At 38.8% G+C, this 72,089-nt stretch overlaps 1 protein-coding gene across 1 annotated transcript; it reads right to left on the reverse strand.

Annotated features, from left to right (window-relative positions):
• Window positions 1–21,738: 21,738 nt before the first annotated feature.
• Window positions 21,739–58,007, reverse strand: slc6a11b (solute carrier family 6 member 11b). Its single transcript, XM_079856509.1, has 15 exons — window positions 57,720–58,007; window positions 56,843–57,078; window positions 55,988–56,122; window positions 55,707–55,847; window positions 55,521–55,602; window positions 53,992–54,124; window positions 49,369–49,503; window positions 40,898–41,001; window positions 39,142–39,266; window positions 37,075–37,187; window positions 36,353–36,490; window positions 32,420–32,522; window positions 31,381–31,481; window positions 31,120–31,290; window positions 21,739–23,690 (listed from the first exon to the last, which is right to left on the reverse strand). Exons 2-15 carry the CDS (start codon window positions 57,063–57,065, stop codon window positions 23,541–23,543), a joined length of 1,854 nt encoding a protein of 617 aa, XP_079712635.1. The 5' UTR covers window positions 57,066–57,078; window positions 57,720–58,007; the 3' UTR covers window positions 21,739–23,540.
• Window positions 58,008–72,089: the final 14,082 nt, after the last annotated feature.

The raw sequence follows: 72,089 nt of genomic DNA on the forward strand, positions 1-72,089 counted from the left end.
TCTCATACCCAATTCGTCACTTTCTGACATTCGTCAATATCCGACGCACAAAGCACCGTTTAGCGTCCATATGAGACGCATCGGGTTATGGGTAGGTTTAGGCGTCATGTAACTGACGCTTTCGGAAGTTCGTCAATATCCGACGCACAAAGCACCCTTGGCGTCAATATAAGACGCTTCGGTTATGGGTAGGTTTAGGTCTGTGGTAGGGTTATGCGTCTCATATGGACGCTAAAGGGTGCTTTGTGCGTCGGATATTGACGAATGACAGAAAGTGACGAAAAAGTGACGATTTGGGTATGAGAATGGGCTGGTTATGGATGATAAAGCTATAGCTGCATGGAGAAGTTGTGCTGAAGTATTGGGTTGGCTGAGACCACAAGCATAGCAAGGTGAAGAGAAGTGGTCCAAGCACTGAGCCCTGAGGAACCCCAGTAGCAAGAAGTTGTGACTTAGAGACCTCGACCCTCCAAGCCACCCTGAAGGACCTACTGAGAGATACGATTTGAACTATTGAACGGTTTTAATAGTTTGTCATGTTACTGTTAAAAAAGCCAGACGGTCATGACGCAGTAAGTGGTGGATAAGATATGTAGTCTGAAAAAAAAGCTCTGTTGTGTGTTTGTTTTATATATTCTCCACCTGACAGCTGCTGTAGTTTCAGTAAAAGCATACAGGACTGCATATGTCCCTTTAGCATCTTCTGTAGAAATGTCTCCTACCCGTCAGTGTCTCTGACACCAAACCTGTCACCAAAGCACTCTTCCTCTGCTCACTTGCCATTTGATTGATTTTGCAGTGAATCGAGGTGAGATAAAAGACCACAAATCCATTTATTGAGGCAGACAGATACTGCATTTCCACAGCAAAACCGCCACCATTTCCATGACACCTTTATGGACAAAACACAAAAGGACACTTAAACATAAAGACTTTAACGTGTCTCACCCCGGTATTGTTTCATCATAGAAAAGGGCTTGTGCGTTGGATGCACTCGGGTATGAACAGCCCTTGATGTGTAAGCAGCAACACTGTCACGTGTCAAAACACAATGACGACTGAATGATGCTTTTTGCCAATCTGCATTTGTGAATGGATTGTATGAGAGAATGAATGGTAATACACACAAAACGAGTTTCATCCCTGGAGTCGTAAGGCAGCTGGATATATTCTCACATCATTTGCAGTATTAACACGACCAGAGCAACCAAACGTTTTTCATTCTACAGCTTTTAAAAATTCAGATTAGCGGTCAACAAAAATGGGCTTTCTTATCGTAATTATGGTTTGCATAGTGCTATAGTAATTAATCATTTCACATTGTTTATAGTGCTATATTACTTCAACCCCATCACAGTTTGTTTGGAATTTAAAATTTGAACAAAGAGCCCAAAAATGTTATATCCACAAAGACGGTGCACTCATATTACTTATAAATGATGCAGAATCAGTCCAGCCTTCCAAATAAAAGAGCCAATCGCTGATTAATAAGGTCATCGCATCACTGGCGGTACTAGCATGAAACATGTATGCTATTTTTAATGCTATTTGAGCATGAGAAACAACATTTATGGGACAGTGCATGTCAGATTTTGTTGCTGATTATATATTATTTATGTTATGTTATGTAATTATGAGTTCGGCAAACAGTTTTTGAGATTTCAGGATTCCCCGATTCAATATGGCCGCCGAGTGAACAGACTTTCCTTTAAAGGGACTCTTTGAAACAACCGAGTGAAGCATCAGTTGGTTTTGGTGTACCTTATAAATCACACATTTTATTTATAATGTGCTTTTCTAATACCCAGAGGGCTAGAAACAATAGCAAATAAGATACAGAAGTACAAAAATAATTCAATACAAAGAAACAATCAGTGCAATACAACTAATCAGCACAATAGAATGCTAATCATCACTTTGATCTATGTAAGCGATTTAAAAAGAGAAATGCAAACTATGTGATGTGCAGACGTATATGTAAGAACATGTGCTTCTGAATTCTGGATATACTGCAGACGTTGGATTGATTTAGCAGGTAAACCAACAAATAGTGCATTACAATCATCAATCCTGGAAGTAACGAATGCGTGAATAAGCCTTTCAGCATCAGGCAGAGGTAAGGCCTAATTCTAGCAATGTTTCTGAGATGATGGGATGCACTTTTTGTGATTCTCTTAAAATGTGAGTCTAATGTCAGATGAGCGTCACAAATCACACCAAGGTTTCAAGCTTGAGTAGACGGAAATACAACACTATCATCCATAATCAAATTAAAATTGCTCCCTTTGTGAATAGCTGCTGGAACAATTCAGTTTTAAACAATTATGGTGCATCCGTGTTTTTTTGTTTTTTTTCTGCACAGACTGCGAGAGGTTTGTAGAGGTGACAGTAGTATCAGATTTGTAGCTATTTGAGTATCATAAGCATAAAACTGACACCCCAAGCCATATTTCCATTATTATTTGCCCCAAAGAAAGCATATAAACGCTAAGCAATATAGGACCCAAGACAGATCCCTGAGGAACATCATGGCAGAGCTGTCCAACTTCAGACTTGTTGTTTCCCAAGACAACAAACGGGGGACGATCAGTAAGGTAAGATTTAACCCTTGTGTGGTGTTCATATTTCTGTTACTCAGCAAGTGTTCGTGGGTCTGGTGGACCCGCTGCGTTTTTGGGTTTTTAATTCAACACAATCAAAAATGTTATGTTAAAATACTCAACAGATGTTTACTTCATCCCAATTACAAGCAATATAAACAGCATATATGGTTAATATTTTCTCTTTACCTTTGTTAGATCACATTTAAGAATTGCAACCTCGTGTGGGAATGGCAGGAGTAGAAACACAAAACTCACTCTTGCACTCTTTCACACTTACACACAATCTCTCTCTCACACGCACGCACACACACACTCATGCACACACATACACACACCCACAACACACACACCCACAACACACACACAGACACACACAAACCCCCCCCCCCCACCCCACACACACACACACATACACATGCACACACACTCAATTGGATATGGTGTACGGTCACTCTCCATAGGCATAATGGTTTTTCTAATGTACAAACTGTATAATATATCCCCCTACACTAACCCTACCCCTAAACCTACCAATCACAGACAACTTTTGGCATTTCTTGAATTTCAAAAAACACCATTTAGTATGTTTTAGTATGAGGACACAGATGTCGTCATAAACCATGTTTGCGTTGTAACACCCATGTCATTATACACATTTGTGTCCTCATAAGCCATATACAAGAACATACACACACTAACAGCAGGCCCTGACAGAAGGAGGACAGAGTAAAGGTACACAGGACCTACAATTTCCACACTTTTATTAGCCCCGGGTCCAGTGGACCCGAACATCCTGTGTGTAATATAAATGTGTAGGGGGGGGGTGTACAGTGTGTTTTCATTAAAAATGTGTTCTGATATATATTCCTCACAGAAAATGAGCCAAGGCCAATGAGTCTCAGTTTGAAAAAATAATTAATTGTATCATTTTTCTTTTGATAAAAAATGAAAACGGGTCCAACAGACCCGAACACCATACAAGGGTTAAACCATTTTACCAGTGATGTCAAGCCAACTCTCTTGGCTTTAGCAGTATATATACGAATATATATATATATATATATATAATGAACCCAGCCATATACATAATTATAAAAGCATGTGCACACGTATGCAGCTGAAATGTGTCACTTTGGTTGTCACTAGCGTTTGTCATTTTTATATTTAAGATGCAAAAGATCTGATATGATTTCTGTTTTTTGTAATCTCTAAAACTAGCTGTTTTATCAGAGTTTTTATATCCATTGTATTTAATAAAGTATAATAACACTCCCTTTATATAATATATTGTCAGAAAAGTGAAAGCACTATTTCTAAAGGGGTAAATGTCACAGCATAGGAGGACTGAGACAGACGTGAGGGACATTTTCTCACAAAAGAAAAAAGATGATATAATAATTATCTAAACACTCAGTATCCTGTTAATTACCTCAGTAGTAAATCATGAGGCTGTGGACATAAATTTCTGCAAGACAAATGTCTGTGATTTGAGCATGAGAGGAGGAAGAACATGACTTCAATAGCATTCACAGAAAATCACTGTCCACATCAGAGAATGAACTTGCTCATTCCGTCCATTTTATTAGAGATATCCAAGCTTATACAGCAAATCCCGCTAATCATTAGTGCATACTTCCCTGTTTTCCGTCTGAAGGCACGTGTCTGGTGCGTGTTTCTCCCCTCGGCCCTTATCTCTTATGACAGCACGGCCCACAGAGACACAGAGGACAGTATTATCATAGGGGTCGGCCCTGATGTGTCTATCCGACGGAAAATGTGACACTGCAGACGGAGGTCCACATTCATTTTTTTGGAGATTGGATGTGCAGCAGAACTCGTCATAGGTCAAGAGTAAATCAAAAAGAATTACACAGCTGCCAAAGCCCATTACTTCAGCAGAGCGGAGGTAAATATACTCCAGATTCAGCGCACAAACACACACAAATACACTAAAAACGCGATAAGGACTGACGTTTATGATTTTTGTTTGTGTGTATTTTTCAAGAGATCTGAATGTCTCTCGGTGAGGATTAAAGGTGCTGATGTCACAGTGTTTGACCTGTGTGCTGTTGTTATTAGCATGATAAGATCCTAAGAGCAGAAACAGAGAGGATTCGGGCTGAATCAACACAATTAGCCTTCATTCCCCACAGCAAACCACTCTAAATTGGATTCCTTTGTTCTTTGTTTCCATCCTATCTGTCCATCCTCAACCAGTGAAAAACTGTTCATTACCTCAAGGTGAATCAATTTGAACAGAAGAAAAATCAATATGCTCCCCCATACAATCTCAGAAAATAATTTAATGGATCAAGACCTAAATCAATGACGTGGTGCAATATCCATATCTGCATTCAATAATACATCTTGCCATCAGGTCATGCGTTATTTATGAGCATGAACAAAAGTGAAAAAGATGATGATTTTTTTTTTTTTTATTAAGGTTAATGATGTTAAAGATATATACATCAATGGGAATCATCATCAGTAGCTGAAATCATATAATTATACAAAAATATCACAGGGTGTTTATTACCTGAAGGAGTGACTAACATTATACCATTAATAATCTCTGTAAACATTTCCACTGTCCCAACATTAATAAACTAACAATGAAAAATACTTATGAAGAATTTCACAATCTCAGTTAATGTTCATTTTAAAATTGAGTAAAACACACTCTAAATAATGGTGGGTTGTTTTAACCCAATTTTAGGTCAAATATGGACAAACCCGAACGTTGGGTTAAAAATGTCATTTAAAAATGTCCATATTTGACCCAAAGTTGGGTTGAAACAACCCAGCATTTTTAGAGTGCATTATTCAAATCAAAAGTTGCATCTGTCGATATTATTTAATTAACTTTATTAACCAATGTTAACAAAATACTGTGACAAATGTTGTTAGTTAATGCCAGTGTTGGGTAATTAGATAATTGTGCAAATTACTCTCTTTAAAAAGAACCGCATTACATGTTAAATGCTACATTAACCTCGACCAGTTGAACAACACAGGATAGACATTAAACGGCTCTTTTAATTCTTCCAAATAAATAATATATAATTGCATAAATTATTCTTGAACTGATCAAAGTATGTAGGGAGAAGGTTACATTAAAAACAAACATTGTAACATTAAATGTCGATGTTCAATCCACTATTGTTTAATATAGAATTGTTCTAAAGTCTATACAGTATTTTTTAATGCAATTACACCAGAAGTAATTAAATGGCTAAATAATCCCTTACTTTACTTCTTTAAGGGAGAAGTAATTAAATTACAGTATTTAATAACTTATTAATGCATTTCACTGGTTAACACATCATCTAATGTTAACTAATAGGACCTTATCGTGAACTTTAAAGCTAAAGTTATAGATAATAAAGAACTCGTCACGGTCACACTTTAGTTTGGGGAACATATATTCATTATTATCTATGACTTTTGTCTCAATAAACTCCTAATTTACTGCTTAGTAATAGTTAGTAGGGGTGTAACAATATATCATGTCACAATATATCGCAATATAAAAATGCAACAATATGTATTGTGGATAATTCACCCAAAAATAAAAATTACTGTGTAAACAAATTCAAGTTTACAGAGTTTTAATAATGTTGAATATAATGTATAATAATGCAATGGTGGAATATTTGTGTGTCCTGATAATGCCAGATGTCTGATGTTCCCAGTAAAAGTGTCCTACATTATTATAAATATATCTAGTCAGTGACAGTGAAAGCATATTCATCTACAATAATTCTGTATTTTCAGCTTCAGAATCATGAATATTGTTATTCTGGCGTCTCTATTGTCCTGTGCTTTGGGTTTCAGCACAAAAGTCCAAGACTATTCATTTACACACACAATGTTATGTCAAATCCAGCATTTTAATCAACAGTACATTTTTTGTAAACCTTTTATCATATGTCTTGGAGTATCACAATAATATCATATCGTGAGTTTAGTGTCGTGATATGTATCGAATCGTGACATGAGGGTATCGTTACAACCCTAATAAAGGCAGTTGTGGTTATGTTTAGGTATGGTCATGCAGAATAAGGCATTAATATGTGCTTGAATAAACAGCAATATGAACAGAAATATAATATACAATATAATGCAAGCTAAGCAACTTAATAGTGAGAATTGGACCCTAAACTAAAGTGTTACCCTCGTCACTTAATTATACAAACATCTAAATGAAATTTGTTGTTGATTTAAATGGTTCATAAACTCAAGAATGGATAATTTAAACATTTGACCTCTTTAATATACAGTCAAACCCAAATGTATTCAGACACCTTCATCATTTCTCACATTATCTCACTTTATTCGCTATAGTTTAGAAAATGGTACTAAAATATGAGCAGAACTCAGTGGATATTTGACTGGTTTTGTCCGTCCTTCTGTTAGACTGTCTCACACATGAATTATGTTGAATATCTGTCAGCTGTTAAATTTAACTACACAATTAGATAATACCAGTTTAGCTCAACCAATCACCAAGCAATGCTTCATTTTGTTCAGTCTGTGTGTAAAAAGAGCATTAGCAATTAAAGAAAACACACTTCAGCAACACATGATCAGCTCAAAGTGTCTGAATCATTATTGGTCCCAAATTTTTACTGGTAGTCTCTGTATGAAGAATATTTGGGTATAATATGTCACAGTTTACTTTATTTTTGCTCTCATCACTTACATAAATGAACTATAGTGTCCTGATCACACTAGTAAAGAAATATCAAAAATGTTATCTGGTGTCTGAATCATTTTTGGTTTGACTGTACTTCTTAAACATGTGGTTTTCCTGATCTTTCTTACTGTACTTCAGTCTCATCTATGTCTATCCTCTTTGTGTGACCCTTTGAAGTCGTTTGCATTCATTCGCTTATAAATAGCTCTTGAGAAAGCATGTCAGATCTGCAGATTTGTATGGAGAGAGTCAGAGTCCCTGGGGCCGCGACACCACACTTCTCACGGGAGGCTCCGGGGCCCGGGGACATTTCACCCTGATCTTCACAAGCACTGAACGACCTCGAACGTCCCCATCATAACCCATAGTTCACCTGAGCTGGTTTGACTGGGATGTGCATTGACAGTCCGCTTGTAAATAATTGCACGTGTTCATCCTCGCTATAGTAAAAGCGTTCATTCTCCTGCCAGCCAATCTCCATGAACATGTGCCTTCAGGAGCACATTTGAAATCTCAAGCACATGCACAACCTTTCAGCATTTTTTCCATTATGTGGAAAATTGTCTTTTTCCCCCATTTCCCCCCCACACATTGTTCAGTTACTATAGAAACCCGAGCCGGCGAATTCACTGCAAACTGAGTGCCAGACGACCAACCTAAAGTGCCTCAAAATGGTTATTTATGTCGACTTAATGTTGCGCACACTGCAAATTTGGATTTCTTTTCTTTTCGTTTTTACAGAAATCCTCACTGATTTAAAACAAAATATATATATATATATTCTGGAGTCTTTTTTCCCCTCTTAACATTTACAAGACACTGCTAGGAAGGATTATAGCCTATATGTTTGGTTAAGCCCCTCTCCAAATTCAAGTTTGCTTTCCTGTTCTGCTGTTCATCAGCATTTCATTACCTGACACACTCTCCGAGCCCTGGAGTTACTATAGCAACACTGCACAGATAGTGCTGTCCTTCACATGCATGGCTTTGAAATCCAGGAATAATTTCAGAGTTTCAGACGCGTTAAGGGAAGCTTTAATGTGAAATAAAATACTTAGGATGTCACTGGAGAAAATACTATCACGTTTATGCCTTTGATGTTGCCACTGCAGGCTTGAAGAGACTGTCGCACCAAACAAAAAATAGCTTTTTAACAACGACATTTCTTGTGTTTGCTGCCCTCTGCTGGCTGATGTCTCTCTCTCTCTCTCTCTCTCTCTCTCTCTCTCTCTCTCTCTCTCTCTCTCTCTCTCTCTCTCTCTCTCTCTCTCTCTCTCTCTCTCTCTCTCTCTCTTCTAAAATGAAGAAGAACAGAGTTACAATGAATCAGAATCTGCACATTTAGAACGTTGTTGACGTTGACATGCCAATCATAAGCGGTTTTCTATTGGTCCATCCAGTCTTTAACATTTGGATAAATCTTTAGCTTTTATTATTAATTTTCTTTTCTTTTCTTTTTTGAATCAACATGCACCAATGCTACAATTTTCTAAATGTTCATATATAATAATTTGTTAACAAACAAGTATTCATTACTCCAACAAGCTCAATGAGCTCATTGTTTCTGCCTTAAATTATTACATTGTAATAATTTATTATTACATTATAAAATTTTTAGCTAACTGTGATTTTGTATATCTACATTTCTGAAATACATAACTTAGTTACCTCTGATAACAGAACACTCTCAATTGTAATGTGTAATGCTTTGAAACGATGTGTGTTGTGAAAAGCGCTGTGCAAATAAATGTGAATTGATTTTTTTTTTCCATGTAACAATACATATTTAGTAAAATGACCTTTTTCAAAGCTCTTTTCATCATTAAAATATCACGCTAATTTTGGTTCCCAAAGAGGAAAATGAAATCTGGACAATCCTGGAATGTTTATCAGTAGCCGTTCAGTCATAATCAACGCGACTGTCAGCAAATGTTACTGTAATTATCATAGTTTATGAAAGATAATAATGATGAGTGGATGATAATCATAGGAATAATGGCAAGTCATCGTTCTGTGAGATATTGCTAGTTAACAAAAGAGACTGAATCTTATTCTCTCAGTTTGCTGACGCAAGCCTCTCTCTCTCTCTCTCTCTCTCTCTCTCTCTCTCTCTCTCTCTCTCTCTCTCTCTCTCTTGGCCCCGTTTCTGAGGTGAGCAGAGATATTACTGTCAGATTTGCACTGTCTTTGGTTTGCCAGCAGACATTAGCGTATGAATGAATCAAACACTGTTAACTCAGGTTCCTCATGTAATTAATTCAGCTTCAGCATCCTTACAAAATACAAATTATCTCGCCCTCCTGAGAATTTAGGTCAAGCTCTGGGAATCAAAATCTGCAAGTGTTTTGTAAGAAAGTATTCAAAATAAAATATGGAATGAAAACGCGATATGAAAAGCGAGATCAGAGCAATGGCAAAAAGAAACATTAAAAAGTAGCACTTGAATGTTACATTTATGGTTTAATGTTGATTATACAAAAACTTTTCACTGTACAGAATTGCAGAAGCCATGTGATAAATGTTACTGTTACGGGTCTGAGGGAACAACTGGATTGCTGAATGCGAAATCAGGGATCACTTTAAATTGTCTGAGGGAACGGTAAAAAAAATTTGTTATATTTATGGTCAAAAGAATAATCGAGAAAAATACGGCACAGAATATGGTAGAAACATTTTAGGTTTTACAGACTTAACTTATACAGTAAAAAAAAAATGTATTTCATTATCTGATATAAAGATATTTTACTAGCCTATTGAAGTAGTAATATCTGTTTTGTATTACTGTAATACACTGATAACCACCAATCACAGTGGTGTTGAGAGTCACATGATTAATCAAAGCTCATCACAAGCAGATATTTCACAAGAAATATAATAGTAATATACAGAAGCTGCTCAGTGTGATTCACACAAACACTAAACGCCATCATCGTAACACACATGAAATAATACAAAAAATGCAATACACATTAATTTAACAACATTAAATGTAACATAAAACCCTAATGAACATAACTGATAAAAAATAAATAAATAAGAAAAACTATAAAGAAACATAGTTATTTCAACAAAAATACATCAAATGTGAAGTGTCACGCAGGGAATTGTGGGAATGTCAATTTACGTTTTTTTCACTGAAAATTATACAATGACTTATTATTTTTCACTTCCAAAAACTATAAATGTTAACTGTAAAACTATTAACGGTATTTTACTGTAAAATTAGTATGGATAGATCTATCACAGTTATTCATACAGTATACAGTATATATATATAGTACAGAAACTTTCTGTTAACCAATTTAAAGTGTCGCATTTTTACCGTTAAAATCACAATAATTTTTTACAGCATGTTTTACTACAGCTCTGAAAATAAGATGCAAAAGCAGATTTTGTGACTGAACTGACTCTTCATGTCATCCTCATGTTTTTCTGAGAGCAGAACGAGTTCATTCTCGCATGATTCGCTCTTGCGTTCAAACCCAGTGCAATAGGATGGAACAGAAAGCAGGTCTCATGTTTTTCAAAGATGAGTTTCTTGACACACTGAAGTATCTTAAAGAGACAGCTTTGGTCAAGGTCACTGTTAATAGCTTCAGATTCTGGTTCTCTCTCCATCCTTATCCTTCTTGATCTTAGCGCCGCTTTTGATACTGTCAATCACAACCTCTTATCAACCAAGTCTTGGGTGTCTCTGAGATTGTTTTAACCTGGTTTAGATATTATCTCTCTGATAAGTTAAGTTTTTTAGTGGTTTCAGGTCTGAGATTGGCTCTGTCACTACTGGTGCCCCTCAGGGTTCAATTGACCCTTCGCAGGGAGCTTGATTGACAGGCGATCTAACCAATCATAATCCGCCATCCGCCATTTTGTCCGACAAAGCAGTCAGGAGAGATAGCAGATTAACATGGGAGTATTTGAACTTGAAAAACGGAATGTACTGACGCCTTTCCGCGGTTAAAATAACATTCCTTCTTATGTTCATTCATGTTTATTTGATGCTATAAATTAACTAGAAGGAAGAGATGATCGGTTCACGAGCAGCTTTAACTGATGCTCTACAGCGATCTGTCAGACACATTTAAGAGCCACAAAACGGTATGTATCGTTTAAATTTCTTTTTAAAAATGACCACATTTGAAAGGTGAGACTTTGTTTAATATGTCTAATATCAAAAGTAACCGAAAAGTAACCTGGTCCGTCCTGTCTGTCAGCGTGTTGTCAGTCTCCTCTCTGCTCCGCGATGTATTTTTCACTGCGTGAGAACATGGTGTGGCGTGAGAGCAGCGTAGCTTGTCGGGCATAGCGACAGTAACTAAGGGGGGCGGGTCTTTGCGAAGGGTCAATTGTAGGCCCCCTACTTTTCTGGGTCAATCTTGGATCTTAAAATCACTTGGGCTTAATTATCACTTTTATGCAGATGATACTCATATTTATATTCACTCTAAGCCTGGTCAAAACGAGGATGTTTATTTTCTTTCACATTGCATTTCTGTGATATAAATATGGATGACCCAACACTTTTTGTGTCTTCATATTGATAAGACAGAGGTCTTGCTTATTGACTCAAATACAGTCTACTAATACTCTAATGAAAGTTAGTTGACATGTTACTTATAGTCAACAGAATGTTTAAAAGGGACAATCAGAATAAAGTGTTACCTAATAAAATGTGTAAAAGCAGAGGCTATGCTATTTCTTTTGAAATATTGCATGGTCAGATATTCATACAACAAAATATTCTTCATAATGAAATCATCCTCAATTGAGGACCTTTTAGCAGCAAATATTGAGGTTTCACTTTATTTTGACGGTCCCTTTAACTCATTCTATTGACTATAAGTAACGTTGCACCTACATGTCCGCTAACTCTCATTAGAGTATTAGTAGACTGCTAGGGTTTCATGTAGTTGCAAAGTTTCTTATAGTCAGTATAATGTCTGCTGGAGGACCATCACAATAAAGAGTTATCAGATATTGAGCAGACAGTCTACTAATACTCTAATGAAATTTAGTTGACATGTAGCTGCAAAGTTACTTACAGTCAACAGAATGTTTAAAAGGGACCATCAGAATAAAGTGTTTCCGAATAAAATGTGTAAAAGCAGAGGCTATGTTATTTCTTTAGAAATATTGCATGGTCAGATAAACAAAATATTCTTCATAATGAAATTATCTTCAATTGAGGACCTATTTGCAGCAAATATTGCTATGTGATTCATTTGATATTCATGTTCTTTAACTTATTGTCCTTATTTGAGGTTTAGGAAAACCCTTACTCCATTACATTTCCTTTTCTGCATGTTTCTGTCAATTCTCTGCCTGTCCGTCTAACACAATTCCTGTTCTCCGTGAACTTTGCTGAGCTGAAGGGCAGCTTGTGTGAGACGCTGGGACAGACTCGTCCCGCTGACCCTCTGCCTGCTTATCATCTCTGCTGGATGTCATTTGCATTCCATTAAAGCTCACTCGTTCTCCCTTTCTCTCGCTCTTTCTGCCGCCAAAGCCTCATCACTCGCATTATGCAGCAGAATCATTTCATACGCCTCTGCATACGCCAGCCGCTCCGAATACGCAGTGCCAAATCAAGCACATGTTTCCGGAGGAAAAAAGGGAGGAAATGCTCTGATTAGCGATTATGTATGATTAGAGCCTGGATTTTGATGCATGCTTTTCAGTAAAATGTAGAGGGAGCGTCCTTCCTGAACATAAGTGACAGACATTTAAACAAAGAAACACATAGGCCTGCTGAATAAATCAAATGCAGATGCAAATGAATTATTTGTTGAAGAATACAAACCTGGTTATAATATCAGATGTTAAAGATATAGTTCACCCAAAAATTATGTTATGGTCAAACTGACCCTTCAATCTTTTCTTAAAAAAAAGAAATCAAAGGGAAAATGTTAAGAATTGGTTTATCTGGTCATATTGATCACACAGGTCACTCTTTTTCATGCAATTAAAAACAAAACAAACATGGAATCTAGATTTTCAGCTTCAAAAAGGATGCAAATAGGAATTAAAATTGTATTCATTGTCTTTTGAAGCCATATGATAGCATCGTGTGAGAAACAGGCTGAAATTTGAATATTTATGAGGACGCAAATTGCCAACAACTTTAGGCAATACGTTGGGAATTGTCATTGGTGAAATAATGTGATAGTGTGTGTGAATGATATGTTTTAAGTCTGATGCACACTGACTGGAACAAGAAAAAAAAAATGCATATTCAAAAATGTTTACTTTTAGCATTCTCACAAAAAGGGAGACAAGTATGCTTTATTGCAGAAAACCAGTATCGCCAACAACTGATTGTTTAAAAGCAGACGATGATCATGGCTGTGTCAGACTGCAACTCACACCGTGTGTGAAGAAATTGTCTCTTGTGTTGAATTTAGGACTGTCAAAGTAAAGCGACAATAATGCACTGTGTATCATATATCATGTAATCAGTGTTTCAACCGCGGAAAGATGGTGTGAACTTAACATTGCATTTATACCTTGTAATATTCAAGCCTTTTTTGCCAACTCATCTGCTATTTCATTGGTTACACTTTATTTCGATAGTCCACTTTAGACATTCTACTAACTATAAGTAACTTTGCTCTAGTAAATTCGTAGACTGTCTGCTTAATATCTGCTAACTCTTTATTTTGTTGGTGCCCCAAAAGATATTTATACTGACGTTAAGTAACTTGGCAACTAAAAGACAACTTATTCTCCTAACCCTAACCCTTACAGTCTACTAATGCTCAAATGAGAGTTAGCTGACATGTTGTTGAAAAGTAAATTATAGTTGGTAGAATGTCTAAAGAGGACTATCGAAATAAAGTGTAACCATTTAATTTCCCCAAATCCCCACGCGAGCAGGAATCCACAAAAAGAAGACTTTTATTCCTAGATCTGGGAACAGGGTCTGGAGGGTCTCTATGAGAATATCCTGTCTTAAGTCAGATTTTCCATTTTAAAGCTTTCAATTAAAAGCTTTCCATTTATAAGGCTTGATAAAGAATCAGAGTAAATAACAACTTGATGCAGATGAACCTTTCACCCATTGAAAGGCCATTTGAGTTGCAATCGATTCGGAGGAATGTGTTAATATCGTATTTCTATTTTCAGAATTAGGTGGTTTTTATTTTGTCCCATCCACCCAAACCCAATTTGGGGGATTGGGACAGTTCTTAAAAGCTTTGCTAAATAAAAAAAAATGATTAACCTGGCAACAGATAACCATTGTGTGTGCTCTGTATGCTCTAATCTGGTGCTTCTCAACTACTTAATCTGTGCAACCCATGACAGTTACACATTGACCATTTAATGCATTCCTAAATAATCCTGATTAATTTAATCTATTGCAGAGTAGAATTGCACCAGTGAGACAAGAAGAGAGATGCAAGACACCAAAAGGAAGAGCAAATGGAAAGAACAAACAAATTGTTATGAGGGTGGAGGTAGAACCCAATCGCAGACAGTATGCACTTACACAAAAGGTTTATTGGGACAAAAACAGAAAACAAAACCCACGAGGGGGCAAAACAAGACAGGATAAACTATATTAGACTGACAAAACTAGACTAAAACTCAGACAGAAAACTGAACAATAAACTAACAGCAAAGACAGGATCAAACTCTTCACAAGACTTTCAACAGGTTACTCACGGTAGGTTTCACATAATAAATGGCAATGAACCGGCACAGGACAGCAAACACAAGGGGATTAAATAGGGAGAAACTAATGAGGGAAACAGGTGACAAGGGTAAAGCAATGATGACTAAACGAGGGTAACAAGTGGGCGGGGTTACGTGACGAGACAACGCAAGCACACAGCCCAAACAAATGGCCATGTGCTTACACATAAAACATGGGTCTGTCATGATCCTGCCTCAAGACCAGGGAAAATCAAAGACTAGAAGGCATAATCATGACACAAATAGTTATAAAAAAATACAAGAAGTTGATTGAGGAAAGGAGTGGCCATTGAAGAGTACAAGGAGATTGTGGAGGCAGGGACCAAGGTAAGGTTCTTGGTAGGGATGTTAACCGATGACCGTTTGACCGATGGTTGACCGTATCAACGTTAACCAATCAAAGTTGTGGGATCTCTAAATTAGGCTATTATAGACAGTGGACTAAACGCTACTAGAGTTAGCCATCTCATTCCAAGATCTTTTTGTGTGAAGTGAACAGATCCCTCACACTCAATTTTTCATAACTCGCCTGTTTGTACTTAATAAACCAATAAAAACATTTGGCGCGAGGTCACAGCGTTTGGGTTCGCACGCTCACAAGGTTTGCGAAAAGTAAAGGCTACAGGCTAAAACACTCGAGGTTAGAGCCAGGGCAGACGACAGGATGAAGCGTGTAAAGAAGTGTGTGGGACCATTTCACCAAAAAGAATGACACAGATGTAAGTTGCAACTTGTGTGATACAGTGCTTAAATACAGTAGTAGCACATCATCTATGATGTAAGGTGATGATGATCATCATCTTTCTTTATTATTGTTAGCACTACCTCAAACTAAAGCGGCGTCTCTTCGGAGCTGTCATTTTCTTAAATGAGCCGCGGCAATGTTTCAATCAACTCTGCAGGGCTATAAGCACAATGTTGGAAGTAAGTCCCGCATTCCCCAAGAGGATAGTCCTGCTAGCAGAGCTGGTCAAAGATCTGAGCAAGAGAGGGTTCCCCATGAGAAAACCAGAGACACAAGTTCTTGCAACCCAATTCGTAGAAGCCAATGGACTAAAAGGCCTTGTCCCTAGAAAGGCAGTTCTACCAGAAAGACTCGGGAGAATAAATACTGTAACAATTAAACATTTATTAACAGCCCAACAAGCAATCAAGTTCTTTGGCGTAGGCCCCGTCCGTATCTTGCAATCCGAGGGTCCGAATCTGCATATCCTGCCTGAAGACGAAGGCAGGGGCGCAGCCGACCCCCTGCGAGGTATAGGAAGGGACCATCCTGGTGGTGGTGGGGTGGATGGAGGGAAAGACCCATCTTGGTGGTGGTGGGGTGGATGGAGGGAAAGACCCATCTTGGTGGTGGTGGGGAGGATGGAGGTGAATTGCAAACTCAGACGTGTGTAAGTACCAATCTTTTATACCACAAGTATAGGAATATGATTGGATAGATGAGAAGGTAATAAGTGACGTAACAATTGAGTCTTCCTGGCAGAACTTATGCTAGAGCTTCATTTCACTACTGGTTTCAACACTTTCTAAGGAGAAACCCAGTCCTCAGTATGAGGAAGCTGGAGGTCCTCTCTTCTACCCGAGCACTGTTTCTGTGAGAAAATAGTTTGCTTCTTATAGCGATTATTATTACTGAGCTTGGGATCCAGGACCTTCAAGGACACATCTGGAACTGAGATGAAACTGGCCTGAAGGACAACTCTGTGTCTGCAAGAGTTGTGGCTGAAGTAGGATCGACTTGCTTTGAAATCACTGCAAACGAAAGGGGAGAAAGAACTACACAATGCAGCAGGAGAGTATGGGCCACTACTTGTCATATTTCAAGGCAAAAGGCTTCGGGCTGAAGGTTTTTTTGGGGGCACCAATCAATGCCCTTGTCAGAATACCAGACAATGGATGGATCGACTCTGTAGTGTTTTTGGACTGGGGAAAATAATTCATAGCTCACCTGCCCAAAGACAATCGCTGTCCACATGTGCTTCTGCTTGACGGACACAACAGTCATGTGTTTAACATTGAGTTCCCTCATCTTAATGTCAGGGTTAAAGACTTATTTTTTGCCACTAGATTTAGGCCGTCATTGCATCTATTGTTGGTTTTCAGTCTCTGTCATTATGTCATATTGTTGTCACCTGTGCCTTGTTCCCTTCTCCTCAATTCTTTGCACAGTGTTTCCATGACCATGTATACCTAGCAAACACGTTTACGTTGTGGCAATGTCAGTGGCACGTTGCATTTCTACTATGGCAACGTAGCTGTCTACGTGCTCACAACATTGTAACAATGTAGTATTGTAAGACGCGACAGGGCTGTAGCAACGTTATACGCAACATTCAGCAACTGCGAGACGACGTTCTGACAATTCTTTTTATGCTAGATATAGACACCCACCATTTAGCATGTTATGTTTTGTGGTCAGATTAGTCAGATAATTATATACTTTTAAAATATTGTTTATCCTTATTATTATTTAATGGGCCTAATAGTAAATTAATTATAATCAGCACCTGCAAGTGTACAATTTGAAGAGTAAAAATGACATAGAAGGTTGGCTAATTCAACTTTATTTAAAACTGCATATGGTAATCAAATTGCACTTCCAGAGTCATACATTTGTGGGAAAAATACGAAAAAAAACCCCGAAATATACGAATATACACATTTATTTTAAGTATAATAAATAAAACATAAAAAGCAAAGGCAGATCAGAACATTTTATGAACAGAACCGGGATAACAGTCGAAAGCCAGGCGATAAAGGTCGGTAACCGGAGTCAGTCCAAGAAACATCAACAAATCCAGTCGCAAAGAAACGAATGAGACTAAATAGCAGACAAATCAAAGGAAAAAATAAACTGGTGTGCGAGCGGTTACAGCATTTTTTTTTTTGTCTCTGTGCGTTTCCAAAAAAAGGAAAAGAAGTAAGTTACGTGCTTAAGTCGCTGTCTGTTTAAGGAGTGCTGAAATGTCAATTACTCATCATTAATTTAGTAATTTTGGCTTCATTATGGCTTATAACTTTTGACATAAAGTTAAAATATTTGTCATACCTGACCAGAAGATGTTCAACACTTTTCCTTACAGTAAGGATATCTGAATACTAAAAGCAATATAGCTAACGTTAGCAAACACTAGTATTGTAATTTACACAAGATCGCAAACTCCATGAATTATCACCAGCAAACATTATTATGTCCCTTCAGGTAGACTGAACAAATAAATGTCACATTAGACAACAAAGTTGTAGGTTGTTTTTGAATAATTACATATCTTATTTAGCTGAGGTAAATTAAACGCAATTCTCTCGTATCCATGCGCGATGGAGAATGAGACAACACAAGGTATGTCCATATGTAGAAACATGCGTCACACTATATAATGAACCCCTTACTGGCTGGGGGAACGTCTCCATTTATAGAGCTACATAAGCTGCAACGACAATTGATTAGGGAGATGCATAATAGCCATAACAGAGCTCAAGTCTGATTGGCTCTTCAGGGCAGTGACGAGTGCATATGTCGTCCAGTGGTCGTCCAGACACCCTAGGCACCACAGCCTTAAGCAATGGCCCTGAACGGTGGTTCAATGTCAACATTGTGACAACGCTGTAACAACCTTCACTACACAACGTAGTTATTGTAACCTTTTGGCCATGTTGTTAAAACGCTGTTAGAAGGTTGGGTACATTGTGGTTTGCTGGGTAGGGCATTCTCTTGCGGTGCATTTTTGATTAATCTAAAATCTACTTCATGTTCCTGGAATGGTTTCTTTGTTTTGTTTTATTGACATTTGCTTTTTGAAAATTTTGGAGTTTACACACAGATCTTCTTTGTGAACTTTTTTGAATGCCTTTTGGATTGGCATTGTGAACCTTTGAGATCTGCCTGCTGGAACTATTCCTCTTCAATTTTTTGTATTGACTACTTTTACACATTTTTAGTGTACCTTCTGGATTTACTTCGTGGACTTTTGGGATTGTTGGGATTGAGATTTGGAACTGTTGTCAAACTCTTTTGGAAGTTTTTGGCGTTGACTTTTTGGATTTATTAAAGATCTGAAAACGTTCCCCAAGAACTGTCATCTGGTTTATCTGCATTTGGGTTCAGCTTTTTGACTATTCACGTTTTCACACTAGTCCTATCCCTGTGTTTCTGACACTTATGGGAGACCACAATGTGCATGTTGTGTGCTTCCCTTCTCATACAACACATTCTCCAGCCAGCTGACAGGGCATTCTTCAAAAGCCTGAAGTTTCACTGTGACCTGGAGGGCCAGATCTACACCAGAGAGAATAGTGGAAGGAAGCCTCAGTGACCACTTCTTGCCCCTGCTCTCAAAGGCCTGGAAAAATGCAGCAAAGCCACATAATGCACAAGCAGGCTTTAGGGGCAATTGATCCCATCTGCATAGACCAAGCTCCTTTTTCTCCTATTTTGACATCAGAACAGAATGCAGCACCTGAGGCCTCTAAAACCCCTCATCATCCTCACCCAAGCGTTCTCCAAGTCATAGCCCAAGTCCTCCTCCAAGCCTTCGTCCAGGTAATAACAAAGTCCCTTTAAAGCTACAGTACACTGTGTAATTTTTTTAGTTGATTCTTAGCAAAAAACACTTAGTTCTTTCAAAAATATATGTGCTCATTAATGTACATTTACTTCTTTCAAGTAATAAAGTATTCTCGTAAGTTTATAATCTGCCATTGAAAGTACATACGGGTGAGGGGTTCGAATGCCGGTCGCCATGTTGCCCCTCCATCTTGAAACTACATTAGCCAAAGAGGGACATACCAGTAAATTCAAGCTTCGCCTTTCGCGCTTTACACTCAGTGACACAGAGACGAATGCGAGGGGGAGATTACTCGCGACTGCCGGCAGATTTGAAAGATTGCTGATGGAGGATCACGCCTATTTTTGAGGACATGTAACAGAGTCGCCAAGGAAGCGAAAGAGAGAATTAAAACGTCAATGCGACAGGCAAATCAGCAAGACCAAAGTCAATACTGGAGTAACATTTCCCAGATGGAAAGAGCTCATGAGGAGCAAAGATTTTAAAACGGATGCCGAAGTTGCCTGCTTTCTTCTCTACAGGTAATCCAGCCTATTTGTGTAAATTCAAAGTTTTATAGTTGCTTGTCTAACCATAGCATGGTTGTGCATAACGCCAGAACGACCTCTAGTATAACTTGCATTACTTTTCCTCACGTCAATGGTGAAAAAGTATTGTTTACCTTGTAACATAAATCTGTGCTGCGACGGATCACAGGTGATAGTTTTAAAGGCACAATTGGACGAAGTCGAACTGGAAGCCATGTTAATCTTGGAATAATACGGCCACCGTAGGAGTTAAAACGCCCTCGAAATTGAAAGGAACAGAAACTAATATTCACTGGGTAGTCATATACAATTTCACCGCTAGATGGGGGAAAATATCACACAGGCAAGATTTAAGACAAGTCATTTCACTCGGCGGCCATCTTTGAAACGCCTCTCGGGCATGCAAGTGCAGCTCCTATCTTTTTGTTCTCCAAAACTGTTTGCCAAGCTTACAATTAAATTTCATATTTGAAATCACCAATGAAATTTGACAACAACTGTCTCATAAATTTTGTTTCTAAACGCTCGAATCATGACAGAAAACTAACATTTTCAAGCTGGATCAAGCTAATGCGCATGCGCAGTGGAAGCGCGCGTTTGACTGACGCCATGACTATACCAATCTGTGATTGGTTCTTATTTAGAAGGCGGGACTTATTCCGCAATTTTGAGCGTTGCACTTTTCCCCATTCAAAACAATATGAGTGTTTTGTGTCTTGTGTAATTCTATCATCTTTGGTAATAGGCTACTTCATCAAGCCCTCTTCCAAACCCTTGTCAAAGCTCTGTGCAGAGCAACACACACTTTGTCGACTTGATTGACTGACTTGTTTTTAATTTATTTTGGACCTGAATAATAATTATTTTTTTAACTTCATTGATACGTTTTCAATGACTTTTGGACTTGAAGTCTTCTTTTACCTCAATTATATTTTTTCAATGAAATTTGGGGGAAGAGAATTAAATGTGTTCAATGAAATTTGGGGGAAGAGAATTCACTGGAATGTATGTATTGTGGACAGATTTATAAACATTGAGTAATAAAGTTGAACTGAAATAAACATCATGCTGAACAGAAAACAAAATCTTTCATATGCAATTATATCATCATCCATGTTGTCATGTGACCAACACGTCTTCTAAATTACATCAAAACATCATTTAGCAGCTTTTAGCAAGTAATTGACCTGCTTCTATCAACTTCTCAGGCAAATTGGTTGGCAACGGTGGATACGATTTTCAGTGAATAAAAACTTAAATTCTGCACTGTATCTCATACAGAACTATTATATAGCACCAGAGAGGACTGCGGATTAGGAATGGGATATTTCCTACTCATTCTGTCCATTATGTTTTAGATATTCTTTATATATTAGTCATCCAATGACTTAGATGATACAGTATATGGTTTAACCGACTGGTATGTGGTTTAAATCTTCATGTTTTTAAAGGCACTGGCTGGGACCTTATGGGTTGAAATAAGGTCATGTGACTATTTCTATTTTCTAGTGTTTTAGGGGCTCACTGGAGAAAGCATGTTGAGAGAAATAAATACACCACCATCTAATACACTTTCCCATGCGTTACTACAGAAACGACTGGTGTTGACTTTAACAGCAGCGACAGTGAATGAGACACTCGAACAGATCTGTCCCTTTTTAACATTTATTTTTAAAAATGAGTAAGCACACAATTCATATGTTCTGTGAATACCAAAATCTGTGTAAACAGTACATATAACAATTCCATCATATACCTAGAACTTGATTGTTGAATGACATATCAAAAGTCCTCAGAGAAAGTTTTTTTTTTTTTTTTCATCAAGAAATAGTACACAAAAAACTAAAGAAGTGTAAAAATATACATTTATCTGAAAAGTTAACCGGATATTAAAACACTCACAAGTTTACTTGCACAAACTGATGATGTCACGATGGAACAGACCAGACCAAAGATTGCATGCATGTGCACAGGGCTCACAGTGAGTGAACTACACACACAAGTGCTCTTCACTGAGATTAAACGACTCATGGCTGTTGAATTGCATGGGTTATTCGAACACATTTCCACTGCTTCCTAATGACTTAATGGATGTCAATAACCATGCTACAATCCCTCAAATAGACATGAAAGAACTACACTGCAAAACACTGATTTCTACTTAAAGATTTCTACTTAAAACAAGAACAAATATCTGCCAATGGGATCAACAAAATAATCTTGTTTTCCTTTTGGATCAAGTTGATTTTCTGACCCCACAGGCAGATGTTTGTTCTTGCTATTTTTTTTCAGAAAACAATACTTAGATATTTTATGTCTTCTCCAGGAAATGTTTCTTGATTTAAGAATGTAGATATTTGTACTGGAAAACAAGAAGAAATATATATATATATTTTTTTGTTGTGTACTACTTTGTGACTTTGTACTCTTAACGAAAGCGCTAGCATCCAATTAGTGGCCTTTTATACTTTGGATGGTATCAATCTTTCCATAGCAAATCTATTTATTAATACATTACAAGAACATTTGTCTCGAATACCCTCTACATTGTCATCATGTACTCACCCTTACGTCTAGCCCACATTTGTGTGCGTTAAATAATGGGGCATCAACACCATTTTGTCATTTTTAATCTGAACGTGAACGCAGATTAGATTATCAGTGAATATAGGGAGTTGTCTGGTTTACTTTCATGGTACCTGAAAAGAACTGTATGAACTGTTTAATATGTGCACTTTTGCGTTCCACGGAAAGCAGTACGACCCCTTTCATGTTGTCCTCACATGCAACCCATCAGACAAAAACACATCACACTATTAAGACTAAATGTTCATGAACTTTAATGAGGGGTTCATGATGAGATGACTCTCTGGATCACCAGACTGAAGAAGAAAAAATCATAGTGATAAACTGTTTGGTCTGTCACCTTCAATCAAACTCAGTTTAATTGGTGTGAAATGGCCAAGAATTCGAGCCGCGTAAGACAGCGTGGAGAATGTGCTCGCTACGTCACGCTCGCCCCGCGAGTCAATGCTAGCTGAAGGACAGCGAATCACAGCGTATCTGACAACACTGAGCCTCATCTACAAACATACAGCCATCGTTTGGAGTGGTCATCAATACATCTCCTATCCATTAGAAGAGAACTACAGTAATCTGCACTCAGCCGACAGGCAATGTGTAAAAACATTTCACAGCACATTATACCTCGGCTTCATTCTACACGTACAGAAATGACTAAAATGACAAAGAGTTACGCAATACGACCGTTTCATCTAGATTTAGATACACTCTTGATACAAATCATGACGTTAAATTGTGATGTGTTACCTGTTTGTGCAAAAAAAGCAACACTACAAATGTGATAATAGTTTTCTCTCTTTAAAAATAAAGGCAAAGATATTTGTTTCTTCACATTTCTGTTTGTTGTGCCGGTGATGTCCGTGTCTTGGGTTTAGAAATGTGTCTCCTTCTCTGTGATGGTGGAGATCTTGCCATCGGCCCTCATTTTGGCATCAGCATCATTGATAGCGCAAGGACCCCTGGAGGCGACGCGTCCCCTCATTTTCAGATCAGCGCTGGGTGTGGTCAGCTTCTTGATCCTCTGCAAAATTACACGTGCATTATAATAAGCAGTCTGAGTGCATTTGTGGAACATCTAATCACAGTTGGGTTATTGTCCTCTACTTACAATATACTCTAAAAAGGCATCAGTAGTTCTGTCATAAAAACTCTCAGAGTGTTTGGCATGGTAATGGATATGACAATGTTGATATGTTTGCTCTTGGCGGAATAGATCTGCTATGCTTCTGCTGCAGAGCAAGAACGGGACTTGAAAACCTTCAAACTTCAAACTTTTAAAACTACTTAAGTAAAACTGAAACGAATTAAAACTGAAAACCATTAAACTTTTAAAACTACTAAACTAAAACTTTAATTAAAACTGAAAACCTTTAAACTTTTAAAACTACTAAACTAAAACTTAAACTAATTAAAACTGAAAACCATTAAACTTTTAAAACTACTAAACTAAAACTTTAATTAAAACTGAAAACCTTTAAACTTTTAAAACTACTAAACTAAAACTTAAACGAATTAAAACTGAAAACCATTAAACTTTTAAAACTACTTAACTAAAACTTTAATTAAAACTGAAAACCTTTAAACTTTTAAAACTACTAAACTAAAACTTAAACTAATTAAAACTGAAAACCTTTAAACTTTTAAAACTACTTAACTAAAACTTAAACTAATTAAAACTGAAAACCTTTAAAATTTTAAAACTACTAAACTAAAACTTAAACTAATTAAAACTGAAAACCTTTAAACTTTTAAAACTACTAAACTAAAACTTAAACTAATTAAAACTGAAAACCTTTAAACTTTTAAAACTACTTAACTAAAACTTAAACTAATTAAAAGTGAAAACCTTCAAACTTCAAGCTTTTAAAACTACTTCAAACTTTATGGCTAGGCTTTTTCAAGCTAACTTAAATTTTGTCTACAAACCAAGCTTGAAGTTTAAATATTTTCAGTTTGAAGTAGTTTAAAGTTTAAAGTTAGAATGTTTTGAAGTCAATAGACACACGACACGCTGCTGCTGTACAATACAGCACACATGAATAACCCATAGCAGAGATAAACAGGTGGAGCTGGCGAAGGAGGAGGGTTTCTGAAAGATGCACACACTGACCCAGTATTTGAAGGTTGAGCATCGAGCTCATTGGCTACTGATACAGCAGGAACCAATCAGCTGAGCCCTATGGATAATGTGATTGCAATGCAAGCAGATTGAGTGAAGGACCGATCAGCCAGCGCCATCTAGAGTTTCACGACAGAACTTTGTATTTCCATGAAGAACCATCAACATCCATTACACCTTTCCATTATGCAAAAGGTTCCATGGATTTTTAAAATGTTCTTCATACTGAAAAAACAAACAAATATGTTCTTTTAAGAACTGATTGCTGAAAGTTTCTTTGGGGAACATGGTTCTTCTATGGCTCATGTGTCAAAACCAGCTCCAAAACACCAGCCTGCAGGTTTCTAGTGATCCTGGAGACTTTGATAAGCTGGTTCAGGTGTGTTTAATTAGTGCTGGAGCTGAACTCTGCAGGACAATGACTCACCAGAAACTGAGTTTGACACCCCTGTAATATATGGCATCGCTGTGAAAATCCCTTTTTGAACCTTTGTGAGTTGTCACGAGAATATGTTATGATATAAGCAAGGGTCTAAGGCAGGTTCCCCCAATCTGGCCACTGTCCTGAGTTTAGCTCCAACCCTAATCAAAGACACGTGAACAAGATCAACAAGATCTTCAGACCTTGGAAACACCGTTTTCAACTAAAAACATTACACTTTTTATGCGTTTTGGCCATTGGTTTACACGACAACTGCGTTTTGGGTGCCTGAAAACACAAACTTTGAAAATGATGTGTTTGAATATTATGTGTTCAGTCTATAGTCAGCTAATGGCCTGGCAGCAGAATAAAGCGTTTTTAGTCGTTTTCGTGGATCCGTGTGAATGGGGATGGTTTTGACACTGGTGTCGTCTGTACGCGGAAAGCTCAAAGGAAAAACTTCTCCGTTTTAAGCATATCGTTGTCGTATAAACGTACCCTCAGAGTCCCTGTCTCGATCCCCACACTTGTGCTCTTTGCTCTTGACAGCTTGTCTACTTGCATGCCACATTTTTGGTATTTGGCCCAAGTGTTCAAGTGGGCACAAAGACTGCAAGACCGCAACTTTTGATTACCAGATGGTACACACTTACAACATAGAGTTGTAAAACTGGAAGAAATTTATTTACACATTTAGCTTTTTACATTTATTCATTTAGCTGACGCTTTTATCCAAAGCGACTTACAATTGCTATACATGTCAGAGGTCGCACGCCTCTGGAGCAACTAGGGGTTAAGTGTCTTGCTCAGGGACACATTGGTGTCTCACAGTGGATTCGAACCCGGGTCTCTCACACCAAAGGCAAGTGTCTTATCCATTGCGCCACACCACTCCATATATTTCCTATATATCCTATATAGGAATTCCTATTTCCTATATATCCTATATTTTTAATAGGCTACTCTATAAAATAAGCTTTAAAATGTCAATTCAGTCCCTATGTAACGAACACAATTTAATTGTAGTGCTTCTAATTAAGTGATGAAAAGCAGTTGCAAATGCTTAACAAAATACACTTCCATTTTCATGTTCTTGTTTCATGTCTGTCATGTGATCCCCTGTTCTAGTCATGTGATCCTTCCATGTGTTCTGTGTTGTCATTGGTTCATTGTTTCATTGTTCACAGGTGTCCCTTGTCTAATCATTAGTCTTGTGTATTGAAGCCCTCATGTTTGCCATGTGTCTTTGTCAAGTGTTTTGTGTAACCACTGTTTGTAAGCGTTCTGTTCATGTTTTTGAAGTTCATGCCACGTCATGCCTTTGTTTGATGTTTGATCTTGTTTTGATTATTAAATAACTGCACTTGGGTTCTTCAAGCTCGCCTCCAGTGGACTCCATTACCATTATAGTAACATCTAATTAATTTAACTTACACTGGAAAGTTGGGGCATGTAAGTTCCTGAATGCGATGAATGATGGGATATGCTCTGAAGCGCCAGTAGAGATTTAGTGGGCATTAAGTGAACTGCGCTTTGACATTTTTCAGACCTGGGACAGTCTTGCACACTAATGCGTGCACACAGTCTTAAGTGAACAAGACTGCAGGTGTGGGTACTGGGACAGACCATGAGTAACCGGTAAGTGAGTTTGATCAGGGTTTGAGGGCCGGATTTGAGAAACCCTCCTGGTGATGCTGTCATTAATTTTTTGGGAAAAAAAATGCATTTTGCATTGACTTTGACGTCACAGTTTAGGATTTTCAGGGTTTAAAACAACATGTGTCCTGCCTTTAGTTTTGTCATTCCATTTTCCTGCTACTCCAGAGTAATTAAATTACATGAAATGAATGGCTGAGGAAATTGGCCCAAAACATTTTGTGGTCGTCTAAGCAAAGATGCCAGATTTATGCCGGATTCAAGCACCAGCTGAGCGACTGGCATTGAAATGAACTGGAATGCTTCTCAAGGTATTATAGACCTACTTGATTATTATTGTTTCTTTTTTTTAACAATTTTTATTTATTTTTTTAAGAAGAAAATTGGTGAAGGACATCAAGTCGGCCGTACCTACACTCATGCTGGCAAATGTTTGTTCCCTGACAACGTCAAACTGTGAAGAGCTTTGCAACGCAGAGCGAGGGACTGCGCTGTCTACGATTTCACTAAGACGTGGTTAAATCAAAACCACAATACAGCTGGAGGGCTATCGCTATACAGAGGGGACAGAATAACCTCGCTAGCCGGTAAGCTAAAGGTGAGGCGGTCTGGCTGTGAATGCCAACAAATCGTGATGTCAAGATGCCGTGGTGGTTTCTACTTTTTGCTCTCCGAAAGTAGAGCTAATGACTGTAAAATGCCGACCCTTCTACATGAGAGCAGTCATCATAATCGGCCCAGATCCGGCTCACGATGTGGGCCGACACTATTTTGCTGTCTTTGCTGTTTATGTCCCATTGAGCGCTAATGTGAAGGAGGCCATACCAGAGCTCTACTATAACATCAGTGAGCAGCAGACGGACCATCCTGACACTTTCTTCATTGCAGCTGGAGATTTCAACCAGCCAAGTCCATTCTACCTAAATTCGATCAGCACATGAACAGGAACACACTAGATATAGTATACACAAACATAAATGACTCATATAAAGCCCATAAAGCTAATAAATAAAGCTCATAAAGAAAGAGAAATTAGGAGGTGGCCTCAGGAAGCCACTTCAGCAATACAGCAGTGAAACCACACAGTGCGACATTATTAGAGAGGCAGCAACACAAGGTGGCATTACTGACCTTCGGGAATATACAGAATCTGTCATTGGTTATGTCAATAAATCCATAGATGATGTGACAGGGGTCAAGCCCATCAAGAGGTGTGCCAATCAGAAACCATGGCTAACTGGAGAAGTCTGTTCACTGTTGAGGCCCATAATGCTGCATTTAAATCTGCAGTATACAGACTGGCAGGGAATAATCTGTCCCGAGGGATCGGGAAGGCGAAGAGGCTGTACGCACAAACACTAAACAGCCACTTCATGAATGACAGAGACTTAGGCGGTTGTGGCAGGGTTTTCAGAACATCACCCCTGAAGGCATACCATAATGACTGCTCTCTTCCAGATGAACTAAATGTAACCTGAGCGCCGTGTCATGAGCGAGATGCTGCAGGACGTGAGCGATGGTTAAAGACGTCCGTCTAGTGCATGTTTATATCATAGACTGTAAACAAATATGGGCGTAGTGTGCGTGACGTGACTCGTAGTGTTTCTGAAGAGCATTTTTGAAGCCCAAAGTGGGCGGAGCCGGCCGTCGCCATCTTGGCAGCGTCACTCCCGGATAAACAAAAATGTGTAGCGAGGCGGATTAGCTGAAGTGTCGTGACGCTAACAGACAGCAGACAAACAACTAGTAGTGACATCAGCAGCAATCCACCTGTCACTCAAGTGGCCACGCCCTTAATTATGCAGAACTTTAAGGCTTAATATAATTTAAATGGATGAGTTATAAAAAAAAGAAATCATCCCCCTCACAGTCGTCATGAAGGGCAACATTACCTATATAGACCAAAACCACTTTTTGCACCAGACTTTAAACATGTTTTTTTTCTGCTGTAAAGTTGGGTATATTAACATGCGGGTCTATGGGATTGAGTCTCTTTTGGAGCCCGTCTCTAGTGGCCAGTGGATGAACTGCAGTTTAAGTCACTTCAGTGTTGGATTCAAGACAGAGTTTGCCGCTTGGTTTACATAGAAAAACAATGCAAATGTAGTGCAGTAGAATGGAAAACCGCATTCTGTGTGAACGGCCCCTTACTCAGTGTTTTGCTTGTTTCTTGTTTAGATATGTTTGTGGAAAATTACTGATTAAGAAAAAGATGTCTGCAGTGTTGTACACTAACCTCATCACACAGCTCTGTATGTTTTTTGAAGCAGACACAATCAATACGACATGGCACAATGGGGTCACGTCAGGGCATTGCCCGCGTCACGCCCACACTGTGCCATCACGTCTGCGCTTCGCTCTCTATATCTCTACATCGCAGTGCCAGAACTACTTTCATCTTCGGCATGTCACGGCACCTCAAGAGATGTGATGTTTGTTTCTCAAGTACAGGCTGAAAATACTTTCTACCTCCTATCTAAAATCATTGGCAGAAATATGAGAGGTTGTTTATCAGCAATGTTGAATATGTGCTAAATAAACAAATTGAAGAAACCATACACATAACTGACAGAATAGCTTGACTTGAACATAATAAATAAAGAAAAACTAATTTGGAAATAAACAGATTGCATTTTGAAAAACTGAAAACAAAGAAACGTTATGGAGTGTCTATTTACACCAAGGGCAAATAGAGCATCACAGTCCCGCCCACAGCCCGAGAGCGCTTCGGTGCCGGAAGTAAATTTCCCATTCATTTTTCCCATTGACGTTTTCGAAAATCCGTATCTAAAGAGTTTTAGAGCATGTCTGAGGATAACCAGCTACGGCTGAACTCATAGGCATACAACATATCATTTCGAGTGAAAAAACGGCGAGAAAATCCAAAAAAAGTCAAAGGTACAAGACTGTGTACATATTTTCATTTCCGAGCGAAGGAACTACTCATCCCATAAACCACCGCGCCTCACTGAAGTTGACTGAAGCCACAACCGCGAAAGAGCCTTTAGAGCGACTTTAAAATCTGACGACAGCCACGCGAACTTTTTCTTGTGCCGTTTATAGCAGTTCTTTCAGTAGTAATTGTGTAAATAGACTGGAAAGCATGGCTGGCGGTCCGCGGCTCACGGGTGCAGATCTGGCGGTCCGCGCGGCGTTCTGCTCATCAGTTTCAGCGGCCCACGGGCAGGTCGCTGAGTCTGACAAATGCCTCAACAATTTCCCACTTGTGGTCCATGCTCATTTTATTCATGAAGTTATAGTTCATCCTTAATTTTAATAACATTTAATGTATTTTCTTAATAACAACAAGTGAAAATTAAAAAGTGAAGGTCAGCAAACCAGAAAGTGCATCATATTCAGTTTATTAACTTGCCATGAATTATTACACAAATGTTCAGTAAATGCATGAAGAGCTCTCTATGGCTCTGGGTATGCCTAAGCTAAATATTGTTTTGACAGTGGCATCATAAAATGCTTGATATGACTCATACCATATATGAAGACTCCTCGGTTCAAATGTCACATCAGTGATACCGTGCAAAAAAACGCAACAGTTTTTTTTTTTTTTCTATTGAGTCTTCACGAACTTTCGCGGGGTTTACACGAGCTCCACCAATCAGATGCATCACTGTGGGATTGTGGGATTGTTTAGGATTGTGGGTAATGAAGTACTTCTCCAAGACATCGCGAATAAAAGGCATTTATCTCAAAACAAGGTTAGTGCCCCATGAACTTTTGGCGGTTATATGAGCATATACAATCGCTTAGTACTGCCGTAGCTGGTTTTAAGTCTACCATGTATGGTTACGTTTTTATGGCTTATACCCCAACTGTCAATGGAGAAATTGTATTGAATTTTTACTTCCGGCACCGGCTGTGGGCGGGACTGTGATGCTCTATAGGCCGCCTGGTTGCCAGAGGCTATTTATACTGACTCCGCCCACTTTGGTCTGATTGAACCAGATACAACTACAAAAGAAACCTGTCTGATACACACACACACGCATGCACACACACACACACACACACACACACACACACACACACACACACACACACACACACACACACACACACACACACACACACACACACACACACACACACACACACACACACACACACACACACACACACACACACACACACACACACACACACACACACACACACACACACACACACACAAAGACAAAGACAAAGACCAGGTTCACAAAAAAGCTAAAAAAAAAAAAGAAAAAAAAAGGCTTTTACCTCACGGAAAGTTCCTTTCGTTTTCCAGATCTGGACTACGATTCCCACAGGAATGCAAACCATAGAGGCCATGGCCATCATCCAGCCGATCCCATAACCCCAGTCTGGATACGTGTACACATTATTATACTTCAGCGGTTTGTATTTGATCAAGAAGAACAGAAAGATGCCCTGAAAAGACAATCGTATGACCAAGAACTTAGCATTTATCGCTCACAGACTGTAAATATCTCGACTCTTGGTACATCGAGTTCAACTCACAGCACATATGCCGGGCGTGAAATACTTCCAGCACCATTTGATGAAGAAGATGGGCTTGTATCCAATCATGTCCTCAATGTTTGAATAAAACCTGTCGGCACCTGAGGATAAAGATCAATCATATCAAAAATATCTCTCAGCAAAATACACCCAATGCATTTACTAGACATATAAAACTTATATTTAAAGGACAGTGAGATGGCTGTTTCTCTCTGCTTGAAAACATATTTCAATGATTCATTTCATGCACTGTCTGACTCTTGCCAGCAGGTGGCATTACGGTTACAGGAATCTGATAATACTGTAAACATTGACATTAATAATTCAGGCAGAAAAGCATCTGCTGGCACATCATGCATGTCTAATAATGACAGATTCTGATGGATTACAGTGGCTCTTGCTACATCGTGTGGCAAAATGTGACACTGTCTGATAGAAATTGAATGGATTTATTATCTCTATAGACCTTGTTTCTGTGGGAGGTTATTCATAAAGATATGCTACACATCACTGCAAAATTAAGTGAGTGCCAATGGCCAATTATGCCAGTTGGGTCAGAAAAAAAAGTTATTTCAAAGATCATTTTTCTTGATCTCCTTCTCAAGTAAATGTTTCTTGATTCAAGAATGTTTAGATATTTGTACTGGAAACTGAGGAAGATCATTGTTTTTGCAGTGTAACACTTACCAGGGCATTAAATACCAGATAACATTTGGAAGTTAAGGAGTAAAAACTGAATTAGAAAGAGATTTTTTGTTTAAGTTTTTGTAGTGTACTACAATGTGACTTTGTACTCTTAACAAAAGTGCTAGCATCTGATAAGTGGCCTTTTTCTATGTTGGATGGGATCAATCTTTGTTTCTGCTCTGTAACACTTAACTACCAGGACATTAAATACCAGATAACATTTGGAAGTTAAGGAGTAAAAACTGCATTAGAGAGATATTATTCGTCAGCGGATGGCGAATATGCTTAGTACAGAAGATGTGAATATTAATTGATGAATATTGTTATAGTCAGACACGAAGCAATGTCTTACCATAGATCCAGCCAATGCAGATGGACTCAAAGATGGCCACGAACAGCAGACACATGCCACTGGCTGCATACGCGTCGAAGAGCTGGAACACGTACATGCCACCCTGACAGAGCAAATACAGGACCAACATGAAACCCAACAGACCACTGCGGGTGTAGCATATGTTTAGCACACAACCAAATTCTGTGATGTTGCAACAAAAGCACTGGACGGTAATGCCAAGATGTGCATAAATTATACAAATGTGGATAAAAAACGTATGGCTCAATTGAGGCGGATAAACATTGCTGCACTTAAACTATGATGGAAACACATTTACTGAATAAATCCCTTGATGCCTCAGCAGAGGCTGTGATTGGATAACTGGACTAACCAGCCGACCAATGGCATCGCAGCATCTCAAATGTTGATTTGGTGGTTTTGGAGTCAAACCCTTCATCCCAATGTCCATACTATCCATCCTAAATAATAGCTATGTGAGATTAGAGTAGGTGTGTTCCAAAGCATAGTATGCTGAATAAAGTATGCCAGAAGCTCCCGGATCGCCTACTATTACCGGGCAATTATATTAGAGCGGTGGCATCACATCACAAACCAACAACAACAACAAAAAACATTAAAAACAATCATATTCCATAAACATATCTACATATTACAACATTCCAATGCAACATGCTTTATAGTAAAATTCACACAAGGAGGAAGAACTCAAGAATCCTCAAGAAAATTCGCACTACAAACACGAGTAAAAAGTGTTACAAAACGACCGACGGTGAGAGGTTTAGATAAAGGTTTGAGTGACTAATCAAAGTTTAACCTGATAAAAAAAAAATATATATATATATATTTAATGTTATCCATGTTATATTTCATCTGCGATAGCATTGTGGACTTTTATAAAGATCCGTTTGGCCATTAACTTTTAAATGCATCATTATGCATTAACCAAGGGGCAACATTCTAATCTGAAAAATGAAGCCTACCCGGAAGTGCGAAAAACTGCAATACATCGAAAATCCGCTAGGGGCAGGTCCCAAAAGGGAGCAAATGTCCATAGACCCCATGTTAAAATGTCCGTTTTCACAGCATAAATTCATGTTTTTACAGGTTGGTCCCATGGACTTTTATTGTATTTTGCGATAGGTTCCGAGTGCCTGACAACTGTGAGGGGGGTGAATTTTTTTTCTAACTCGTTAGTTTAGATCGTATTTAGATATAAAATGTATGACAAATAAGGGCGTGGTTAACTTTGATTGACAGCTTGATTGACAGCTGATAACGAGCATAGGGTGCGCCAAGGAGAATGACAACATAAGAAGCGCCATTTTTTTAATATACAGTTGAAATATAATACTACTGTTTCTGTATCATGAAATGTAGTTTTAAGAGTTTTTCAGGCGAGAATGTAGTTGTTTAAAGCTCAAATATGTGGTTTATTTATAAAGATTTATGGAACAGCCTGTCCTCGGCTAGTCGTTCTGATGTTTGCCGCTGACTCTGGCGTCTCTGTAGTGGTTAAACATGAGATATAATTCATCTTGTGTGTATCTAGCGGGCGATTTTTGGTCTCGTGAATCTATAATTTGTTCCCTGGCCAATCGTTTTGGCTGAGGGCTAAGTGAAGTTTCATAACTTTATAAGCTATTTAACTTTACCGATGTATGGTTAGACTAGAGCGCTGACTTTGTATGTTTGACTGAATTGTTTGCTTTATTTCTATAGCTTCTTATACCTTTTACTTACACTTTTATAATGGCTAATATTGATAAAACTGAAATTTAACAAAAAGAGACTGGGTTGAGTTTTGTCATTTTAAATTTTAATACAACGAAGATGATCTGTAATGTTGTTTGCAACATCTGTTGTTTAGTACAAATGCACATATTGCCTGGACCATATTAAAATGTTTAATATTTTTATATTATATTTAAACGAAAAGAGGCAGGGTTAGTTTTATATTTCGTTTTGTTATAAATAGGCTAACGTTATATGCAGTGAATATAATCAATACGCGTTGCCTGAACCACATTTGTGTGGCTATAATGTTTAAGATTTCTTTAAATGAGAACGAAAAGAGTTAGTATGGTGTTTTATAACATATTTTGTTTTATTGTTGCCTAAAATATACACAGAGGTAACCGGAGTAGCAGAGCGAGCGGAGTGAGGCGCGCTATTTCATTTGCAGAATACCCGGACTCGCGTCCTTTACCCATATATGGATTGGCCAGAAGGTGGGCGGGGTTAGGATTTCCCAAGATTTTCCAAGATGGCGCCGCCCATACCCCCCATAAACGGCTTCAAAACCGTTCTTCAGAAAGTCTATGGGTGACGTCACAGACGCTTTGTCCATATGTTTTACAGTCTATGGCATTAACATGAGGAGAGTCTCCGCATGAAAGACCGGCGACTGCAGATCGACGAGCTTCTGCATTTCTGTCCGATACGATAGAAAATCAAATGTGGAGGATTTTAACTGTGACAAGATGATTGACAGGTCAGTTTACTTGAGGCTGTAGTGTGTCCCCTACTCTTTTGCTACACACTCAAAAGTATCAACTTTTTCTTCACAAAAAGAGTAAATACTTCTAGGGCGTAGGATAAGTAGGCGAATTGAGACGCAGCAAAAGTGTGTGATCAGAATGATTTGGTTTAATTCCCTCCAGAAGCGTCTCACACACACGAGTGTGTTCCCGAACACCAGCATCCGAACGCCAGAGAACATGACAGCGTTTACTGTGTTTCGTCTGACGCTCGACACACACTCGTTTATGATGTCTGATTGCAGAAACTTTTGCACCAATTTTATTTCTTAATTTGTTCTCTTGAACACATGGGATGGAAACGCTGCTTTATTCACAAATGTTTTATGCGATATTCCAATTCTGCCAATTTCGCAACTTTGGATGGAAACACAGCTAGTGACAATATCACAAAACCATGGCTATACGCTCACATGCTCACTGTATTTTACAGGACATCGAGGGCACTACTGCCTTATAGAAAATGGCTTTCAAAGCATCTTCATCTCCCTCTCACCCTAGTAACAGAGAATGTCACACCGGAGAGGCTTCGTTCCACATGGGATGGCTTTATTCATGAAACGCCGAGTGAAAGCGTTCACCTGACTGCACATTACTGGTGGAGAGCGTCCTCCGGTCTATTTTTACACTCACTCCAGCCATAAACGCAAGCAGAAACATGCCAGGTGCCGACAGCAATATGCAAGGACTCTGTCTCTGTCATTACAGGGAAGATCCACTACAAATCTCACTTTTTTTACACATTAAAAATGGTTTACCAGCATCAGGGGGTTTAGGTTAACAATTAACTAAATGAACCCAAGCATGTCAAACCAACATGTAAACAGCAAATCTGCTTGTCCTTGACGAACAAGACACCTGGATTTGTCATTATCGTGTATTAAGCTTATTTTACCAGATTAATTATTGTGTCGAAGCGTGCTTACAACAAATCTATGTTCATCCATCTGTGATGGAAGATTCCCAGCAAGCAATTTTGCGGTTAAAAGACATCTAATAGCCATCCAAACACAGCCCTGACGTCTGGATAAAACAAGGAAAATTTAATAGACGTCTAAACCATCGCCCGAGAATAGACTAGTCATCAATTAGACAGCAAAGAAATGAAATGAGTGAAGAAATGAAATCAAACAGCTTGTAATCACTGTTGACTTTGCTCTCATGATGGAATATCATACATCCCGCAAGTTATTTTGGCAAGAACGACATGTAACCAAATTCAAGGTTATTTTGGCTAGAAGTGTGTTCCTCATAGCCGGACTATATCGGGTCTATAGTTAACCTAGACGGAGAAGTGACGGCTATTGCTTGCTGGGTTGTGTCGTACTAAATATCAGCACAAATCAAAGGAAATACTGATACCACTGGAAAGAACATAAAGTGATGACTTTACCTCTGTCAACATTATTAGACCCAGGAAGAAGGAGACCACAGACATTCCCAGGATGAGAAGCTCTCTCCGATATCCCACACGGAAGGTTTTGGGATACATGTCGATGACCGCGGTCACAAGACTCTCCACACACACAAACTAGACAGAGAGGAATTATTATCATTAACTAAAACCAGAACATTTCTCCTTACTAACGTCACTTTCTGTTAAGTGTTTCTGTTATCTTTTTTTTACAATATCCGATACTTGTTTCTGCCTTAAATTATTACATTGTTTAAATGATTACATTTTTAGCTGACTGTGATTTGTATATGTACATTTCTGAAATACATAACTAAGACAGTCACCTCTGATCACTCTAAATTGTAATGTGGACATTTTCTGTAAAGCTGCTTTAAAATGATGTGTATTGTGAAAAGCGCTATACAAATAAATGTGAATTGAACTGAAAAATGTAATTGTTTTGATATTTTGTATAGGCCTATAATACAGTGACATTCATTATGTGGAGCGACCAAAATGTCGGGTCTCTGTGAACAACAACCACAGCAGTTTTACTGCAAAAATTAGAAATAAAAAAACACTAACAACATTAACAATATCAAATATGAAATGTAGTAAATATTAATATTATTACCTTGTTTTCAAACAACAAGCTGATAATGGCAGCAATTTTATTCTCAAGTGAATTATTAAAGGTTAAAAATGTATGTATTTGTGACCTGACTGTCGAGCCCGAGGAAGATGAGCATCATGAAGAAGAGGCAGGCCCACAGTGGAGACCAGGGCATCATGGTCACAGCCTTGGGGTACGCTATAAACGCCAGACCAGGACCTGGAATACACGTCACCAGAAAATAACTAACACTTCCTGATTTTAATTAAGTCAGAAAGATGGAAAGTTAGTACAAAGTTGGTCCTATTGAGGGGTAAAAACACTGACCTTAGCCTTCACGTTCTGTTTGGGTTCTAAGAAAGCATGCGTCTTAATTTAGAGAGGTCCTATTATGCTTCTGTCTTTAGTGTGTAGTGTTGCTGTTTGATCATGAAAAAGCTCCAGTTCTTCTCTATATCAGTGTCAGTGTTTCTGAACTCCTGAAACGCCTCCAGTGTAGTCTTGAGTTTCTTCCTCATTTAAATAATTAATGCACAGTATAAAGGGGCGGGGCCTGGTTGAGTTAGTCAGTAGTGTGTTAAACTGGCGGTTATGGTAAGGGGCGGGGCATTTCCCAAACACACTCGAAGCGCTCGACCAATCACAACACACTGCTCCAGCCGACCAATCAGAGCACAGTGTGCTTTTCAGAAGGAGGGGCTTCATAGAGACAGGAACTAAACAGGGGTGAGTTCCCAAAAAGCATCGTTAGCCAACTATGGCAGCGAGTTCTGTCGTTATCATCATAGTTCAACGAGTCTGTGTTTCCCGAAACCATCATTCCAACGAACATTCGCAAACAGCATCGCAAAGTTGTGTGTTTGGAGCGACGGATCTCGACCTGTGGTTAGAAGAAGAGTTTCTAGTTTGCATGACATGTGGACTCAATAAATCCTGATCTTGAGCAAGATGACATTCAGGACAATCTATATCTTTTATTTAGAATACATACAAATGTCATTTACATCTTTTAGTTTGTCAAGAGATTGAAAGCGTCGTTGTTGAAGAGTGCGCATGTGTGAACGAGCTCTAGTGTAAGAACAAGTCTATGATTGAATCTGGAAATAAAACAAAATAACTGAGAAAAATTAGAAATATTCCTCAGATGACATGCTCGTCATTTATAGCAAAACATCTAGCATTAATTCGATCTCAAACAGATTCATTAAAAGTATTATTACTGAAACACCTGCGTGACGTCATTAACCAACGTGATCGAACAACCAATTTGCGACAATATGGTTTCGGGAAACAGTCGTGACTCGCTAGATGCTTTCTTCAACGATGCATCGTACTATAGTAGTGAAGCAGCAAGTTACGGCATTGTACGGGAAACACAGCCAGAGTGTTACTGACAGACTGGGAAGAGAGGAGCTACAACAATGGAGAATATGAGGAAATAATCAACATTAAAGCAGGAAAACCTGTTCAAGTAGAGCCTGAAAACAACTTTGTAAAAGGGCATAATAGCTCCTCTTTAATTATCTCAATGACGTCCTGGTGAAACAACGATGCCATGTGGCTTGGCTCTGGTTTTACAGTACAGAGACACTGTCCAAAATCAGCAGGCCAAGAGCAGAGATCCCTGTGCCATAACACTAGAGTAATATGCTATAATATGAACTCAGAGCTACTCTTCATTATATAATGCCATGAGTGGAGCTCTAGTAAAAGCTCATTAAACAAGGTTTATGGATTAATTTTTGAAATGATAGCGGCTGAACACTTGTTTTTCTATATTGTACAGGAACCGGTTTGAGAACCAATGCTCTAATGTTGTGGCTCAACAGCTGAATATATGTTTTTGAAAAAATAGCACATAAAATATTTTTCTTAATAATAATGTCAGATGATTTCTAAACCCCTTCAAAGTGTGTTTCAGTCACTTCCATAGTCAGTCTTGCTCTATTGTAGTAAATAAGTAATGCTGAATTGTTGAATAAGTCATACAATAAAAAGCTTTTCTGAGAAGTGCTTTAAATTACATGAGTCCGAACACACTTAGCCTTAGACATCCAACTGTAGGTTACTGTATATCAAACATAAACTCAAACTAACTCATGCACATATTCCTTTTCTATATAAATGAGATAAGGCTAATTAGAATAAAGTCCAAACGAGAATTTTTGCTGACCTGACTCTGCCACTGCCTCGATTGGCACATTCTGTTCATATGCCATGAAGCCCAAGACGGAGAAGATGGCAAATCCCGCCACAAAACTCGTGCCACTGTTCAGACAGCACAGCATGAGGCAATCCCTGCAAACACACAGCAAATGCAAAAGTGTTCACCCCTCTTTAGACTCTCAGCATTGAACCACAGTGGACTAAAGTGATCTAAAATATTAACAAATAAAAACAAAATTGATTTCATAAGCATTCAGCCCCATTAATATGACACATATCTGGTGCAGCTATTTAGTTTTTGGAAGTCACACAAATATTGAAATGGAGTTTGCATGTGCATTTCAATTAATTGTAGCAAGAATACACCTCAGGAATATGAAACACAGTTATTTCTCAGTATTTTGGTCTTTTTTTCCCCCAACACAAATATCTAAACATTCTTAAATAGATGCATTCACTGAAGAAGAAAAACTCAAACTAAATTTTTCAGAAAACAAGACGTTATTTGGTAAGTAATTTTGCTTCTCAAGTAAATGTATCTTGATTTAAGAATGTTTAGTTCCCCATCAGACTCAGTCACGCTCGATGTTACATCAGAACTGAACTGACGAATTGAGATCCCAATCGTATAGTAACCTAGACGATATTTGTACGGGAAAACAAGAAAAGTTTTTTTCAGAACTTGAAGACAATAAAACACAAAAAGACAAGGCAAGGGATGGATGGATGCAAGACAATTTCCAAATCTCCAAATCTGAATGACTGAAGAAGGTGAAGGAAGTAGCTAGAAAACCAATGAAGGAGAGACAGAACAGACAATTATGGGAAAGTTTATGAGAAGGGCTCTACACGATCCCAGCCGAGGAATAAGAGTCTTATCTAGCCAAACCATCGGCCATTTTCTAATAAAAAAATAAACATTTATAACATTTATATACATTTTAACCACAAATGCTCGTCTTGCGTTGCAAGGTTGAAAGGTCACGCGTGACGTAGGCGGAAGTGGCGACCTAGTGTTTACAAAGCGAACGTGCAAAGACGATGTCAAACGCCATTTACAAAAATAAATAAAAGGTAAAACAATGATGTCGGAAAATTTTGAAGTTGGAGGAGAAACTGAGATGGAGTTTTTCGACCCTACTCTACATTTTCTGCTTATGTCACGCCTGACCTTTCCAACGTGATTACGTTATGCATGAAGTCGTGGACGTGCAAGATGAGCATTTGTGGTTAAAAAGTACATACATTTTGTTTTTTCTTTTTAAATGGCCGATGGTTTGGCTAGATAAGACTGTAGAGCCTTTGAAGCTGCACTGAAACTGACAGCTGGACCTTCAACCCGTTGGACCCCATTGAAAAGAAAAATCCTGGAATGTTTTCCTCAAAAAGCTTAATTTCTTTTCGACTGAAGAAAGAAAGACATGAACATCTTGGATGACGTAGGGCTGAGTAAATTATCATGAAATTTTAATTCTGAAGTGAACAAGGCCTTTAAATGTGTCATATCTCAGCGACCGGGATGTGTGGGATGAAGGTTTCTATGGTCTGATGAGAGCCAAGTTGATCAAGTCCAGATCTCAGTGCAATTATGAGAGGACAAGTGAAAGATCTCCATATAACCTGAGTGAGCTTGAGCAGTTTTGCAGAGAGTATGTAGGATGATAGAAACCAGAGCAAGGCTGATCGATACACGATTGACAACAGAGGATACAGTTTAAACAGAGTACGTTTAGCCAAAACACACTGACTTGACAGACTCTCACCTGTAGCAGTTGTTGTTGTAGCTGTTGTAGCTGCCGAGAGCCGTTAAACAACCCAGACATATAGCATATGAGAAGAAGATCTGAGTGCCTGCATCCACCCACACCTGTGTAAATTACAGATCAATTACACGACCATAACTGCTCTTATTCATCAATATACTGGCACTGAAACAAGATCCTAAGACACATACTCTAGTGTCATGTATTCTGAATGAGAAGATGTGTTCAGTTATTGACACTGAGTTCATTAAGTAAGGGATCATGTACATCCAGCTGGTTGTTATCTCAGAATAAACCCCGACAGGGTGATCAGGATCAGGTCTTCTTCAGTCTGAGGGGGTTTATTCTGAGATAACAACCGGCTGGATGTACATTATCCTGCTTTTTACACGGATACTTGCCACATAAGAAAATAATTAGACACAAAATATTGATCTGAGTTGAAATATTTGATTAGCTCTTTAAACACAAAACTTGAGCGGAGAGAGCAGTTTCAGCTGCAAGTTCAAACTAGACGGACGTTTAAGGGATATGGTATACAGTCATTACACTTATTACACAGCATTTCACCACATAAATAATTATGGAGATAAGAGATATTGATTTCAGATTAAACTGTTTTAAAACCATACCTGTTTGTATCTTATAATCCAACAGTGTACAAAACAATAGTCACAAAATGGCCGCCGCTGCGTTTGTATGAAACAAGAGAGAGCGAGTCCATGACACTGGATGGCATAGTTAAATAACTGTACACAAAATATTGATTTGATTGAGTTTTAATATTTTATTAGCTCACTAAACGCAAAACGTCCATGAAGAAAACCCATTCCTAACAAGTGAATAGCGCTGCTGACTTCAGTGACCCGGATGAGCCTGTGTTTCTGTTCTCAGCGGTTGTTATCGGGGAATAATATATCGCTGGATGGTGCGATTGACCAATCAGAATCAAGTATTCCACAGAGCCGTGTAATATTGATCAATAATCAGTTCTTTCTGACACTTACAACCCACCAATTTACAACTTTTTTACAATGGAGTTCTATAGCTAATTAGCTGATTAATAGGACAGATCACCCGACAATGAAAGTTAAGTCATTATTCACTCACCCTGGTCTTATTCTAAAGCTATATGATTTTTTTGTGTTCTGCTTGTCTCTATATAATGGCAGTGAATCGGTCGAGCAGAATCTCCACAGAATCTTATTTTTTACAGTAGATCTCTATCTCGTGCTTCTGATTCTGATGCACAACTCTCTCACCTGCAACGGGCTAAAATGTTCTCATAGCGCTCGAATGCTCTGAATAGAGTTATTTTGCCCCATAGAGGGAGAGAAGTGTAAAAATGTGGCCATAGGGATCCATGTGAGTCGGTGGAAAATGAGCCAGCACCTCTTTAAAACGCTCTCACATATCCATTGAGCCACTAATCTCCTTTACTGGGAAAACAATTGACAACTGGCAGTATTTGCTTCCTCCAGCAAGTAACCGGGGAAACCCTTCTGACCTCACAACACAGAGCAACTTCCCTCCAAGAACATCCAGTCATTTATGTCTCTTCTGTTTAACATTGGGCCGGTGCGAATGCTCTGGTTTGGCATTACTCGGACACGCCGCTACATTCTTTAAAAGCTGCTCATTGATGTTGTGGCTAATTTGGAGGTTTGTTTTGTCTTCTTTTAGCCAGGAAGTGCATCCTAAAGAAACATTTTGATTGCAAACTCGCCTCTAGTCAGTATTTCCAAATCTTCCAAAAAATGCAACTTGTCGTTCATTATAATGAATGACAAGTTGTGTTTTTTGGAAGATTTGGAAATTTGGAAGATTTGGAAAAAAGTTGGGTTATTTTTTTTTAACCCAACCGTTGGGTTACACATATTGGGTCACTATGTTGGGTCATTTTTAAAATCATTGGGTAATTTCTAGCAATAACCCGGCTGTTGGGTTAAATACGTATGTTGTATGTTCACTTGTGTATTTTGAAATTATGTACACAATTATGTGTATTTACATTCAATTCTAGACTCCCCAATATTTAGTTTGTAATTTAAATATATATTTGTTGAGACATATGTATTGTTTTATGCAAGTGTATTTTATTTATTAAAATAATGTCATAAATAAAAATAAATAGTTAACTTAACTGTTAGGTTACTTTTAACCCAATGCATTGTTGGGAAGGGGCTACACCACCCCATAGTTGGGTTACTCGTTATTAACCGTTAATAATACAACTTTATTAAGTAAGTGCAATTCTAATACTAGACAGTCATCAATGAGGGGAAAAAAACAATGCTAAATGCATTTAATAAAATGCAACTAGTTAGGACAGTAAAAAAAAAAGACTTATTAACTGTAAAAAAAGAAGGATAAAATGCCTTCCTTTTTTTTTTTTTTTTTTTTTATGTCAAAGGCTTTGTGTCCAACACTATGGTACTTTGGCATAAATTCATCTCTCTCTTAGAATCAAGCCAAATCACACAGATGCCAACATGGACAGGTTGTTAGGTATTTTGCATATTACTGAGTCTTTGCAATTCGTGACAATATTAGTCAATTTCAATGATGATATTTGTCATCCACAGTACCATAGAAATCACAAAACACCAAAAAGATGATTTTGTCCAAAACAGGCATAGATTTCTGAACAGAAATGTAAACTCTCTGGCACAGAAAACTGAATTGCGTGGTGAGATTGTGAAGGAAGATGGTGAATAAAACAACGGAGCATAGAGAATGTGAACAGACCTCTTATTGTGTGGCATGAAAGCTAATTAAACATTGGTGTCGGAGGAGCCCCATCACCAAACACCCTTTATCACCCTCTCTCTTTCACTGCATTGCTTTATGTCGCTCGCTCTCTCAGGCTATCGATGCTACTTCACATACATTCCTTCAGTCCTGCTTTCTGTTCACTGGGATGATGAAACGGTGGCGCATTACACATCTGATGTTTAGCCATCCTGTAATCCCACCAAATAGGGTTGGGCGGTATTACGGTAATATCGGATACCGCAGGATCTTAAAATAGCACCGGTATCAGTTTCAATACCGTCATTACCGGCACTTATATATAGCATATAATATATATAATTTATTTATTGCCTAAAAAATGCTTATGTGTGGTTGCAGTTTGGCAATATTTCTGGTTCCAACCGAATGAGAAGGGAGAGGCGGTAAATACTGACGAGGCAATTTGTAAATTGTTCCATAAAAAGGTGACCGCGAGAGATGTAAACACCTCTAACCTAATGTCGCATCTCCGAAACTACCACCCACTCACTGCTGCCAGGATGCATTTTGTTCTCGAGTTCATTAAATAAGCGCATTAAGTTTCGTATTTGTTAAAATATTATTATGTTATTTTTTCCATCTTTCTTGATTATGAAAAGTGAACAGCACAAATAAGATGGGATGCATCGGGAGTCAGACGATTTGACCACTTCAATAAATTTAGTTTTGTAAAAGGCCTCTTTAAAACGAATTTCGTTTTGTATAAATTGTATCTTAATTTTAATAAATTTTTCATCAACCAATTGCCTATATATTTAATATAATCATGACATGATGGGCGATGGCATGCCGCGGTCACTTGCATTTAAATCTCATAAATTAACCGAAACTTGGAGATGGCGATCGTCAATTTCTTTAAACAAAACAATTCAAAACGAAAAGAAATATAGGGTAGCCTACTCTCTGATTAATCCATGATGTGCATTTCTCTCTATGGCGTTCACAGAGATGGCGATCGTCAATTTCTCAAAACGAAAAGACAAAGGCCACTCTGATTATTTAATCCATGATGTGCATTTCTCTCTAGGCGCGTTCATACGGAGATGTGATCATCAATTTCAGCAAACGAAACCATACAAACCGAAAAGAAATAGACTAGCCTACTCTCTGTAATCCATGATGTGCATTTCTCTCTATCGTTCACTATGGAGATGGTGATCGTCAATTTCTTTAAACGAAACAATTCAAAACGAAAAGAAATATAGTCTGATTAATCAATGATGTGCATCTCTCTCTATATGCGCGCTCACTACAGAGATGGCGATCGTCAACTTCCACCTTTGCAGAAAAGCTTTATTAATAAAAATCAAATGGACACGCGTCACCGGATTACAAAGGCACTTCTTGCTTGTTGCACGCACACAGTATTATGTTGAATAATGGTGGGCTCGGGCTCATAATAACAGTTAATGCCGTCGACCGGACTCAGACACAAGGTGCACGGCTTGATTTGTTTTTTTTTGCCCGATCTGGCATTCAGTTTCTGAACTGTGTAGGCACAAACCAACAGTTTGGTGACGCCGTCTGAGCCCATTATGTCATAATTTTTAATTAGTCACGGTAATACCGTATACCCCGGTAAAATAGGGAGGGGGTTTGACGGTATCAAAATTCGAATACCGCCCAAGCCTACCACCAAATGACCTGAGAGTTCCCTGCTTCCGGAAAAACTTGCCACTGATTCCTTGATGTTCATCAATTCAGTTAGATTTGGAAAACAAACTCTTTGTCATTCTAAATCTCTGTTAGACTAGGAAAAATATTTATTGAAAATAGAAGTATTTTTCTTTGCACAGTAAAAATATATATTTAAAAAAAAAATTTTTTTTAATGAATGAATTAATTATTTTATTTTTTATTTTGAATGATAAATCTTCACCTGAGAAGATTTGTTTTTGGTAAGCTATTCATTAGTGCATCTCATAATATAGTAAAATGAATGCCATTTAAAAGATTTATACTTGTGTTACTTATATCTCCAGCTAAACTAAATCTGTCGTTCCCTTTCGAGGGAACTCGAATTGCGTCGACTACGACACTTTGGGGGGGCTGTGAAGCTTTAACAATCCGAGTGCTGCGCTCTCGTCTGGCCATTTTTGATGAGGATGGCCAGGCTCGCGAACCCCGTGATGCGGGTCCCGCGTCCGTTGAGGCGGTGCGGCGGCGTTCATCATCATTCTTGCGCCGTAGACCAGTTAAACATCAGCTGGCCACATCAAAGGCAGGAAGTGCAGACAAAAAGCAAGTTAGATGAGCGCTTCCTGCAGCGTAGAGAACAGCCTCATCGCCGTGCCATTCTTTTCCGATTGAGACAACAACAACAACGAGTTGTGTAAATCGTGGAACAAGCCATATTCCTCTCGTATTTCCAACCCCCCAGAATTAGATTACAGCAATATTGTGGGGGCGAGAGAGAACGTTTATGGGACGATGCCTCAGGTGGAAGAGCCATTGGCCAGTTATCTTTCCCCCGACGCTGTGTCATCCCTATAGACTCCGGTGCTGCCCACCAAACCCTGCCGTGATACATTTTCTTTGGTGGGCAGGGCTTATATAGCTGTGGGTCGGGCCAGTCTGCACACAATGGCAGTACTGCAGGCATACCAGGCCGACCTTCTAAAAGAAATCGATGAGGGCAAGGGACCAACTCCTGATGACATTGCAGAGTTAAGAAAGGCTGCAGACTTGTCTCTCCGAGATATCGGCCGTTCCATGGCGGCTATGGTGGTCTCAGAGAGACATTTATGGTTAAATCTATCATTTATGGGCATCAAGGAGAAATACAGGGCTTCGAGAATTGAGAATCGTTTTCGATTAAACCCTGCCAGGAATCCGCATCAGGGGATCGAGAACAAATCACAAACCTCGAGAGGCTGGTTCCCTTGGTAAAATATTTCGATGCATTCTCTGTGGGCCCTGCGCACCATTCAAAAGGGGTACAGACTGCAGTTCAGTTTCCACCTACCGAAATTTAACGGGTGGTATGGACTGCAGTCAACCCAGAGCAGGGTTGGGTATTGGAACAGGAAGTAAACTCCTTGCTGGTAAAGCAGGCCATAGAACGTGTACCTCCACCGGACAGGGAGTCTGGGTTTTACAGCCGCTACTTCATAGTTCCCAAGAAGGATGGGGGGTTGCGTCCAATATTAGATCCGATGCACGTGAATCAGTCTCTGAGGCGGTTCAGGTTCAAGATGCTAACTATTCCCATCATCGCGAACCAAATTAAATCCGAGGATTGGTTTGTCACGATAGATCTGAAGGACGCATACTTCCACATTTCCATCCTTCCATCTGACAGGAAGTTCCTGAGGTTCCAATATCGGGTTCTTCCATTCGGCCAATCTCTCTCCTCTCGCACATTTACCAAATGCATCGATGCAGCTCTAGCTCCGCTGAGGCTTCAGGGTATCAGGGTGCTAAATTATATTGACGACTGGTTTATTATGGGAACCCATTCCGCATGATCAGGGTAATGCGCAGATGCCCTCGTTCCCTATCTATGTGGAAGAAAACTTGATTTCTGTCCCATGGTCCCGTGTTGGGAGCGTCATGTCCCCAGAAAGCCGTTTCGACAGACGCCTCCCTCACAGTCTGGGATGTGGTCACGGACGGCGGCTTTACGAGAGGTCTATGGCAGGACCATCCTCCTGCCACATAAATTGCCTGGAAATGTTGGCGGTGTTTTCTGCCCAACCTCATAGGTCACCACGTCCTTTTCAGGTCAGACAATACATCAGTGGTGGCCTATATAAATCATCAGGGGGGTCTGAGATCCCGCCCTCAATGCAGACTGGCGCATCAGATCCTCCTGTGGTCCTCTCCTCTCAGAGCAACATACATCCCAGGGGATCAGAATCAGAGAGCAGACATCCTGTCGAGGCAGGGGCTGAGGCCCTGGGAATGGAGACTCCACCCTGAGGTGGTGGAGTCAATATGTCAGAGGTTCGGCCCAGTGGAAGTGGATCTGTTTGCGTCTTGAGAGACATCACACTGCCCACTGTGGATCTCCCTCACACATCCAGCCCCGCTGGGGTTGGATGCCATGGTGCAGAGGTCTGTATGGATTTCCCCCGATCGCTCTGCTCCCGGGAGTTCTAGAGAGGGATCGTCGCAACTTTTCACCGTTTAGATCGCTTCTCGGCTGGTCTTACCCCATCCACACTCAAGGTGTACGTGCCTGCCATTGCGGCTTTCCACACTCCTCTGGGTGATGGGCCCCTGGGGAGACATCAGCTGGTCATACATTTCCTCCGTGGGGCTTGGAGGATGAGACCTGCGGCTCATGTCAGAGTTCCCACATGGGATCTGGCAGTGGTTCTCGAATGGCTGGTCGAGGCCCCCTTTGAACCTCTGGAGTCGGCTGAGGCCAAGAACCTTTCTTTCAAGGTAGCCTTCTCATTAGCCATTACTTCTCTGAGGAGGGTAGGAGATCTTCAGGTGCTCTCTATATCTCATGGGTGCCTGGAGTTTGCTCCAGGCGACATTAGATCTATCTTGCATCCCAGGCCGGGCTATGTGCCTAAAGTACCATCTAATGTTGCACGGCCTACAGTTCCGTAGGCATTTCATTCTCCACCTCACGTGACAGTGGATCAGGAAAGGCTTTATTTGCTCTGCCCTGTCAGAGCTCTAAGAATGTATCTTCAGAAGTCTTCTTCATGACAGAAGTTAGACCAGTTGCTGGTGTGTTTAGAGGTCGCCCAAGAAGGGGCTTCCCGCGTCCAAACAAACCATCAGCAATTAGATTGTTCAGGCTATATCTATGGCATATCAGGTGTGCAGTTTGCCTTTACCTTTGGCCGTGAGGGCTCATTCTACCAGAGGCATGGCGTCCTCTAGAGCCCTCCTTTCAGGGGCCCTTATCTAAGAAGTGTGTGATGCAGCTGGATGGGCCACCCCTCACACTTTTATTAGGTTCTACATTCTGGACATCCCTTCTACTCCAGGCACTCTAGTGCTCTCGTCCAAGTGTGCCTACAGTATGTGCAGCTTCACACTGGGACAGGCAGGGCTCATTGTGGCATAGTGGGTACTCGTTCCCCAAAGTGTCATAGTCGACGCAGTCCATGGCTTTCCTCGAAAGGGAACATCTCGGGTTATGACTGTAACCCTTGTTCCCTGAGAAGGGTACGAGACACTGCGTCCCTTCGCCACGCCTTCCCCTGCCTGGGAGCGACTTGCTTCATCACAGAAGCTGATGCTGTTGTGTGCCGGCGTCCCTTTGTAGCTTCCGTGTATGCCGTCACACCTTCTCAGGGAACAAGGGTTACAGTCATAACCCGAGACGTTCACTGTCATACGCTAATTTAAATTAAGTTTTCAGGGGCTGAATTTCTCTTTCATAAATGCATTTGATAAAGGAGAGATTTGCCCCCTCCATGCAACCTGCTACATCTGATAATGATTGAGCACAAAGTCTGCATGTTTCTCACAGGATTTCGTGAGAGTATGATGGATGGACCTCGAAGGCGATCTAGGGGCATGTGCATCTCTAAGAAATACATTTCTATTGTAAAACAACTGCATTGTAAAAGAAAAAAATATTTCATAATAAGTATAGTATTTTAGTTTACAGTAGTAAAACTACAATAGTGATATCTTAATAGCTTTTATTTTGGCGTAAACTTGACAAACTAAATGACATTCTGAATAAAATTGAATAAAATGTTTCATACCTGAGGATCTGACAGACGAGACATATCAGGGTACAGGTAGAATTTAATTCCATTAGCAGCTCCTGGCAGTGTGATTCCTCGAATAAGAAGGATCAACAGCATGAAATAAGGAAAAGTTGCAGTGACATACACCACCTGCAGAGGGAAAACATGGGCATGAATAAAGGTCGTCAAGCTGCACCAACCACATGTTCACATCTTTGGAGACGCTGAATCTATTCTAAATCTATTCTAGTCATCATTTATTCTTTCATGTAATTCCAAATCTGTATTACATAGTTTTTTTACATAAAAAAAAGAATAAATTCTGAAGAATCATCATGCAGCTATTTCCATTCAACAACATGCAGCTATTTCCATTCAACAACAGTTTATAGTGACCACATGTGACATGTTCCAAAAAAGGACAAAAAAACAAACCTCATAAAGAACCATTATAGTACTTTATATGATATAAAGTACATTAAAGTACTTTAAATCATATAAAGTGCTTTAATGTTATCACTCGATCAAGTGAAAACAACAGATGCTGATTCTATTTCATTAAAACTTTATTTATATTCGAACACTCTGCGGCACTGACATGTCTGCTACATTAAAAAATACAATATAGCTAGATCTGGAGGCTCATTTATAAGGATGTGCCAAAAGCCGAATACTATGATCGGAAAGGATCTACGGATCTATCTACGGACCCCCTAATGGAAAAAATGTGAGATGGGATATAGTTGGGTAATTATATTGTATATCATTTGTGGGCATCAAGGAGCCTCAACCAAAATGCAGGGTATTGAAATCACTTTTCAATGCATGCTCGCTTTTTACTTTCACTTTCCAATTCACGATCATGCGTACTCTGTCAAGTCAAGTCACATTTATTTTTATAGTGCTTTATACAATACAGATTGTTTCATATTGATCATCTGGAAAATAATGATTCAATGATTCAATGATGCAAACATAGTTCAATTGTAGCTCTGTAAAGCAGCTCTAAAAAAAGAAGTGTAATTGTTCAGTTTAAGTCAGTTCAGTTCTCCTCTGGCCAAACAAAACAACTTGGTGTGGTTTAATTCCAGGCTGCATCATAAGTCAGAAGTCAGATTGTGGATTGATATCATTCAAAATATTTAATCCAGTTCCTTCTGCTTGAAAATCTGATTTATCATGCCGGTATGGAGATGAAGCTGGCCATCGGGATCTGTGCAGGGGATTGGGTTGGTTCTTGTTAGTCCCTCATAGCAATACCTTTAGACTGATGGCAGAAGGTAGAGGCCGTCTGACTGACATGTAAAGCAACCAATCACAATTTGCTTTGTTCATGGTCATGTTTAGGAGTGTGAAAATGTAAAGTTGATGTTGCTACAATAACAGACCGATGTGTAAAACTTTCAGATGTATTTTAAAGAGTCTATGCTGTGAAATTCACATTCTTCACATTCTTTTGAAAATCCAGCGTTTAGTTGATCCTGATAAGCGCTAATTGTCACAGTAGTAAACACCACGGCTTTCTTCTTGCATTGGGCGTTTTGGCATCACGGCAGCTTTGTTTCAAGGTCGTGTCTATGTGCAGGTCCACATCTGATCTAGATATGGTCCAGATCCGGCTGACTATATGGTAAGCTCGGGACTAAGGGTAGCATGTACAGGATGAAAAGCAACGGTCCTAGTACTGAGCCTTGTGGTACTCCATACTGAACTTGCGATCGATATGACACCTCTTATTTTACTGCTACAAATTGATAACTGTCAGATAAGTATGATTTGAACCATGCCAATGCAATTTCATAACATCTTTAAACTCTATGTATAGGGAGCAGTGGTACTGACCAAACATTTTACAAGATAAGATATTTGTCAATGACGCTCAGGATCAGTTGCGCACCATAATCGGAATGTGAATAGATTCACTGTAAAAGTCAGTTACATTTTGGAAAATGGCTTAAATGGCTTCAGAAAAAAAATGGTGCATAGTGTTCTTGTCCTTTTTTGGTCATTGAATGGCATGGTATGGAAAATAGATGTGTAAAGATTCTTTACAATTTTTCCTTTTGAGTTCCACAGAAAAAGTGGAAGCATACACCAACAAAATATTCCTTTTTGAACTATTCCTTTAAAATTAAGTTAATGTGACAAAATGTCTGTGATCAGAAGACCAAACACATTTTTTACCCTATTTTGTGATGGGCTATCATGTGCAAATCAGATGTCTTACTAGTATACCTTTCAAAGAAAGGGATTCGAGGGAATGAATGATCGAGTGGATGAAGCAGTGCACTTAACGTGAAGGGGTTACAGAATGCTCTGAGGGTCTGCCAGAGGGGGCAGGTACTCTCCCAAAGCCTTAATTGAGCGCTGATTGAAAGAGTTACTCTAAGGGGGAGGAAGGGATGCAGGTCTGAGCCAGAGGTTTTGATGGAGAAAACACTCCACAGTGCAACACAGCACATAAAAAAAAGACAAAAATAGAATAGCCAGGCCACCATCATGTTGTGACTTGTCAACATGATCTTCAGAGTCTTGAATTATTACCAAGTCTCATCCAATCAGTGTAAGAGCTTTGTCTCCCAAGACACACAGAGGCTGGAATCCTCAGCGCAATCAGACATACAGTGTTATAAGATCACGGCGTGATTCTTCTCTACTATACTTTCAAGTTCAAGAACCTAAAATGCTTTTGCAAAATGGCATTCACAACTCACAGAAATGAGTTCAACATTTTGAAGCTCTTTCAATCCCGTGAACAAAACCACCCTTGGGGGCGGCACTAGGTTCTTGTTCCTCTGGCACCCGGTCAAGACCATACGAGGACAAGACAGGGTTTGGACACAAAAGCTTCTACCCTGTTTCCCTCCAGAAGGAGCCCAACTGGGTTGTGTTGGCAGTGTGGGAAAATGTGTGGCACAGAAACTTACAATTGCAGATGACTTCAATCTGACCTGGGTAATTTACTGTACTAAATGACAGCAAACGCATCTTCACATTAATGAACAAATGCGTTGCCCTTTGTGACAAGAAGTTTTTGGCCTTAACAAACAAATTCTTTCTTGTTTGCACCTAAATGTATTGAACTGCAATATGATAATCGCTGTACATTTTCGTAACGTTTCTTAACCAAGTAACCCAATGGAATAAACAAACCAACTGTGTTAAGCAGAGATCTGTAAGAGTATAACAAAGGAGATCCTTTAATCCCAATGCACCTCACAGTATGAGCGAGGCAAAGCTCGTCCAGCTCACTAATTCACATCCTTTTCAATTAGTCTTGTAAAATGATTACATATCCACATCCAAAAACCATGGCCACTGCAATGAGTGAATCCCCCACTAGGCTTTCAGATGCATGCGTGTGGTTTTACTCAATGAATGGACCAATGTTTAAACTCGGCATGAAACTTTAATGCACGCTGACTTTCTCCCAACTCTTCCTGGTCAAACATTTAAGCCCCACATTCACAGGTCAGCCCCATGCCATAAATCTACCGCTGGCTTATGGGAGAAGCGCAAACAGCCACAAAAGACCTGCGATGAACAGCTTAGCAAATGTCCTGAATGCTGCAATCTGTATAGCGGTCAAAGGAAAGGAAGAAAGCAGTTTGCTATCCGCCAGACATAATTCCTCACAGAAGAGAAGAGGCGAGTGGAGGAACTCTGCATGCTCCTCATGAACGCTCCACTTTCCCCCTGTGAATACAGAAATCAATCTTGGACAGGCTGCTAAAGCCTCGCCATGAAGGAGCATTCTTTCCCCTTGCTTCACGGCCAAACAAAAGCCACTTCAGGAGATATAGGCCTTGCTGCCGAGCTTTTCTCCTGGACCTGTACAATGTGAACCCATTTATTTTTCCCCACACATCCCTCTTCCTTTCTTTCCACTTTCTTTCTGGCTCATTGAGTCCGTTAGACTTTCTTAAAGGCTGCTGGAAGAATAGAATCCAGAGGAAGGCTAGTGACTGAGTTGCAGAGATTGGCAGAGGGACATAGGCCCTCATAATGCAATGGATTGTGGGTACAAGGCGAAGGTAGAGGAAGGCCAGAGCTGCATTTTGTGGTCCAGACACAGGAATAATGCAAACTGTTTGTTTTCCAAAGGCACTTTTTCACAGTAGTTTGGTTTGAGTTTACCAATAAACCATTTGGTTATTGTGAGGATGAACCTTTGTGCAACTACATTTCCGTTCGGCTTCTGGAACGTTGCCGGTTTCTGTTCAATGGCCTTTTTGATGCCTGATATGCGAGTCTGTAGTTTTGACAGCTGACATTCTCTCAGTATAGGTCTAAAGCCTCAACGTGTCATTGTGCCCTCAAAGATTTACCACTTTGTTTGCAGATAATGTTTGCATTTGAGCCTTTTCAAATCGCTGGATCCACATTGTTGCTGGACATTGTCACATACTGTATTCACATACCGTTCCACATGTCAGAGTTACGCTGATGACATCTCATGCTGCATGTCTCACTCACCCAATTGATTCTGTGCTGAATTGACTGCATAACATTAGGGTGCTAAGTTCTCCTATTCATCCAAGTCTCTCATTGAGACATCTCCAACTCAGCCTCTCACTCTTTGGTTAACATCTACACACATTCAACACCATTTCTGGTCACTGGACCTTTTGTTTTTACCTTTCCAGTTGACTTTGGACCTTTCCAAATGCAGAAATAGCATATGATCCAAGCTAGAAGTAGACAGAAAGCGAGCTCCCAGCGAAGGCTGCCAACTTCTTCAATTCCAGAGGATATCTTGAGAACACGGCGTCTAGAAGGGAAAACATTCTGAATTAATTACTTTTCAAGCAGGAATGCAACATATGAACACAAGTCAAGAGGACAATTACGTACTGCAAGGTTCATTTGAGCAGGTTTCTAATGTTGCTCTAGGGCTTGACATTCACTTTTTTCTCACTTGCCACTGTGGCTAATGGTTTTCCAAAGTTACTAGTCACTCAGCATTTTCACTGGCCACAATTGTGACATTGATACAATGGGGAAAAACTGCCATATATATATTTTTTCATATGATCTCATAATTTAGCAGCAGGTATGATAGGCTGATATCACTTTAAGACCTAATGCACGGATCCATTATATTGTTACACATGCGTTTTCTTTCTCAACTGTTTACGTTCACTTGACTGTGTTTACGTCAATACTCGCCATGACCGGCATATTGACTGTTTACGTGCTATAAGCAGTGAAAAAGAACTCAATTTAGTAATTAGAATCAGCTTTATGAAATGAATAAATGAGGGGAGGTGGGTTTGTGTGTCGACTCGCTGTCGCTGTAAAAGACTATTACTGAAAAATTAATATATCATATATAAAATCCAACATCTTTAACACCCGCATCGGACTAAACTGGACACTTTCTGATGCTCACAATGTGCAATGACCCCAAAACATTTGGTACAGGTACAATGATATTCATCAAAATTCCAAGAGCCTCTGACTTCCAGGAGAGCCAACTGCACATGCCCAACTATTTGTCCAAACTTTAAGGTGGTCTGAAGTTTTGTTAAACACTGACTGGTCGTGACGCAATGAATTGCAAGTTTGTGAGGAAAAGCCACAATTCTTTCTTGCACTGCCATTTATCATCTTTGACATGTTCTTGGGTGACATCCACTGCCTAGGCCATGCCCCCTTTGAACAAACCTTCACCATTCAACCTCAGAACTGACAGCTTCTGTGCCTCTCAGTACTAGAGTCCTGCATGCTCAATGTGTGAGGCTGAGGCCAGCAACATGCTAGAACTGTCTGACTGCTTCCTCTGTATTTACTGTAGTCTTGAATATGAAAATGTGTTGGAAAAAAAAAAAGCCAACTATGGCAAAATTTGTGTCCATACCATTCCTAGCTGTGCAAGTGTGCTTGTGATGCTTGTTGACAACAGCAATGCAAAAAGAATGACAAATTATCAGGGAAAAAGATTATGGATTTCCAGTAGTCGACTGCTCTGCAGATAAACTGTGCCAAAAGTTGCCTGGAAAGCCAGCGTGTCACTGTGCATATTATTTTATTTTTTTACAATTGCTGGTGATCCCAGAGATCCCCCTGATCTTTATAAGAATTTGCTCCAAACAGCTGCTGATGTTTCTGGGAATATGTACAGTGTTATGTATGTAACGCTGCTAAACAGTCAGAATCATACTCACTCCCAAAACTCAATGACTGGTGATGTGGAATATGGGTTGGTGAAGTTGGCAATGCTTTCATTGTTAAAATCCACACAGTTTTCTAGAAGGCAATTGTTAAAACATTTTTGTCAGTTTTTCATTCATGCATTACAATGTTTTACTCATTTCTTATAAATGCTTGCTTGTATCCTCAAATATACCAACCCGTGTTCCAGTAGTGACCACACGACGCCCAGGGCAGCTCTGATGTAAAGCAGTTGAACAGGTAGAAAATGGCCCAAGCCAATATAACCACATAATAAACATTCAGGTGGGCTTCGATGACTTGGGTTGCATAACCAATGCCTATAAGAGGACATATAACCATTGCTTAAAGACAGGAAACCATGCAGTTTTACATCCTCTTTTTTATAATCCACTGTTGATGTATGTTCAACCTAATGAGTAGGAATGTAATAATGAGACAAACGTGATCTAAGCCTTACCTTCAAAGAGCGGGCAGATTTTTCGCCAACATGTGATGCCCCCTTCACTTGTGAACTGCCCTAGTGCTGTTTCCAGGAAGAAGACTGGGATCCCACAGCAGACGAAGAAGATGACATAAGGCACAAAGAAAGCACCTAAAAAATGGACACCTACAGTTACACCTCTCATCCCATGGACATAAACATAAGCCATCACATTTATTTAATACATTCATGCAAAGTTAACCTATAGAAACAGTTGAAACCTGTTAAAAAAATAAAAATTCAAACTCTGAGAATAACAAATCAAGGACAGGTGTCATATTCAATGAAGGAATATTTGAGAGGTTCCATTAGTTGCTGGATGTTTCACAGGCTGTGTGGTTTAATAGTGCATTGTGGGCTAATATCTCTCTATAAATTATTTTGTACTGCTTTTGCACTGTTGGCTCAGCTATATCAGCTGTATGCCTATTCTGACTTTAGTAGTAAATCACATGGCCACAATAGCTGTCTTATAGCTGCCCTTTTAAAACACATTGCAACTAAATCTAAAAAGTACCATGACATTACCTTATAACCTATTTTCTTTTCACGTTTACTTATAATTCATTCAACACCACACAAGTTAAACCAATGTGCTATCTAGCAAAACTTTAAAAGCATGGATGGAAATAAAGTTGAAATAGTTGTGGATGGACTTTTAAAAATACCTTAAGAGTTTTAATGTTTACAAAAGGGAAATAAGAAATCTGTTGCATAAAGAACCATGTTCATATTAGCCATGAAGGGCAAAGAAGAAGAAAAACTCCATCAGCCTTTGACAGGAGTTGGTGAAGTGTGTCATTGAATGAGAATGAATGAATAATCTCTTACCTCCGCCGTTCTTGTAACACAGATATGGGAACCTCCAAACGTTGCCAAGACCGATAATCTCTCCAGCCACTGACAGCACAAACTCAATCTTATTATTCCACTGTCCTCTCTCATTCACCACCTTCTTATCATTGCTGCGCACTGCGCTCGGGTTCGGCGCTTCGGGGTCCATCGTTTCATCGGCTTTTCCATTTATTATGGGGATCGTCTTTTCGGCTGTCATGACGTTCTCCAGCCTGAAACATATGGATTACACCTTTATCTGAAGCACATGTCAGCAATGGACGCGGAACCATTTCAAACAAGTTGCCGAGCATTGACGCGTTAGGGCCCGTTCTTGCGTTCATATGGAAGAGAAAACAAGGAACGCGTTTTTATATCAGCGATGATTTATCAGGAAAAAGCCTGGGTTATAATAATCTCGAGTCATCGTTAATGGTAGTGTTCTATTTTGCCTCGCCGTGTCAAGTTTAGGAAGTTAAAGTTTAAACGCGCGCCTGGACTCTGTTCATATTCTGTTCAATATTCTAATGCACTGCATCTCGTTGTTTGTGACTGCAACTTCGCGTTCTGAACGGATTCTAATTGACTCGTTAAATGTCACTGAAATGTATTTGTAGAGCATGCTGGGTTGTCGCGTCACGTCTTGATTGTAATGCAAGCGTTCCAGTTTGTCGCGTCGCGTTATTGTAACGGGTGCGTTATGTTCCATGTGTTTTGGCTATTGCACACGGCGTATTACTGGTTTGAATAGCAGGAAATGTATACCGCACATTCGCCGAAAGTAATTCAGCGAATGTATGTAAACAACATGTAGTTTAATCTCAGAGCAAAGCAAACCCCACTCACTCCCATCAACGAGCTAAAGCTCACTTACCGGTTTAGGTGGGACAGTGAACCTCCTCAGATCACCCAAAAGCCACCCGCTTTGAGGGATGCTTCAGTCTGAACCCGTTTGATGGAAAACAAAACAAAAAAAAAAGACAAAAAAAAGAATAAAAGTGAAATCCTTGATGGATGTCACAGTGCTGTGACTGTGGCAGTGAGCTGTTCAGTACTGCTGTGATCCGAGCTCAGATGATCTGATCTCCACCGCCTCTCACTGGAAAAGAGCCATGAGTCTACAGTACAGATCACACCTCCTCAAAACACTCACAGCCAAACCAGTCTATACCTACTTATTATAATATTACAGTGGTTAGTGTTTTGTTGTCTACTGTATTATCTAATGGTATATGCATGAGAAACAGAGAAAACTGAAATCTAATGTAGGCCTATATAGATTGTTCATCAGTCGGTTGTAATATGAGTATTTGTAATATTATATTCTGTCAATGTTCCATGAAATTCCATTTTTGAACTCAAGATAATATAATTTATTGGTTGCGTATTTATTATTATTAATATTTTATTATCTTTATTTTAGTCTCAGGGTATAAATGAGAAGGATCTTGACTCATTGTTCTCATTCTTATCCCGCTTTTTAACATGACATCTACTAGGTTTAGTAGATTAATAGTTGGGTACAACGGCGCACCGGGGTAAAAGGCGCGTTTGACTTTATTCTCTTTTAAACCACTAGATGGCACACAACTTCCGCTCAGCGCTTTTCTTAAAGCCCCCCTGTAGTCAATAATTTTATCCCTGAAAACTTATCTTTGATCACCAAAATTACATATTTAAATGTTTCTTACTTGAAAAAAAAATGATTAATGCCTTAAAATATCTTGAATGTAACTCGACACCCTTGCCTCATTTAGTATATGCGGGTCTATTTATATGCAAATGAGCCCCGCCTCCACTCACTCACTCAGCTCAGAGATCCACTCGTTGATGATCACACGTTGATCTGATTGGTTACTAGTTTGTGACGTCAGAAACACCAGCGATTTCAAAGCGTGTTTTTGAGATTGTCTTTGGTTCACTGCAGTTTTAATGAGAAAATACTCAGCAATGCTGTCGACTTATGAATTTACACATGGTTTGTCTTAAAGCATATTAAAAACACCTCATAGACACATAAACAACATTAAAAGCTGGATTTTTACCACAGGGGGACTTTAACAATCGCTTTTCAAGATGCACGTGGAAATTTGGCTGATCCTTGACACGATCGTGAACAGCAATGCAAAGTTGATCCTGTGCTAATTGAATTTTTATTCAAGGTAATTAAAGCAGTTTTTCCAATTTTGGAAGAATATGTAAATGTATGGTATATATGGGGTAAAAGGGGCCCCTGCTGTTGGAGCAAAAGACACAATAATTAACATGATAATAAACAGCTGGCTGACTTTTCCATTTGTTGACATGACATTAGATTCAGATGGTGAATATCATATATCAAATCGGTTGTCCACCTTACATATAATAACCATATTTATAATGAAACCATCATATTTAAAAATATGATATTAATCATATCATATAATAAAAAAAATGTCTGCGAAGTGCAAATCCCAAAACCCTTCTGCACATTTTATTAAACATATTCAATAGCTTCACTGTGACACTACTGTCACCAAATCCAGTTCACACATCACTGCTCTCCTGCTGGTTATACTACAATGATAAAAATCCATAATTGTTATGATTATTTATTATGAATATCACCCTTTTTAGAAAAAATATTCAATAACTTCACACTGTTATACGGTGTAATGCCATCAAATTCAATAATGCAAAAGCTATGGTTGTAACTAATTATGTCAGCTGCGTACGGTACCAATATAATTTGTGTATGTGCAATTACTTCCCAAACTGAGTGTTGTATAACCAACATTAGAGCAGTGATGTGTGAACTAAATTTGGTGTGTTACAGTGAAGTTATTGAATATTTTTCATAATATAAAACGTGCAAAAGCAGTGTAGTATGACTCCATTAATGTACGGAGCTCTGAAGCACAGCCAGCGGGACATTAAACAGGAAGTGTCTGTCCGAGCTCACAACAGGTTCTGCGTGGGAACGCAAATATCTTTGCGAGGGAACGCAAAAGTTTTGCGAGGGAACGCAAAGTTTCTCGGGGGAACGCAAAAGTTTTTCCACCACCACGTCGCTTTAGGGGCTCCGTACATTTTCATATATTATCCTACAGATATTGTGTCCCTGGTGAATTCAGAATTGCATTGAAACATTGAAGTTAAATTGCTACACTGAAATGGTGTATTCTGTGACAAGGCCTCTGTGTTTCTCATTCACTATTACTGCCTTGACTTAGTCTGGTAATTCTGGAGAAAAACTACTAGCCTCGAGCTGCAACCGCTACAAAGGCTTTCTCCATGCAGCTTAATGAGTCTCATGGATATTTGAGCTCGGTCTCTCAACAGGAAGAACTGCTTGTATGGCGGGAGCTCTTAGTTCCCCTAGTGTTCTGAGCAGCATGGAAAAGACTGACCCACTCACTAAACACCCCTCAATTAAGGGTCAGTTGTCATTTTAACTTGAATGAAGCAGGGCGCTGCATAGAGAGAGGCCACCAAAGATGCTGGCAAACACTCTCTTGAGATGCTATTAGCTGATATTTGCATTTTTGTAATAAGTAACCTATAATTACTTTTTTTTTTTTTTTGTCTTATTAGTCTCTTAATTTTTTCCAGGAACATCTGGATTGATATTGTAGTTGTAATTATTAAATAACCATTACTGACATAATCATCCAGTAGTTTTCCAAAAATACATGTCTAAATGTGGCCCCTTGATTTTTCAAATCATAATTTACAGTGCTATGCATAAGTTTAGACACCCATGCTAAAGTTGACTAAAAAGAGGAATAAAAAATCATCTTTTGGAAATTGAACTTAATGCCTTAATTTAAAAAATTAGGAAAAATCCAACCTTTAAGGACACCAATTTTCTTTGTGAATGAATAATGTATCGTAAATAAATAAATGTTCTTCCTTAAAATACAGGGTGCATAAGTTTGGACACCCCTATGTTAAATTCCCATAGAGGCAGACAGATTTTTATTTTTAAAGGCCAGTTACTTCATGGATCCAGGATACTATGCATCCTGATAAAGTTCCCTTGGCCTTTGGAATTAAAATAGCCCCACATCATCACATAGCCTTCACCATACCTAGAGATTGGCATGGGGTACTTTCCATAAGATCATCTCTCAATGCAAATCAAACTAGCTATTAGGCTAACTGAAATAAAACCATGCCAATAACATATGCTACTGTAAACAACAATAATGTTAGGCCTAATAAATATTGTCTGTTTCTACATTGCATTGGTGTTTACAGTGTACTTGTTACATCAGATTACTTTCACTGTAGAACATTGTATTGAAATGTAGATATAAGCCTATGAAAGACCAAAGAGCTTTAGATTTAGAACAACAGTGTTTACATGTTATATCCAAAAATGTACTATTATAAGAGAAGTGTTTGCCATTTGATGCAAATGCTTCATTCTGACTTGTGTTTATGGCATTTTGAATGCAGTGTTGCATTTTGAAGGAGATGTGAGGCATTTTGCATTTTGTGTGTGCAGTTTTGAGAATTGTGTGTAGAGTTTTGAAAAATGGAGACTTAGTTTTGAAAACGTGTGTAAGCAATTGGTAAAAACTGTAACAGTACGTACCCTTACTATATACAGTGAAAAACTGTAATAGCTCTCACAGGACATTTCATGTATTTTTACAGTAATATACTGTTAAATGTATGGATTTTGGAAGTACACTGTAAAAAAAAAACTTAGCGTTGCATTTACCGTACCTTACTGTAAAAAAATACGGTAGCAATTTTTAAGTTTTACATCATTGAACTAAAATTTACGGTAAAAAACTGGTTGTCAGTACTTTAATGTAAAAAAATACGGTAGAAATATTTATGTTTTACGCCGTTGAACTGAAGTTTACGGTAAAAAAATGGCAGCTGGTTGCAAGCAATTTACCGTAAAAAATATGGTAGTAATATTTTAGGTTTTACGGCAGTGATCTAAAGCTTACGGTAAAGAAATGGCAGCTGTGGTTGCCAGTACTTTACCTTAAAAAATACGGTAGAAATATTTTAGTTATTACGGCACTAAACTAAAGTTTATGGTAAAAAACTGGCAGCTGGTTGCAAGTAATATTTTAGGTTTTATGGCATTGAACTTCAGTTTATGGTATAAAAAAAAGACAGCTGTGGTTGCCTGTAATTTAAAAATATTGTATTATAAACCAATTTTTCATAAAAGTTATTATTGAGAATTACCAGAGGTTCAGACGTTGGTGTTTTATTGCAAATAATAAAGTTTGAAGTCACCAGTATGGAAATGAGTGTTTGCTTTAGTTGGGCTCTTGACCCTTGACTTTCTAACGTTAGATTTTCTCTGGCTGCTTTAACTGTGTGTTTGTAAAAAACATTTGTTATGGCATGAAAATCAGAGAGAAAAATGTGATCAGGTGTTGTTGGCTATTTATTGATGATGACATAATCGTCATTTTGTGGTCTGATTCACTGATCTCATAAAGAGTCTTTTCTATCATTGTATGAGGAATCTTTAATACTAATATATTTCATGTTTTTGAGTATAATAGCTCTGTGATGATTCTACCGCATGCGAGCCAGCAGTGACAAACAGATCATCTGAAGAACTTTAAAAACTTTAAATAAAAGTTTTTTTATTTAATAAAAAAGGTTTTGAACTACTGTATGATTTAGACCAACACAGACATCAAGAATCAGCGTATGAATCTCTCAACAACGGTGACAATTAACAAAATAATCAGATAAAACTCTGATCGTCATAAAACATGCTACTGAAAAGTTGCAACAAAAACAACAGCAAAAATAAAAGCAGATAATAATAATAAAAGGAAATACTAAGGCAATTCAGCATAATTCATTCATGCTGCAGTGCATGCTGGGAGATATTGATGAGTTTTGATTGATGGCTCCCATCATGCACTGCACTTTTATCACCGTTGTTGAGATTCATATGATGAATCTTGATGTCTGTGTGTGTCTGTAAGATACAGTAGATCAAATCTTTAATGTTTTTAAAATTCTTCAGAATATCACAACACTGATGGATCACACGCTGTAGAATCATAGAGCTACTACAATCAATAATGTAAAATTAATGACACATATAATCAAAGATAAGACTCTATATGAGCTCAGTGAATCAGGCAACTACATGATGATTGTCATCATCAACACATAACCAACATCACCTGATTCAGTTTCTCTCTGATTTTCTTGCCATAACCAACGTGTCTTATAAACACAGAGTTACAGCAGCCAGAGATAATCTAATGTTAGAAAGTCAAGGGTCAAGAGTCCAACTAAAACAAACACTGATCACCATCATGGTGACTTAAACGAAACAATAAATCATCAACATCTAAAAATCTGTTAATTCTCAAACAGAACTGTAGATGTATGACAGAAATAAAGTCAATCTGGTTAGTAAGTGAAGCTGGTAATGCTGTTTGTGGAGTTCTTGAGAGATTTGATGTGTTTATCTTCAGTTGATCTAAGGCTGTGTCTGAAGTCAGCTGTAGTAGTTGTAGTTTCTGCTCGTCTCTTCTCTTTTTTCTGTTCTTGTTCTTGTTGTTTCTCTAAATTGACATTTCCAGAATTCCCTGCGTGACACTTCACATGTGATGTAATTTAATTTCAATAATTATGTTTCTTCTTAGTTTTTGTTATCAGTTATGTACATTTGGGGCTTATATTACATCATATATTGTTTAATGAATGTTTATGGCATTATTTGGAGTCATGTGTGTGTCACCATGATGGTGTTTTGTATTTGTGTGTATGACTCTGTGCACCTTCATTATACAGTATTAACATGTGCTTCAGCTTGTGGAAAACTAATGGTGGTGAACTTTGAATCATCATGTGTTTTCATTTTTACCGTCTGTATTATTATGGAGGTTATCAGTATATTACTAAGGTATAAAGCAGATTTTAATACTTTAGTGAAAATGAGTGATAACGTTTATCGGTTAACGAAATATAAATGTTCTCCCTTGAAAACTAAAAGGTTACTACTATATTTTTAATGGTAAAGTACTGGGAACCACAGCTGATGTTATTTTACCACACATTTAAGTTCTGCTGATGTTTTTTTTTTTACATTGTTTTTTTTTTTTTTGCCCATAAATGTAAGTCCCGTAAAACATAAAAGGTTCCCACCATATTTTTAACGGTAAAATACTGGCAACCAAACTGAGTTTTTTTTTTTTTTTACCGTAAATATCACAGTTTTTTTTTTACGTTGTGTTTTTTTTTTTTTTTTTTTTTTTTGCCCGTAAATTTAAGTCCCGTAAAACATAAAAGGTTCCCACCATATTTTTTACGGTAAAATACTGGCATCCACAGCTGCCGTTTTGTTACCGTAAATTTCACTTTTTTTTTTTTTTTTTTTAACAGTGTAAAGTTAACTGTAATGTCAGATAGTGATGCTCACATTATTACATACATTAAAATATGGGCAATTAAATATGTATATCCTATTGAAAGCAATTTTATTATCCAAGCACAAACTAGGTGAAAATGTCCGACTTTACCGATTGCACTGTCCCACTTTACCCACTGTCCCACTCACTTTGAAAACAGCTATAGAATGAAAATAGTTTCTTATCCTTTTTTAATTTATAAAAGAAATACACCCATATTCCTCCAAAAACCATAGTTGGAGAGACAAGAGACCTTGAGCATTTGTTTAAAACATTAATAGCAAAGGTAGAATAGATTTTTTTTGTATTTAAAACACATTTTACCAAAAAGTGTCCCAATTTTGCTGACTTCACCCCTATATCTGTATTGAAGTCATAGAATAAATGAACCGTTCATCTGAATCTCTGTTACTGGGATTCTGCCTTGTCTGTCATCAGTTATTACATTTTTCAACTAAATTGTCAAAACACAATTTTTAATAGAACAGATGATTTAATATTTTATATTGATGACACTTAGTATAGTAATGATAACAAAAGTAATTTATACATCCATTAAAAATCTTCCCTAGTAATAAAACAATTTTGTGCAATAAAAAGTAAATAAGCAAAAGTTTTTATTTTGTAAACCTTAACACATTGGCTGATGCATTATTGTCTGGCACATAGGCTATACGTATCAAAATACATTACAATTTAAAAGTAAATGCGCATTGTTCTTCCCCATCTAACTGGAAATTACTTTATATATAAACTATAATGTTTAATTTGTTTGCTTTCACTGTTTTAAAAAGCTGCTGAATTGAATGAAACCATGCCCATTCATTCACATACACAGTATAAAACAGATTAATGTGAAAATGATGCATGTGGTGCTGCTATTATTTAGTTAGCTAATATATATATATACATGTTTTCATCCCCAGTAACATTAACATATTTTGTTCCTTGCCACCGTTGCCCTTGAAATGCTAAATGAGGGTCTTATGGAAGTAAAGTCATTGTTGCTGTAACATTGTCCTGTAAAGCTGCTCTGAAACAGCCTGTGAATAGCACAAGACTGAATAAAATCAAATTGACTTGCTTGTCTTATGTACAGTAATGAATGTGTGTGGTGCAGTTATGATTCACAGATAAACATTTGCTAGAGAAATGCATTTAGATGGAACAGTTCATAGAATGCATGAGCAGAATCAAATGATCCTGGATAAAGCTCAGGGAAGTGTCACATCTCTTCCTCCTCCAGGAGGCGCTGTAGTATTGTCCATCATGTAGAGTCCATGACCTGATGCAAGAAGCCCCCGTTTCCAAATAGGAACTGCTATTCCTCTCTGATGCAAGAGAGCTAAAAAAAAAAAAAAACCTTTTAAATTATTCTGTTTGAAACTACACTGTAAGGTTAGGGGAATGACTTTTAGCCTTATTGCCTGTGGTTTTGGATAATTTAGTCCTTTGGAAAATGATAATCCAATTATTATTATTTTTATCTTTATAGTCCACATAGCCGTTATGATTAGGCTCACATAGATGGTTTGCACCAGGGATAATCTGCGGAATGGATTTAAACAGTGTAAAATGTGTTTCATGGAGCTGTGAGCTGGCATTAGTAGCTGAAAGCAAAGTCAAATTAACCAACATATGTAATAAATAAACACAGCGGGGCATCAGATGTGTAAAACTTTGTGAATGACAATCAATTGTGTGTAAATCCACATAGCTTGATCATCTGGACACACAGCTCGTTGTAGTTGTAAAATGCAATACCTTTTTCTTCTTTAGTTGCACATACACACAACGACTTTAATCAAGAGTTAATTTTGACCAGATCGCATACATATCCGGGCCTCATCTGGGCCAACTATGGCACATATGGCTCAGTTCTGGCATATGGGCCGTGGACCAGATACAGCCCATGTGACATTTGCCGATGTCAGAACTGAGCCATATGTGCCATTGCTGGCCCAGATGAGGCCCGGATATGTATGCGATCTGGGATTCTGCTTCATGATACCCAGACAGCAACATAGTGTTGGCCCAGATCCGGCCCACATCTGGTACGTGTGGAATCCACTTGGACGAGATGTGGGCCGGATCTGGGCCAACACCATGTTGCTGTCTGGTCAGTTTTTAGTGAGAGTACAGGTTTTAGTGTGAGTTGTGGCTTGCTGTGTGTGGCCCATGTGACATTTGCCGATGCCAGAACTGAGCCAGATGAGACCCGGATATGCATGCTATTGACACCCACACTCAGGTTGAGTCATCACCGTCATTCCCTGTGGTATTTGGGCCAGAAGAATGTGGGAGATGTGGGCCACAACTGGGATAGATGTCATTTGCCATCTAGGAATCATGTGAAGCATGCCAATTATAAAATCCCAGATCTGTACGACTTTACTCAGCACTTGCACAGATGGTTAGGATTATGTGACTTGGATAATAATTTGTGATCTTTTCTAAAAGTCCCCGGGCCCCTAACCTGTCCACTGAGAGAAATGGACATCAGCAGCCATAAAGTTCTGTCCCACAATCAGATGTAATTAGGGACAATTACAATTTGGACGTATCTTCCTTTCATTGTGTAACCGAGCCCATGAAAAGGATGGAAGGGAAACACACATATATCACTGCGACATGATGCATAAAAGGTGGCCCCTTGCTAAGCACTCAAAAGAGCCCCTTTGAAGGCTTTGGAGAGACACAAAGCTGAAAACAAGGTTGAGCAACACAAACAGTGCGAGTCTCTATGGCAATGTTGGTTCCAGGGAGGAGAATAACTAGCCCTTGTGTTCTCTCATTCTCCCAGGCTGTTAAAGGGTGGAGGAGTGAGCAGAAAAGGAAGTTAAACGTCAGGGAAATGTGTGTGTTCTCAGCGGAGAAAGCTTGAGATAATGATGTCTTCTCACAAACAACTGGACCATAGAGCCTTTGTCAACAAAACACACTTTAATTCTCATAAGGAAATGTCACTTTTATTCAATATCACTCTGATGTTGTATTGCTTTTTCCATGTCTTCCCAAACCCATATGATGTTCATGTTCACACATGCCATTAATGCATGTGAACAATTGCAGCACACAAAGTGTCAAACTTCAGTTATAACAATGGAGAGGCATATTTACGAATAATGAGAGTGAATATTTATGAATAAATATACATATACACTGTAAAAAATTTCTAACCCTCCCAAATCAAAAATTTCAAGTGACCGATAACATCTAATTTTTTCACTTGGCCCAAGTGAAATTCTGTAAATTATCAAATTAAATTCACAGATTTTCACTTGGGCCAATTGAAATTTACAGAATTTCACTTGGGCCAATTGAAAAATTTAGATGTTATCGGTCACTTGAAATTTTTGATTTGGGAGGGTTAGATATTTTTTACAGTGTACATATATTGAGCTATCTTCTTTCTGAAAGAATAAGTTTGCATGTGTAATATTCACTGCAAAAGAAAAAAAATAAACAATTAAAATGGAAAAACAAGATTATTTGTTAAAATAATAAGGCAAATATAGCACACTTAAAAGGTGTAGTATTTTTTTTTTTTTTTTTTTTAAGTAAGTAAATATACCATCATCCTTGTTCTAAAACGTGTTTTTGTCTAACCCTAATTCACTATGGTAAGGGTTTTGGCGGTAACGAGATAGAACTCGTAATAAAACAAGAATCAACATCATCTTGGCTTTACTAAACAGACAAACTCATACGTATCTCTCTAACAGAGTTCACTGTAAAGTATTATCTGTTGTGAAGATCGTTTCATTATAGTTGTTGTGCTGGAGTTTATTAATGAGTAAAACTACAGTAACTCTTCAGCTCAGCTTGAGATCTTTCATCTAAACTGGTTATATCTCTAGCAGTGAATGTTTTATGAGCAGAAGAAGAATCATATTCATCCGCACAGAGCAACCACAACGATGTTCTTCTGCAAAATGCATGCAGTTTTGTTTTTTCACCACTAGAGGGACAAAAGTTACACGTTTGATCTGATTTTCAGTAAACAAGAGTTACCTAATATCTTATACAATGTATCTTGTAAATTTAAATGTGTCTCGATTTAAGAATGTTTAAGACAAAACAGCATGCCAAGTGAAATAATATAATAATACATCATTCATAAATCGGAATAAATCCGATCTGTTTATATGTACTCTATATTTTGCACTCCGGATCAAATAATAGTTAACAAGTGCATTGTTGTAAGATCAGTCACACTGTAGCAAAAATCAATCTGATTCCTAAAATTTGGCAAAAAAGTGTATAATGTGCAACCGGTTTAAGCCAATGAATAAACAGTAAGGTGTTTTTTTTTTTTTTTTTTTTTTTTTTTGGAGAATAAATTAGGAAAAGATTCTTATCTGCCATAGAATATGAACCCTCAGGAGAAATGTAGGATGATACGATCAGTGGAGATCAGCTGTTATTCAGGATGGCCATAGGACTGTCAACAGATACACATATATTACATTTGAGCTTATATGCATGACAAGTGTTTATAAAAGGCTATTTAAGAAACTGTGCAGATAAGAGAGTTATTTCTTTATTTACTGAACAGCTATGAACATATTTTTTGGTGTTGCGCTTACTTCAGTGGGATTTCACTATTCCATTATACAGAAGTTCATTTGTTCTGTTTGAGGGGCATTCTGTAGGTTTAGTCCTGTTAAACATGTAAAATTAGAGTAGAGATTCCCATAGTAACCTCTTTATGAAAAGCTCCATCCATCCATCTGTGTATTTTGGGTCAAAATATTTAATGCTCTTTCATCTTACAACTGAGGTCTGAATTGCAAGAAGACAGTCAGTATCTGTGCTATTGACAAAGCAGAGCACTTTTGATGATTAGTTCAGTAAGGATTTGCCCCTGTAGTTTCATAAGGCTGTCATTAGATATCATTGTCCATGCTGTGTGTAGTAGTGTTGTGAGATATGTGTGTGTGTGATGGCAGCTTGCATTCAGCAGGAGGTCTGGGCATCAGCTGTTGTGTTTCTCCTCCCTCGTGAGACTGACGTTCACCTGCAGATATTATCATTCATAACCCCTCAGGGGCTTTCGTCATTACTGTTTTAGATGGCAGCAGAGGTTCACTCAATAACACACACACAGAATATATTTATAAACAATGTCTCTGTTACTTTTAAGAGCTATACTTCAACTTCAATATGGTGTAGTGATCAGTGTTATTTTTAAAAGTAATGTATTACAATATTGTGTTACTCCCAAAAAAAGTAACTAATTGCATTAGTTAGTAACTTAAGAAAGTAATGTGTTTTGTTACTTTTGCTTTACTTTTTCTCACCTGGGCTGGGCTTTTTTTTTTTTTTTAATAACAACAACAACAACAACAACAACAAAGTTATATTTGTGGCAAATTTAAAGGCCCTTTAACACAGAAATGAAATGAATAAGCCTCAGGCTGAAGGAAATGTGCCGCTCAAACAAACCTTTCAGCTGTGATGGTTTTCTATTTTTGCAGTGAGGAGAGATTTATTAGGTCTGAAAAAGTATTTGTTTACAATGACCTCTTATATGTCAAACGATCAAAATGTCTTAACCCTTTAAAGAGTTTTTGAGGATGAACCCAATCGCAGGGAGTTTATTGCAGGAACGAAGGATAGTACAGACCAGTCAATTGATGAACATTTTAAAGTTTGATGATTTTTAAAGTCAAAGACAGTGGGCTTCCCTTCTGACACAATGTACACAATGGTGCCTCCCCTGGATGTTTAATAATTGCAAACTTTGCAAATGTTAAAATCTTTTGTACTTTTGTATTTATAATAGTATGCAATGCCAAAGTAAACTGTCACTATGAGAGAAGTTTGTGCTTTACATCAAGGACCACAATGGAAACAAGTTTTATGCTTGACAAATGAGTGTATTTCAATATTTGTTTGTCTAATAAATCAAACCATATCATATCCACATGCAGCTGTTGGGTGTTTTGAGTCGTTTTGTTTTGAGATGATGAGATGATGAGAAACGGCTTGGGCTGCTCCGAAACAATCACAGAAGAGGTGAGAGATCATGCGTTTCTCTCTGATGAAATCTCTGCATTAGGACTGTTTCAATGCATTTAATTGAATTACATTTTCTTTTACCACTCTGCATGCCTCCCCTGACACACTCTGGTGAGAAATAGAAATAGAAATGAGAAGCACCCAGAGTGTTTTGTGCGAGAGGTGAGTATTCATGCAGTCCTTGAGGAATGAGAGTGATTATCAGTCCTTGGACGGTGACTGGGATGTAAAACAGAATAATGTGCAATAACTTCATGTTAGTCTATTACTGATGTATCTACTATTTTAGATAACAGCTCACCTAAAGTCCATGTAAAAACAAACAAGCTATGGTTGGTCTCTCTGTGTGTCAATAAGACGGCCTACTCCAGGGCTGCGTTCAGCCCCGACAGAAAGTTGCAGAACGTTTTTTTTTAAACGGAAACGGTGGTGCGATGAACAACCTGTTCTGATGACGCAAGAGCTGCAACTACAGCAGCTGGGAAGGCCATTCTTTGTGTTCTTTTTGAAGAATTTTCAGCGGTATATATATATGAGTTTAATACTGCAAAAATACGCTCGATGTTACAGTCACTGCCCTCGCCATCCAGAAGAAAAGAGAACATCCCAATCGAGTGAAGGGATTTGTGGAAACGTCCTGGTTGCGTATGCAACCCACCGTTCCCTGAAGGAGGGAACGGAGGACGTAGTCGAGGTCGACTGAATGAGATCACGCTAGGGAGCCTATCTTCTTCGAGCATGCTTGAACGAGCCAATGCGCGCAATGGCGACGTGAATTTGCATCACGCGCTCTGCTTCGCGAGGCGGGTATAAATGCGGAAGCGGATGCAAGCACCATCTGTTTTTCGCTGAGGAGCCAAGCGTAACTGGGAGTCAGCGGTGGTCCAACTATAGTGGCAAAGGGACTACGTCCTCCGTTCCCTCCTTCAGGGAGTGGTGGGTTGCATACGCAACCAGGACGTTCCCTTTCAGTCAAGAACGTCTGACGTAGTCGACGTCGACTGAATGGGATCTTACCCATGGAAAGAGCCACTAGAGCTGCCACCTTCCAGTGCCTAGACAAAAGCCAGCTGAACCTCCCGCATCTTGAGGCAGTGATAGGACAGGGCTTAGGCCAGGGAAGTCACTGCTGTTCGCAAGACCCACACAGTATACTTGGATAACACTGGGAAAGCGTGCCCTATCGATGGAAGGAAGGGTTACGCTACGGAAGCCACATCCAGCCCGAAGGGGGGAAACGTGGGAGATACACATATGGGCTGGGCGAATTGTCGGACAGCCCAACATATGGAATGTCACTGGGATGACTCCAGCCTAATGGGGCCTCCATAACAGATGAAGAGCTGATCTGAGGTCCTAAAGCTTTGCGTTCTGTCAACATATATCCATAGAGAACGGACTGGACAGAGAAAAGCCAGGGCTGGGTCTGCCTCCTCCGGGGGCAGCGCTTGCAGGTTCACCACCTGGTCCCAAAAGGGAGTGGTAGGAACCTTGGGCACATATCCAGGCCGGGGTCTCAGTACAACATGAGAGTTAGTCGGCCCAAATTCCAGGCACGATTCGTCGACCGAAAATGCATGCGGTAATGGTAACCGTCTGAAGAGCTTGTTCCCCCATCCCCGGGCAGCCTGTATCAGGGACGCTTAGTCTTACAGTTGCCACCTGGCTTGGCAGTGACTGATACAGGCTGGGCGGCCTGCCTGCGGCTCGCTCTACGCTGAGGCCTGAGTGAAGTCTGCTGCTGTAGGCAGCTGTACTGACTGCGCCTGGGCGGTAGAGAGCTGTTGGGTGCAGTTCTCTACCACGTCGCCGAACAGCCCAACCTGGGA

This window comes from Squalius cephalus, assembly GCF_949319135.1.
Source record: "Squalius cephalus genome assembly, chromosome: 22".
In the NCBI taxonomy this organism is placed as follows: Eukaryota; Metazoa; Chordata; class Actinopteri; order Cypriniformes; family Leuciscidae; genus Squalius; species Squalius cephalus.

Excerpts from the sequence above, each read along its gene's own strand:
- slc6a11b (XM_079856509.1), bottom strand. The coding sequence starts at position 57,065 with ATGACAGCCGAAAAGACGATCCCCATAATAAATGGAAAAGCCGATGAA. Across the intron at positions 37,188-39,141 it reads CGAGGCAGTGGCAGAGTCAG|GTCCTGGTCTGGCGTTTATA; the intron begins GTCAGCAAAAAT and ends CGTGTATTCCAG. Across the intron at positions 31,482-32,419 it reads CTGCATTGGCTGGATCTATG|GTGCCGACAGGTTTTATTCA; the intron begins GTAAGACATTGC and ends CTTTATCCTCAG.